General features: G+C 36.5%; 1 protein-coding gene across 2 annotated transcripts; it reads left to right on the top strand.

Annotated features, from left to right (window-relative positions):
- The first annotated feature begins 18,821 nt into the window (after positions 1-18,821).
- Positions 18,822-68,267, top strand: C10H14orf39 (chromosome 10 C14orf39 homolog). Of its 2 annotated transcripts, XM_015473263.3 has the most exons (18): positions 18,822-18,898; positions 19,843-19,904; positions 20,003-20,059; positions 21,074-21,200; positions 29,782-29,871; positions 35,183-35,370; positions 35,496-35,538; positions 37,272-37,392; positions 38,499-38,590; positions 39,179-39,312; positions 40,112-40,188; positions 46,501-46,586; positions 46,673-46,731; positions 49,926-49,987; positions 51,169-51,341; positions 53,076-53,214; positions 57,400-57,457; positions 67,365-68,267. In XM_015473263.3, the coding sequence occupies exons 2-18, from the start codon at positions 19,856-19,858 to the stop codon at positions 67,562-67,564; spliced, it is 1,755 nt and encodes a 584-aa protein (XP_015328749.1). In that variant the 5' UTR covers positions 18,822-18,898; positions 19,843-19,855; the 3' UTR covers positions 67,565-68,267. The 2 variants fall into 2 exon arrangements, with proteins under 2 accessions (XP_015328749.1, XP_059746869.1); XM_059890886.1 differs by lacking the exon at positions 18,822-18,898 and having other exon boundaries at positions 19,762-19,904; positions 38,502-38,590.
- Positions 68,268-72,089: the final 3,822 nt, after the last annotated feature.

Here is a 72,089-nt window from a genome sequence, read left to right as displayed (position 1 = left end):
CCAATATTATCATTCTCTGCATTTAATAATTCATGTTTACTTTCTCTTTTTCTGTTTGTTCTGACTCCATAACTCCTTCATTCTGCTCCCCAAGTCTCCATTGCCAAATACCTTTTCACTAAACTAAGCCTTGTTAAATTGTGAGGTTGACAAAGACAGTGTTCATTTCTAAAAGTTGATAGGGGATAGGAGTGGTTTTATAAGACAAAAAGGGCATCAGTTCAGTTCAGTTGCTCAGTCGTGTCTGACTCTTTGTGACCCCATGAATTGCAGCACGCCAGGCCTCCCTGTCCATCACCAACTCCCGGAGTTCACTCAAACTCACATCCATCGAGTTGGTGATGCCATTCAGCCATCTCATCCTCTGTCATCCCCTCTTCCTCCTGCCCCCAATCCCTCCCAGCATCAGTCTTTTCCAATGAGTCAACTCTTCGCATGAGGTGGCCAAAGTACTGGAGTTTCAGCTTTAGCACCATTCCTTCCAAAGAGTACCCAGGACTGATCTCCTTTAGAATGGACTGGTTGGGTCTCCTTGTAGTCCAAGGGACTCTCAAGAGTCTTCTCCAACACCACAGTTCAAAAGCATCAATTCTTCTGTGCTCAGCTTTCTTCACAGTCCAACTCTCACATCCATACGTGACTACTGGAAAAACCATAGCCTTGATTAGACGGACCTTTGTTGGCAAAGTAATGTCTCTGCTTTTCAATATGCTATCTAGTTTGGTCATAAATTTCCCTCCAAGGAGTAAGCGTCTTTTAATTTCATGGCTGCAATCACCATCTGCAGTGATTTTGGAGCCCCCCAAAATAAAGTCTGACACTGTTTCCACTGTTTCCCCATCTATTTCCCATGAAGTGATGGGACCAGATGCCATGATCTTCGTTTTCTGAATGTTGAAAAAAAGGGGCATAGTGTTACTATAATGATGTTTTAGGGAAGTGATGCTTCTTAAGCTAAACTTTATGAAAGATAAAATAGTAGAAACAACAAGGACTCTTGAAATTTTAAATCATTGTACTAACCACATGGTTTTAGGTCCCAGTTTCCTTATTGGATGAACTGCATAATACTTATCATATAGAATAGTTGTAGGGATTAAATGAGATTATGAATAGCCATTCCTTGCATAGTGCTTGGCTCATAGTAAATTTCTACGTGTTTCCCACTTGTGGAAAAACATCCATTTAATCTATTAGTTTGACCCTCTATATTGGTGATGTCTCACTTTCCATCTTGTCTTTGGTCTCTGCTTTGGTCATCCTTTGGTGTTCTGTTTAGGTCTCTTGAAACTTTCCAAACAATAGATTCCTTTGAAATATACCTTCCTGTAGATTACTCACTGTTTCTTGCAGTAAATTAGTCTAAAGACGTCAATAGATAGCTTACATGAAATTACCCTGATATTAACCTTAATAGTTTCCTGTGGATGCCATAAAAGTTACCACAAACTGAGTGGCTTAAAACAACAGAACTTTATTCTCTTGCAGTTCTGGAGGCCACAAGTCTAAATCAAGTACGGTGCTTATTTCAGAGATTCTAGGGGAGAATCCATGTCTTGCCTCTTTCAGTTTCTGGTGGCTTCTGGCATTCCTTGGCTTGTGGCTGCATCTCTTTGATCTCTGCCTCCTTCTGCACTTCCTCTTCTCTTCTCATCCCTTCCCTTACCTCTCCTCTTGCCCTTGCTCTCTCTGTAAAAATCCCCTCTGCTTATATTTTATATGTGCATGTGGCTGCATTTAGGGCCTACCTTATAATCCAGGATTATAAGCTCCTCTGAAGATTCTCAACTTAATCACATATTTTGCCATAAAAGGTGATATTCACATATTCTAGGCATTAGGAGATAAATATATCTTTGAGGGTTTTTTTTTTCAGCCCACCACATCCCCTTATATGACAAATATGCTAATCTCAAATGTTTCTTGAAACTAAATTAAGAGACGAGAACAAGTTTTAAGTAGTGAATCTGCAAGTAGAAAAATAACCCTTTTTGCTTTAAAAAAAATTTTTTTTAGACTTTCACCTCAACATTATACAGTGTCAAGACTGACAAAATCCTAAGCAGCGAATTTTTATTAATTTCATTTTCATATTGAACTTTGCTTTTAAACCTTCCCTTAAGCCATTAATTGAAATGAACAACAAAAATAGTAGATTTATCTCATGGGATAAGATAAAAGAGAAGATTCCAACCCTCTCTGCATGTGTTTAGTATAGTGTGAAAACATGTTATGGTACTACACTGAAGTATTATTCATATTTATAAGAATAAATTTGCAGTTTATTTTTCTTCATTTCAGTGAGTTGAAATAATAATTTAGAAGTTCTACAGTATTTTCTGGTTCATCAATTGTTATCTTTCCTTTTTCTTGCTCTCTTAATTGTTACGTATGACTCTATTATTGCCTATAAACAGGACACTTAATATCTTCCGCATCAAGATGCTCTGTTCTTCCTACCATGGCATTACTTTCCCGATTGTTCTCACCATCCAGATAGGATTAGATTTTGAGAGTATTTTAACTTCCTCACTTTCTTCTTTCTCTGTTACCCCAACCTGGAAGTTTTTTTGAAATGGTGTAGTACTTAAGAGTTTTCCTTGTAGTGTGTCTGTTATATTTTAAGAATACTTATTTAGCAATTATTACACACACATACAGACACATGTATTCCTCTCCATTCTATCCCTCTGTTATGGTTCATTTGTTGATATTTAGTTGTTTTTCTCATGTATTTTCCTCATCTGATGTGCTAATTTTTTCCCCTACTAGAAGTACCCTTTGTGTTTTTTTTCTCTTCATAAATCAATATATGCTCATTGCAATAAATATCCATATACTTATACAGTAAAAAGTGAAAGATTTTTGTAATATCTTTATTCCATAGATAAATCACTATTAGTGCTCAGTGCATATCCTTATAGACTTTTTTTCCTATATACAGAGATACAGATTTTTTTTCTTTTGATAGAAATGCTGTCATATTATTCATACTGTTTTATAGCCTTCTTTTCATGATAACATTTTATGAACATTTTTCCTGATAGTAAATATATGTTATCATTTTGAATGGCTGTATTGTATTCCACAGCATACATACCGTAACTTATTTAACCAGTCCCTATTGATATTTGTTTAAATTGATTCCAGTCTTTCACCATTATAAACAGTGAAGCAATGACCATCTTTATGTATTGTCCATTTTTTTCCTTCAAATTCTTAGAAGTAAGATGAATGAATTGAAGATTGTATATATTTAAAAATTGTTGTTTCCAAATTGTCATCCAAAAGGATTTTTATCTTTTTTTTTTCTATCCATATGATGTGAGTGCCATTTTCCCCTACACTCTGGCCATTAATCTTTTAAATCTTTGGCAGATTGATAGGTGAAAAATGGTTTCTCACTTTTTCAAAATAGCTGTTTCTTTTATTATTAATACGATTATGCAGTTTTATATATTTATTGGTCATTTATATTTCTTCTTTTGAGAATTTCCCAATTATATCCTTGATTTGGGATGTTTGTTCTTTTTACTCATTTGTATATTTCTTCCAACATTAAGGATACATTTTTTCCTGTCATAAATTACATATAAATATTTCTTCCTGCTTTTTCACTTATTTTTTAACTTTATGGTGTTGTTTGCCCTATAGTTTTTATAATTTTCACATAGTCAGATCTATCAAATCTGGTTCTGTCTCGGGTGTTATACTTAGTACAGTCTCCCTTCCGAGTTATAGAAATAACCTGTATTTTCCTCTCCTATTCTTTCTAGATTAAAAAATTAAAAAAATTTAATCCATCTGGATTTGTTTTGTGGTCTCATGTCAATTTGGACTCTTACAGGGTTTTCCCTCCCCCTTTCAAATCATTTTCTAATTCTTCCTTCTTCCTCCTTCCCTCCCTTCCTTCTTCCCTCCTTTCCTCCCTTTTTTCCATCCATCCATTCTCCCTTCCTTCCCTAGACCAAAAAAAATATAAATGCAACCCCTTTTATACCTGCCCCCATTATCTTTTTAGCCTTTTCTTTCTTCAATAAGAGTATAAATTTTTCTCTGTGACTTTTCTTCCTCCTTCTCTTGCTTCTCAGCTAATTCACCTCAGGCCTCAGAATGTCCTGGTAACCTCCTTCCATTCCAGACCTGAGTTTGTCTTTTGATAGCTGGGGTTCTCTTCTTTCTCTGGCAGTCTAGCTTGGCCTGGGTGTATCTAGACTATGCTTGTTTTCAGAATATTACAGGTGGGGTTGCCTAAGGTACCAAGATTTGCAAGACTGGAAGAAGTTAGGAATGAATATATCACCATACAGGAAAGGAAGGCTCTTGACTTGGGCCTTTAAGAATGAGTAGAGATTTGAGTTGGAGATAATGAAGTGATCTGAAGACTGTCTAGAGATTAAAACCAGGGCTCTAAGAGAGTTCTTGGATTGAAAAGTGCCTCTGTTGTATATTTCCCAGAGTTTAGTTTTACCACCTCTGAATCCTGCTGTTATTCATCAATTGATAATTCTTTTCCCACAGACTTGAAATGCCACTTTTATCATGTATTAAATTTCTATATATACAGAAGTATTCTTTTAGGCTTTCTGTTCTCTTTCATTGATATGTCTATTTATTCCTGTGGTTCCACTACTATAGTTCAGATACATTTTAATATTTGATAAGGTAAGTTATTCTTCAGTATTTTTAAAGAAAAATTCTTAGGCCATTTCTGAATGTAAGATCAGTTTTGTCAAGTCTTTATCACAACCTCAGCTTCCAGTGGCGTTTTCATGGAATTGTGTTGTTTTGCTAACTGGCCCCATATTTGGAGGCAGGGAGAGACTGAAGAAAGAGGTAGACCACTGCAAACTGGTAGGTGGCAGGTTTAATAAGCAAGGGAACTTACTTATGTAAGACTTGGCTTGGTTAACCACAGGACGGGTAGATCTCTGCATCTGCCTGCCAAATCTTAAAGTTTATATAGAGGTCTTAACTGGGTTCAGTCATGTATTCGGTCCAGATGGTCTCAACACCACCTTACTCTCTTAAGGCTACATCCATGGAAACAGCTCCCACTGTGGAAATGGTGGGCAGAGCATTCATGCCAAAGACAGAAAAGAGTTGAGGAGCCTCTGATTGGGTTTAGCTCCTGGGTCAGCTGGTAGTCATGTCCTCTCAGTGACCTCCTCCAACACTCCACCCCTTGTGACTGGCTCTTATGATCTTACACAGCCACTCTTTTCCAAAGAAAGAGTTCCCTGAGTGGTCAGCAAGGGGTTTCACTAGCATAGAGGTGGCTTGTTTGGTAACTATCTGGCCATCCAGGTGAGACATACCATTGCAAATTATAGTAGATGATGCTTTTCCCAGGCAAGATAGGGGCTTCAGTGTTTTCAGCAGCACAGTAGATTGATCCATGGTGAAAGTCAGGCAATGTCTGTTTCCTGCAACTTCCATATCTTTATAATATTGAGTATCTCTGCAGGAGTGCCTGGGACAACAGACCCTATTGGTTGATCATTCAAAAGTGTTAAAGTCAAGGTGGTTTTACCTGATACTGTTTTAATTTGCTTCTTTGATATCCATCTTTCCTTTCTATGAACCCAGCTGTTTGCTGATCATAGGGGAGATTAATCTTCCATTCGATGTCATGTTCTTTTACCCAGTCTTGTATATCATAACCTTTGAAATGTGACCTCCAATTACTGTGTATTTAATGAAGGTATCTGTACATGGCACTCAGCTTCTCTAATCCCCTAATGGTAGCAGCCTGATTTGAGCCATAGCAGGGGAAACTTTCAGTTAGGCCAGATGCAGTGTTCACACAAACCAAGTCATATTTAGAACCCTCACTTGGAGGGAGGGGGCAAATATAATCAATTGCCAATTCCTCACTGGTTGAGAACTTCAGTACATGGCCCTAGAGTCCTTTGGTAATTTCCTTGGGTGGTGTTTAGAACACAAAAGACATGTTACTGCATTAACCAAGTCACTGTATTTCAAGGGCTATCCAGCACACCTTGACAGTATGCCATGCCACCCATATGCTATGGAGGGTGGTCGCTTTTTCTGTGCAACCAATCTGCCATATATATTGAAGGGTCAGTTGCTAGGGCTTGTACTTGAGCTAGGGCATCATCTTCCTGGTTGCCTGGATGTGTCAGTGTCTTGTGAACCAGCATGTGGAAGACAGAAATGATTGCCTGGAGCTTTTCCAGGTTAACCCAAAAGTCTTTCCACGTATCCTGACCCTACAAGGACTTTTACACAATCATCTACTCCTTAGCTTTCCATTGTCCAAGTCATAGGGATTAATGCTTTTATAACAGCCCAACTGTCAGTGCAAAGGATTAGTGATCAGAGTTTATGAGTGATCACCAGCCAAACTGCTCTGAGTTTGTCTCACTGGCTGCTATGGTTTGTTTTTGTTTTCAGCCATCTGTATTTCAGATATCATCAGGAATTTCCTCTACTCCCTCTCTACAGACTGCAGGGGCTGCCACAGGAATAGGAATGGAGGCATTCAGAGCATCTTCATATTCTACAGGACTTAGTAGCACCTGTATTTCTAGAGATAGTGGGCTGGCAGACAGGGTGCTCTTCTGCTACATATAGACATGCCGCTTAGTCAAAGTGGGAGTCTGAGCCATAACAGAAGGTGGTTGATGGAACATACTCTCCTTCTACCCTTTGATAGGGAGGGAAGTTCTTATCATGATATGCTGTTCTTTCATGGAAGACTCTACCCTGAGGATAACTGTATACACTATCAGGAGCTGTTGCTGTATGTGTGTGTTGGGGGTGGGGTGGGTATATTGGGTTTCTGCCCACTTTCAGAGCTGGGGCCAAAATCCTAGGGATACTTTCTCATTCTGTTGTGTCTGCTGCAGCACCCAGCCCAAAGCTTCCAGGGCCGCAGATACATCTAACTCAAATGGCAACTCTGCATCGGAGATGCCCAGAGCTTTAATCTGCTTCACTAGTATTTTTGTCTTTTCAAAGGTAGATTGTTGCTCTCATTCCCAATCCCATATGTGCCCTTTCTTACCAGACAGTACAAAGGATGGAGGCACTTTGCCAGGTAAGGAATAAAACCCAGACCTCCAAATTTCTATAAAAGCTTGCACCTTTCATGTTCTTAGGGATTGGATAGGCTTTCACTTTATCAATCACAGCTACTAGGATAATGCACATCTTACCCAACCAAATTACTCCCCCAAATGTTATGGCAGTGCCTGGGCCTTGAATTTTCTATGGGTTCACCACCCATCCTGTACCTCACAGATGTTCTAGTTCTAGCAAAGTCTACAAAGTCTCCTGCAGCAGTGGCAACTCTTCACACATTAACATAATATCACCAATGTAATGGGCCCATTTTACTGTAGTGGAGAAGGAGACATATCTTGGGCTGGCATCCTGCAACATATTGTGGGGCTGAGTAGGTAGCCTTAAGGAAGCATTTAGAAGGTCTATTTTTATCCCTTCCTCTGAACACAAATTGATCTTAATTATCAGAAACCTGTACTTGTCAGTCTTTTCCTTAAAACTTTGAAGATGAAGCACTTTTGCAGGGATGAATAACATATTAAAAATATATAAAAAATACAAAAAGTTTAGCATCACTTCTTATTTGGCAGTGTTTCCCATGTAATTTGATATATCCAATAAGCCCAATTAATTTAATTCTCTTTAAGATGAGATAACATATCTTTGAGATGTTCCAGGGCCCTCTAGAAAATTCCAGTTAGTTCAAGGTCAGCAGGACTTTGTTTAGAATTTGATTTGGGTAAGTTTGTCCAGAGTATTAAAAGCTTTAAAACACTTGATTGAGTAGGACCATAAGTCACCATGAAACAGTACTTACTTATCTAGTTAACCAAATGATAATTAAAGACCTCAAAGGCAAATACATAAAGTTACATAGCTGTAAAAAAAATACAAAATAGCTCTTTTAATAGAGAAGACTAAGTTTTCCTAAGTAATTAAAGCCTGATAAAAACAATATGAAGCACAGGAAATTGTTCTGATAAAACACAGAATCTCTTTTTCCAGGCAGATTATTTAAAAGGTAAAGAAATCTTTTCATAGTCCCACTAAGAACAGACCAATAGTCCAAAACAACTTTGTCCTTTTAGCAAATGAAAAAAATTGTTTCATTTTTACATAAGTACACTATTGATAGTAAAGCTTATTTTTCTTGAGACCAATTAAATACAGCTCTTTTACAGATTTATTTTGGCAAAACACTCTAGAGGTAGAAAAATGTCACACATACATGACATATATACATAGACATACATCAACATACAGACAGACACAGAGACCCCATAACTTTCATTCCAAAACTTTAGCCAAGAATCAGGAACTACAATATAAAACTCACTAATTTATAAGCAGTCGAATCCAAATGTATTTCTGGTAGATAGAACAAGTTAAGTGTTAAAGCTTTTTATTAATATTTGTGGAGAAGACTATTATAATTTGTATTCTTATGGAAGCTGTGGGCTAGATTTTGAGCAAGGGAGCATCCATGGTCATCTGTATTTTAAATAGTCACTTGCCCTCATTTTTTTCTGTTCAGTTCAGTTCAGTTCAGTCGCTCAGTCATGTCCGACTCTTTGCAACCCCATGAATTGCAGCACGCCAGGCCTCCCTGTCCATCACCAACTCCCAGAGTTCACTCAGACTCATGTCCATCGAGTCAGTGATGCCATCCAGCCATCTCATCCTCTATCGTCCCCTTCTCCTCCTGGCCCCAAACCCTCCCAGCATCAGGGTCTTTTCCAATAAGTCAACTCTTCGCATGAGGTGGCCAAAGTATTAGAGTTTCAGCCTCAGTCCTTTCAATGAACACCCAGGACTGATCTCCTTTAGGATGGACTGGTTGGATCTCCTTGCAGTCCAAGGGACTCTCAAGAGTCTTCTCCAACACCACAGTTCAAAAGCATCAATTCTTCGGCGCTCAGCTTTCTTCACAGTCCATACATGACTACTGGAAAAACCATAGCCTTGACTAGACGGACCTTTGTTGGCAAAGTAATGTCTCTGCTTTTTAATGTACTATCTAGGTTGGACATAACTTTCCTTTCAAGGAGTAAGCATCTTTTAATTTCATGGCTGCAAACACCATCTGCAGTGATTTTGGTCTCAGGCAATTATGGGCACTATTTTATTAATATTATAGTTTTCTCCTAAGGTGTTTACATTTTAGATAAAATTTACAACTTCAAGGGATAGAAAACGAATGCACATTTTCCCCTAAGAGTTTTGGGGTATATTTTTTCTGTTTTCAAAGTCTAGGGTAATTACTGTTAAAAATATTCCATTGTATTAAAGTTTGGATGCCATGGGTCTATTCTGCCCATTTCATTGTCAATTACTACAACATCCTCCTCTTTACTCTCCTCACTTTCCCAGAGATTCTACCTCATAGTGTCCTAATCAGGCTTTATCACAAGTGCATGGACCTTCATCCATGGCAGTTTGTAATCTCCTAGCTTTCCAAAATAGCGTTCTAAGGTCTCCAACTTACTATTCTGCTCTTCCAAAATTGTCTGCCACCCCTGAAACTAGCAGAGTAGTAGACAGTTATTCTAACTTCAGCTCTTCATCGAGCTTTCTAACTCAAGTTAAATCTCTAGTTGGGTATTGGTGGTCAGCTGAACTGCCCACCATAGAGGCCAGCCCTCTATGGCAACCATTTGTTTCTCTTAAGTTCTTATGTGTACTTTCTCAAACAAGCTCATTAAAGCAGCCATGTTCTGGGGGTGTTCTCATACTCATGGGGTGGTCCACATGCATCTGACATATGGGCCACCTCTTCTCACATGGAGGTCTTGGCCAACTCAGGATTTCTCTCCCAGATGATTCTTTCTCAAGGCCTGTTTATTCCATCTCCTGGCTGGCTCACCAGTTGTTGGTTTGCAAACTGCTTCTCTGAACACAGAGAGCAAAGACAGAACAAAGAAAGAGGTAGACTTCTCCAGATTGGGAGCTGGTAGGTTTAATAAGCAAGGGAACTTGGTTATAAGTCTTGTCTGGGGTGACTGCAAGTTGAGTAGGTCTCTGAACCAACTGACCAAATCTTAAGAGTTTATAATAGAGGCCTTAACTGGGTTTAGTTACATATATAGTCCAGATGATCTCAACAACACCTAACTCTCTTAAGGCTACATTCTTGAAAATGACTCCCACTCTGGGAATGGGAAGCAGAGCTTCCATTCCAAGGACATAGGAGGAGTGAGGAGCTTCATTTGCCTGGGTCTAGCTCATGGGTCAACTGGCAGTCATGTCCTCTTGATGACCTTCTCCAACAAGTTGCCTTACATGAATAGATTAATTTGGGATAAATTGCATCTTTACAGTGTTCAGTGTTCCCATTCAAGTACATAGACTGGCTCTCATTTATTCAATTGTTCTCTTGTGTCCTTCAATAAAATTTTATACTTTCCTCATGTTGGAAAAACAGACATGAGAATTGAAAGAGCATTGTGGCTTGAAGTTATTATTATAAAGGTCTTAAGTCCTATACAACTGTATATAGATTTTAAAGGCATCATTGTGCTACAGCATAGTACAATAATTAACATTTACTATTGTTTAAAATGAATGAAAAAGTTTTTCCGTTGAGTCCCTCTGCATTGGTAGATATAGATAATTGGAAGGGGAAGAGGAGCAGAAAATGAGGTTAGAGCTTGAGGAATTGTCTAGGACAGGGTCATGATAATTGGCCTTTCCTATCTTCCCCCTACTCCTGTGAATGCACCCAGACTTAAGTCTAAGAAAAAGTCTTTAATGAAATTGAGTAATTAGCCTGGGAAGGTATAGATCTTTCAAAGTGGAGAATTTATGCTTACTCAGGTCTTAGAAATTATGCTAGTACATTAAAAAAATTAGTAAGGAGCCTGAGGGATTTAGTGATATGGTAAAGAAGACATATGATTCTTCTGTGTACAGGGGATAAAAAGTACACTTAGAAACTGGGGAAAACAAAATCTATATAAGAAATCGTGAATCAAATGTGAAACAAACTAAATATGGTATGATTATAATCAATTGTTGAAGACTAAACAAAAAATTTAATTGATTTCAATGCTTGCAAATTTGATGCAAGTAAATTTTCAAATAACATGTGTAGTGACACAAAATTTCATCATCTCCACTTCTCTGCTTTCTTTAAAAAAACTGAATAGGTGCAGGTGATATAAACCCAACTTAGGCTGTCTTGAATTAAAAGAGAATTTCTTGACTTACGAACTGATTAGCTCACTCTTCTCTATCTTGTTTCTGTATTCACCTGTGTTGCCTTCATTTAGGGCAGGTTTTTCCATATGGTAAGAAAGAAAGTTATCAGCTGCTCCACCCTTAGAAGGCTTCTGGAGTTCACCAGCTGAGAGAGACAATTTCCTTCTGTTATTCTACACGTACCAGTTAAGGAATGACTGGCCTCAGAGATGGAGTGCTGCGATGGGCCAGGCAATTCCTGGCCTTGTCACATGTCCATTCCTGAGATCAGAGCCCTGTGGAAGCAAGATACATAATGTTACTGATTCCTGTTATAAATGAGGAGTTCTGTTGTCTGAGGATGGAGTCTTGGATATCCTGAGAAGCAAATCTTTCTTGCGAGCTTCTGCCCTGCTGGATACCAGGGGCAGTCAGGGGGACAACTTTAAACTTCTGACAAATATCTTAGTTACTGCCAGTTTAAAAGTTTCTCTTAGATAATTCAGTCTGTTTCAGACATATGCTAAATCTTTTAGAGTTCCTCTGTCTTCCTCTCTAAAATGACATTTTAATATATGGGTAATGGAGTATATATGACTTCATTTTGGGATAGATAGGGCTTCAGATACATGTGGTTTCCTTTGGATCCTTTCTAGTCTCTGCTTTGGAATGGATGGTTTTACAGTATGGATTGGCCCCCATATGGCTGTTGTGCAGCCACCTGTTGCTAGAATTTGGGCTTCTAGACATTTGCCTTCGTAAGTGAAAGATCATACACTTTGCCCTGTGCCCATACATCTTTAAGTAGTCTCTTCACTAAAGTCTTATCACATGAATCATCTGGGGTGATTTTGTTCTAACTGTATTCTGACTGGTACAGAGTTGCTGACTGAGTTTGAATTAGTTCATTGAAACCACTAATTTAATATCCTTAAATTATTATCCAATCACATATGTGTATCTCTATGATAGTAGTCATAGCCATCATTATCTGTTTCCATTGTCAAGTGGTGAGGTTTCTGAGAGCCAAGATCTTCTTCATCTTTATAAAGCCAGTGTTTAGCATGCTGTGCAACTAAGTAGTACCCAAAGTGCCATATAGTTCAGAGAAAATGCCATAGACTTCAGAGAAGAGGAATATCTATAATAGTCAGGGAAGGCTTTCTTGGGACTTGAACTCTGAAGAATGGGTAGATCTTGATTGGATCATAGAGAAGAAACTTTCCAGTTGGGAGGAACATTGACTACAAACACATGGAGACTTAAATAGACATAGTGTCTTTATGTGGGCTTCCCTCATAGCTCAGCTGGTAAAGAATCTGCCTGCAATGCAGGAGACCTGGGTTCAATCCCTGGGTTGGGAAGATCCCCTGGAGAAGCCAAAGGCTGCCCACTCCAGTATTCTTGCCTGGAGAACTCCAAGGCCTGTATAGTCCATGGAGTCGCAAATAGTCGGACACAACTGAGCGACTTTCACTTCACTTCACTTCTTCATGAATCAGTGAGGGAACTACTTAAAATAGCAATTTTGTTGAGAAATAAAGTTGAGGTCAAATTATAGAAGATTTTCAAATAGTGCAAAGGCATTCCAATTTGAAGCAGAGTAATATATAGTCACTCTTTTCTTTTAAATTACATGAGAATCATGATGAAATAGATGTAAGAAAATCAATATTATTATAGGATGGAATAGGAAGAGTATGCAGTAAATCAAAGTGGAAAGGTGGTCCCCAGCCTGTTACAGTAATCCAGATGTGAAATGATGTAACCATTTTTTGAGCATTTAACATTCATTCATTTATTCATTAAGTATCTGTTGAGTTTCCATCAGGTATCATGCACTACGCCAAGTGCTGGGGATAAAATAGTGAGCAAAAAAGAAATACAATTAAAGAATTATGTGACATAAACGATAGAATATTAAAGAGTAAATTAAAATCCCACTTAATAAGATTTTAGAAGTAAGTAGACATATTTGAGGGAAATAGGCTTGCACCAAAAATAAAATCAAAGGTACATGAACAGTAAAACAAGGAATGAGTCAGATTAATATGTATTTATTTTTGGCTGCACTGGGTCTTTGTTGTGGCACAAGGGCTTTCTTTAGTTGCAGCAAGTGGGGGCTACTCTCTAGTTGGGTGCACAGGCTTCTCCTTGTAGTGACTTTTGTTGTGAAACACAGGCTGTAGGGAACGCAGGTTTCAGTAGTTGTGGCACCTGGTACGTAGTTGCGGCACATGGACTTAGTTGCCCTACAGAACGTGGGATTTAGTTTCCAGATCAGGAATTGTACCTGTGTCCCCCCGCATTGGACGGCAGATTCTTAACCCCTGGACCACCAGGGAAGTCCCTAGTCAGATTAACATTAAATGGCATCTACAAGAACAAAAAAGGCTGATTTTTTTTTTTTTTTTTTTTTTGCCTAATATGGTTTGCACATATTTGGAAACCCACTAACATTAGAATAACTATCAATAAAGGTCAGCAGAGTTGTCAAACAAATACCTGCATCTTATTGACTTGATAAATCAAGGAGTTGATGAAAGTATAGATCTAACTTGGTCAGGAAAGTCAACTAATTTCAACACAGGGAATCAACCGAGAAAACAAAGAAGATATTTTTATGTATCAGAGACATTTTTATGTTACAAAGGAGATGTTTTAATATTAAAATATAAATTTAATCATACATATTTGAAAATCCTGGCACACTTTAATCCTGTTGTTTTCTCCACTGACCTGACTGCCATTCATGTAAATGAATTTGTGTTAGCAGATTCACATTGTTTCACTCCCTTTTTTATGACTATTTTCCCTATAAGAACTGTTCTTAGAATGAAGTGGCTTTATTCCCTTGGAATTGCTTGTGAATTGAATTGGGATTATAGCCATTATAACAAAACACTGCTGTAACCTATTCATTGTGGCTGCCAAGGTGTTTGTGTTGAGGGGAGGGGAAAGAGGGGGCCTATTTTCATGGAGTCTACAGTATGGTGGGTGAGATAGATAATAATTTAGAATTATAAGCATGTTAAAGGCTATTAAGGATAAATATATGAACTTTGACAGTCGATAATTGGTGTTGCTGAGGCTGTGATGCTTTAGCTAAAATTTGAAAAATGAGTAGGAGGCTAGGAGCCAGCTAGTGCATTGTCTTTGTAATGGAAAGGAGCATGTTAAGAACTGAAAAAAGGGTGTGAAGGCTGGATTTCAGGAGGAAGATAAAGTTGGTATTATATGAAGAAGCAGAGATAGGGACAGGATCATAAAGGGCCTTGTAAGCCATGAGAAGAATCATGCCCTTTATTATTGGATAGAAAGCCATTGATGTGTTTTAAGGTGTGTGTATGAGAGACAGAGACAGAGTCAGAAAGAATATAAAATTTGCAATCAAGAATTACTCTGTTGAAGGATGTATGATTAATGGACAAGAAAGCTAGAGTAGATATGCAGCAAAACCAGTTTGGAAGCTATTACAATAATCTAAATGAGAGAATGATGGTGACTTAGCCTAACATGGTAACAGTTGAGATGGAGACAAATGGATGGATTTGAAAGATATTTAAAAGGATTTGTGGTGGATTACCACTGCAGACGGTGATTGCAGCCATGAAATTAAAAGATGCTTACTCCTTGGAAGGAAAGTTATGACCAACCTAGACAGCATATTCAAAAGCAGAGACATTACTTTGCCAACAAAGGTTCGTCTAGTCAAGGCTATGGTATTTCCAGTGGTCGTGTATGGATGTGAGAGTTGGACTGTGAAGAAAGCTGAGTGCCGAAGAATTGATGCTTTTGAACTGTGGTGTTGGAGAAGACTCTTGAGAGTCTCTTGGACTGCAAGGAGATCCAACCAGACCATTTTAAAGGAGACCAGTCCTGGATGTTCATTGGAAGGACTGATGTTGAAGCTGAAACTCCAATACTTTGGCCACCTCATGCGAAAGTTGACTCATTGGAAAAGACCCTGATGCTAGGAGGGATTGGGGGCAGGAGGAGAAGAGGATGACAAAGGACGAGATGGCTGGATGGCATCACCGACTTGATGCACATGAGTTTGCGTGAACTCCGGGAGTTGGTGATGGACAGGGAGGCCTGGCGTGCCGCAATTCATGGGGTCGCAAAGAGTCGGACATGACTGAGCGACTGAACTGAACTGAACTGAGATATGGGAAATGATAGGAGAGGAAGATTATCTAGGATAATGTCTAGGTTTCTGGTATGTACTGCTGGATACTGGCCCCATTCATGAAAAGAGAGATAATTTTAAAGGTTCAGGATTAGTTGGGGGAAACATGAGTTGTGTTTTGACTTATGTAGGCAGTTAGATTGATGGATCTGGAACTCAGAGGTTAAGTATTATGGAAAGTTTCTATTATTTTTGATTCCCCAGCATTTAAATCCATTTCTTATGCTTGGAGAAGTTCTTACCTTAACAGTCTGAAAGGACAAAAAGTGAACATGAACCTAGGTTTTTTTATCAAATGTACTCATCCAAAATTCTGGATTGGGAAAAAGTGACACAAAGAATTATGCCCTAGGAAGAATCCCCTCCTGGAAATGGTGGCAGTTGAAATAAGATCAAATTTATAGGATGGCTGTGGTACTAAACCACCTTGTGCTGGTAGTAATGATGTCAGTTGCAGATCTTGATATTTGTGGTTGTGGTTTCTGGACCACTCATTCTGAAGTATGAATTTGGGCACTGTTCCTTGCTATGCTGTTTCCTTGCTAGAGCTTGGTTCTTTAGCTATTATGGGGTTCTTTAGCTATTTTGTGTTACACAATATCCTTTTTAACAAATTTGATTTTTACTTAAATCAGCCAGAATCAACTTCTGTGTTTTTGTTTTTTTTTGGCCACTAAATACTTGAATTAATACTAGAAGTCTATGCCAGAGATACTTGTTTGTGAGTCATATATATAGTGGTAAGCTATAGATGGCTTCTCTGGTGGCTCTGATGGTAAAGAATCTGCCTGTATTCAGGAGGTGTGGGTTCAATTCCTGGGTCAGGAAGATCCTCTGGAGAAGGAAATGGCAACCCACTCCAATATTCTTGCCTGGGAAGTCCCATGGACAGAGGGGCCTAGCGGGCTATATAGTACATGGGGTCACAGAAAAGTTGGACACAACTTAGTGACTAAACAACAAACTATAGACAGAGATGAGAGTACTTAAACATAAGAGAACAGGATGAGAGAAAAGGGCTAGGATTGAGCCTCAAGAATTTAGTGACTGAGTAGAAGAAGATGAATCTGAAAGAGGAGATAGAGAAATTATTAGACGTAGGAGAAAAAAGAAAGTAAATACTGTATTCTAGAAGCCAAGATGTAGAATTATTAATTCTTACTTTACATTTGAGGAAGCTGAAGCTTTGGTTAGAAACTTGCCCAAAGGTTTGACTTCACAAATGACAGAACCAGAAGTTGAATCTCTGTCTAACTACAAAGACTATTTACAGAGTTGACTGGATGTGTACAAGAAGTGGGCTAGTGATAAAGAACCTTTCTGCCAATGCAGGAGATGTAAGAGATGCAGGTTGGATCCCTGGGTTGGGAAGATCCCCCTGGAGAAGGGCATGACAACCCACTCTCAGATTCTTGCCTGGAGAATTCCATGGACAGAGGAGCCTGGTGGGCTATAGTCCATGGGATCGCAAAGAGTCAGACATGCCTGAATTGACTTCGCAGGCATGCACACATGCATAGATAATAGGATACAGCTGGAAATACAGATTTGGGTGTTTTAAGCACATTTTGAATGAATAATCCAACAAACATATAGAAGAGGGGTAGAGTTAAAGAAAAAGCAAAGATAAGAGTCTGTAGTTGGGAAGTGATGGTGAGAGGGAAAGAAGTAGAAGCCAAAATCAGAGGGGCAGCTAAGAGAAATGTGGAAGTAGTTCTTTTAAGAAAGTATAGTGTCTTAGAAGTCAGGGTTAGGGTTACAGAAAATGTTAATGGGACCAAGTACAGGAAAGAGGAAAAAAGAAGGGAAGGGTAAGACTGAGAACATACCATTATATTTGGACTAAATTTTTTTTATTATCTGAAAAAGCAGTTAAATGTGTTAGGGTATAGTGGTTGGGTTGAAAATCAATGAGGAAAGGAGTGGAAAGGAATTGTAAGCAAGAGACATGTTTTTAATTGATAAATTTAGCAAAGTAAGAGTAGTACAGTGTAATTTTAAGAGGCAGCAGTTTTAAATTAAGAATTTCTTTAGATTCTGATTTGCATATGTGGCGCAAGAGGGGAAGGTGCTAATAATAGGGAGAATTTTAATGATTTGTCAGGGAAAATGTTTACGTGCATCAACATTCTATAAATTTTCAAACAGAACATTATATTTCATTGAGATTTAGAGGGGAGAATAAAATTTATTATTTAAAACTCTTCAGTAGATGGAATATCTTCATCTTTAATGCTTTTCCAGAAGGAATTTCTGGAATGGAATAAGGGGTAGTGGAGTTGGTAGAACTCAGGTGTATTTTTATGAGAGTATATTTTATAAGGATATACATAGATGTGAGTGTAAGTAAATTGATTTCCAGATCTCAATAAGGTGGTTTTTCTAGGTCTCCACAATTTTACATAAGAAAATCTACTATTAAATTGAAGTGGATCAGCTTTTTTTATCTGTCAAGTTTTCTTAGCAGTCATAGCAATGCAGTGCCAGCAAGACTAATGATAATTTAGCCTTTATGTCCATTGTCTCATACCTTCCTAAAAAGGGATAACTAATAAATATAAACAAGTATAAGAACAAAGCTTCTAAATCTCTTATGTCATCAAATTTACATTAAATTAGCCTTGATGACTCACTATCATTGATACTAATAAGCACAGCATTATATCACATTATAATAAAACTGGTTATTGCATATATGATCTGAAGTACTTAAGAAAAATCTCTGAAAGTATCTTTTTCATTTTAATAATCTGTGAAACAATTTAGGTGTAGGGAATTGAGAAAATTATTTACATCATTTTCACCGGGAATAATCCCATTGGCTAAGGAGCCTGGCAGGCTACAGTCTATGGGATCGCAAAGGAGTACTTCGTGGCTAAACAACAATACAAATAATGAAGGCAGTTTGGGGGGACTATTTGTCTAAATCATTGTGAACAAGTTATAAACCATAAATAAGTTATAAGTTATAAAGTGAATTCTTTATTTCACCTTAGATATGCAAGGTCTAAGAGTATAAATTACAAAGACAGCATTTTGGAAAGAAAATATTAATGTACATTTTATTTGAAACTAAACAAATACCACTCTCAAAATGTTTGTTAAATTAAAATGTATTTGAATTCTTAGACTTGCTTTTCAGCGAGTTTTGAATCCTGAATGCGAAATTGAATTTTGACGATTGATTCGAGTGGTTTTTGTTGTCATGTTAAGGTTAATGTCAATTTTATTGCTCTTCTCCGAAATGCATTTTAAACTGTTATTTCACAAAAGGAATGGCTAGTCTTAGGGAAAGAAAACAACACCTCCCGACGGGTTTCCTAGCCTGGGTCTAGGGCTTCTGATCCCAGCAGGTCTCGGGCGGCGGGATGCTTGATTCTCGCTTCGCGGGGGAGGGAGGCGTGAGCGCAGCCGCGCCGGTCTCGCGGGGAGTCGGACCTTGCTTTTCAGCGCGATCTGGAGCTCCGGCGGTGGGCTTCGCGCGGCTGGGTGGGGCCGAGCGAGGTAGAGGCGGGGCTCGGACCGGTCTGTGTGGCGATCTGCTGTCGCGTCCTCGGCTCTCGCCACCCAGAGTAGAGTGTGGGATCCGGGAAGGAAGGGTGGGCGTTCGGGTCCCAGAGGGGGTCACTGTGAGGTGCATGGGGAAGAACTGTGGATGGCGGTTATTCCGAGGGCAGGCGGCCATGAAGGGTTTGTGAGGCCGGAGGGCCCTGTCCCCGGAGTGTGACTGGAGGTTGCGTTCTGGGGGCTTTCCCGGCCCGTGGCCTCGCTTTCTGCCGCACTGCAGCTCGAGGCTTCGGGGGTCGCCGGGAGGCTGGAGTGTCGGGGACAGTCTCGGGTGAAAAGAAGCGAGTAGTCTCTGAAGGGAGTCGGCGAGCAAACTCCCCGCTTAAGAACGCGCGGGAAGAGTAGTAGCTCTTCGACTCTGTGGTGAAGAGTGGTCCAAACCCCGCCTCAGGCGTTTGTTTGTTTGTTTGTTTTAACGCGACTTGGTAGTCCAGTAAATACCTCCACTTTTAGATTCTTGGTGGTAAATTCGCAAGTGTCAAATTGCACGGTTCCTGTAGGTTTTACCTAGCTGTTGGTGAAGGAATTTCAGAATTTTGCTACGCGTAGTACTCACGCCGAGAAAGGACATTCAGAGATGACCGTTTATTGTAAAGAGCATGTCCTTTGGAGAAATCTGGGTGTCTGTGGACTCCAGATTATTCAGTGACTTATGGCACTACCATGTATAAACAATTGTGAACTTTTAGTAATGCAACGACATTCAATTTACTATGTATAATTGTATATATTTATTTTAATATATATAACGACATCATTTGTTTAAATGCCTGCCCAGTACCGAGATGAAGGTGTCTCTTCCATCCATATTTTTCTGTAATAATACTCTGTCAAAAGGTTTTTAGAAAATCCTTCCTTATTATTATTATTTTTCTTTTTAGCAAAGTGTCCAAGATGAATGACAGCCTATTTGTCAGTCTGGACAGACTTTTGCTAGAATTTGGTAGGTATAAAATGAAAATAAAGAAGTAGGTAACAATTTGTATTATTATTTGACATTTGAACAATGAAATGAAGTTACAAAAAAATTATTTATTTTAGTTTTCCAGTATGAACAAGATATAAGTACTAAAGAAGATATAGTTCAGCGAATTAACAGTAAGTAGTTTTGCATGACAAAGATGTTTTAATTTTTTATAGAATATAAGATGTTATGCAGTTGCTTGGTTTAGGGTAATTTATAGTTGGCATTAGAGCTCCCCCTTCTATCTAGTGAATAATAATAAGCTATTTACCCTAGCTAGTTTTTCAATAGTACATGTCGGTATTCTGTATTCAGCATTTAATTATTTTGTGTTTAGGAATTTTAAGTAGAAATCACTCATAATTACATAAAATTGAAAATATTTTTTCTTCAATACAGGTTATTTCAAACATTTGAGTAAAAAATTTTAAATATTTTTAGAAATCATCAAAAGTCAGTGGCCAGGATTAATGGATGCCACATTTTCAGGATTGCTAATTATTAAAATTAATATTATGAGTAGAATGATAAAGCAAATTATATAAATGTAGTGTTTTAAGATCCTACATAAAAACTATCAAAAGAAGCTACAATCATTATTTCTAATAGTTCTGAAAGGTTTAATAAATTTGTTTATCTTTTCTGTAACAAAAGAGAATAGGGAATTAAGAATTTGTTTTAATTTTTTAAAGAAATTACATTTTATTTTTATCTTGTGTTTACTCACTAGTGACAAAGAAATAAGTGAATTGAAGATATATTAAATAATGACTTGGAATTGATTAATAGAAATTTCACATTTGTCAAAAACAACTCAAGTTAGTATCATGTGAATAAATGTTTACATGAACTCATAACATCATAAGATACCATTGATCTTAGACATTTCTTAATCTAGCCCTCTTACATTAGAGATGGAACGGGGGACATTTCTCTTCAATCTCAAACACGACTTCTTAGCTTCTGGGTCTAGGACCAAGCCTGACTGGTCCTGTGCTCTTTAGGGCCCTTCCCATCTCAAGCTTCACTTCCTGTCCATTCTTTGGTTCTCCTTTTTTAGGTCAGTTGCCATATCTTTTTTCCTACTGTATTTGTTTATTTTTAATTTATAATTTCTCCTTAAGAAAATAAATATTTCTGTTTTCTAGAATGCTTTGAAGATATTAAAGAATACAAAGCTACTGTTTGTAAGATACATGAAACTATAAATACGACAGATGAGGAAATTGGTCATTACTGTAAACATAGTAAAGAGATCAAAGACAACTGTAGTAAGTGAGTATTTTAAAGAAACTTTCAATAATTGTCATTAGATTCTCTTATTCAGGAGTATTGAGTTCATAGTTGAAGACACTGTTGCTTGAAAGAGGTATTTTATATTGGACTTCCCTGGTAGCTCAGACGGTAAAGCGTCTGTCTACAATGTGGGAAACCTGGGTTTGATTTCTGGGTCCGGAAGATTCCCTGGAGAAGGAAATGGCAACTCACTCCAGTACTCTTGCCTAGAAAATCCCATGGACGGAGGAGCCTGGTGTCCATGGGGTCGCAAAGAGTCGGACACGACTGAGCGACTTCACTTCACCAATATTAGGAAAATGATGAATCAGGTCTTCAAATTTCCTTGTTACAAGACACTGTAAAAGGGATAACAGAAGGTTCAAAAGAAAGAAGTAAGTGTTGTAAGTGAGGTGAAAGTCACTCAGTCATGTCTGACTGTTTGTGACTTCATGGACTATGCAGTCCATGGAATTCTCCAGACCAGAATACTGGAGTGAGTAGCCATTCCCTTCTCCAGGGGATCTTCCCAGCCCAGAGATTGAACTCAGGTTTCCTGCATTGCAGGCAGATTCTTTACCAGCTGAGCCACAAAGGAAGCCCAAGAGTACTGGAGTGGGTAGCCTATCTCTTTTCCAGAGGATCTTTCTCACCTAGCAATTGAAGTGGGGTCTCTTGCAATGCAGGCGGATTCTTTACCAACTGAGCTATCAGGAAAGCCCTAAGATCTCTCTAGTTCAAATCCAGTTAGTATAAATATAATATTTTGAATAATCTAGACTCAGTATAGAAAATTCCTATTAGATAAATGGATCTAAAATAATTTTCATCTTTGAATTTTCAAGATCTTTTTGTCTAAGGGAACTAGCCCAAAATTAGTAGCTTTTCAAAATAAAACTATTTAGTATCTTAATTCTTTCAGTATAGTCTCACATCCTATTCTAATATTTATATCTATTAATATTATTTAAGACAAACATTTTGAAGCAAAGACTTGTTGTTTTTTTTTTTACTAAGACTTGTTAATGGAACCTAATTGTATGATCAGGTACTTACAAAAATAAAGTGTGTTAGCTTTCTGTATTTAATTTTATGTGGGCCACTGTCTTTGTATTAAGTACTAAAGAATCATACCTGTTTTAAAATGTTTTGTTATTTTAAAATTTCATAAGCTTTTTGGTTTCCCTTATTACTTTTTCTTAGTCGTTTTAAATAAAAGTGACACATGCCTAGTATAAAAATTCAAAGAGTATGCAAATATATGGAGTAAAAAGTCTCTCCCTGTCTGTAGTCCCCACCCCCACCCTGTCCTCTTTCTTATAGGTAATCACTCTTAACAGTGAGCACCCTTTCAGACCTTTTAAAATATACATTCAACACCATTACTACGTATGCTTATTTATATATCTACCTGTATTTCTGACTTTGCTTGTCTCAAAAATGCAATCATACTGTTCTGATTTTTCAACTTGTTTTTAAAATTTAACAATATGTAATGTAAATGGTACTATACATGTGATGATTGTGTATAGATTTCATTCTTTTTTTAACAGCTCCGTAGTATTTTATAGTATTGATGCATCCTAAGTTACTTAATCATTCTCCTATTAATACACATTTTGGTTATTTACAGTTATTTCCTATTATAAGCAATATATACAGGTCTCCTTCCATATTTCTAGAACTGCTGCTATAGAATGAACTCCTGGAAATGGCATTGCTAGATCAGAGAGTATGCATGTTTAAATATTTGATAAATAATTCTAAACTTCTCTCCAAAAAAATTATACTAACTTATACTTTCACCAACAATATATGAGAGTTTCTAGTCCTCACAACCTTGCTAACACTGAAATTATCAATGTTTAAATTTTTTTTTTGGCAGTATCATTAACAAAACACTATGTACTGTTCAACTTTTTCTTTGAGGTATACTGCAGTAGGTTTTACCAGTTCAGTTCAGTTCAGTCGCTCAGTCGTGTCTGACTCTTTGCGACCCCATGAATTGCAGCACGCCAGGCCTCCCTGTCCATCACCAACTCCCGGAGTTCACTCAAACTCACTTCCATTGAGTCGGTGATGCCACCCAGCCATCTCAGCCTCCGTCGTCCCCTTCTCCTCCTGCCCCCAATCCCTCCCATCTGGGTATTGTTTTTGCTTTGGCTCCATCCCTTCATTCTTTCTGGAGTTACTTCTCCACTTATCTCCAGTAGCATACTGGGCACCTACTGACCTGGGGAGTTCCTCTTTCAGTATCCTATCGTTTTGCCTTTTCATACTGTTCATGGGGTTCTCAAGGCAAGAATACTGAAGTGGTTTGCCATGCCCTTCTCCAGTGGACCACATTCTGTCAGACCTCTCCACCATGACCTGCCCGTGGTTTCCCTCAATTAGCTGCAGTGGGTTCTGGAAAATTACTGGTAGTTTCTCCTTAGAACCTACTGTGTTCAAGATGTACTTTATACAAGATTATTCTCTGCTGGGTTCTGAGGACAGTTAGTAGGATCTGTTGATTTTAATGCACAAATACCTCTAGTTCATGATTTCAGCTTGTGGCTAAGTGATTTAAATGTGAAATATGAATTCATGAAAGTATGAGAAGACAATATAGGTGACTATAATCTTTGAGAGAAGATCTTTCTATGTCATCAAAGGTAGAAATCACACTGGGAAAAAATGGTAAATATACATAGAAATTAAAAAGAAAAACACCTCAAATTGATACAAAAAGCAAAAAGATAAAGTAGAAAAACATCAAAGAAGGGTTAATTTTAAAAATATAAAGTGCTTGTAGAAATTAGTAATAAAGAGCCAAAGCCCCATTAGAAAAAATGGGCAAAGACAGTAAATAAGTAAATACCAAAGTGAAGAAATGTATGTCTAATGAACATGTGAACAAATGCTCAATCTTACTAACGATCAAAGACATCCAAATTAAAGCAATAATATTATATATTATTGTACATTATTTTGCCTTTAAGTTTTACAGAAATTTAAAGAAGGTTAATACCTGGTATTGGCCAGGAAATAAGAAAATCACCTTGCTCGCACAATGTAGGAATATGTTGTTGTTGTTGTTCAGTCAGTCAGTCGTGTCTGACTCTTTGCAATCCCATGGACTGTAGCATTCCAGGCTTCCCTGTCCTTCACCATCTCCTGGAGCTTGTTCAAACTCATGTCCATTGAGTTAGTGATGCCGTCAACCATCTTGTCCTTTGTTATCCCCTTCTCCTCCTGCCTTCAGTCTTTCCCAGCTTCCCAAGAGTCAACTCTTCACATCAGGTGGCCAAAGTGTTGGAGCTTCAGCCTCAGTTCTTCCAGTGAATATTCTGGATTGATTTGTTTTTAGGATTGACTGGTTGATCTCCTTTCTGTCCAAGGGACTTTCAAGAGTCTTCTCCAACACCACAGTTGAGGCATCAATTCTTCAATGCTCAGCCTTCTTTATGGTCCAACTCTCATATCCATACATGACCACTGGAAAAATCATAGCCTTGACTAGACGGACCTTTGTTGGCAAAGTAATGTCTCTGCTTTTGAATATGCTGTCTAGGTTAGTCATAGTTTTTTTTCCAAGGAGCAAGTGTCTTTTAATTTCATGGCTGCAGTCACCATCTACAGTGATTTTGGAGCCCCCCAAAATAAAGTCTGTCACTGTTTTCATTGTTTCCCCATCTATTTGCCATGAAGTAATAGGACCAGATGCCGTGATCTTCATTTTTTGGATGTTGAGTTTTAAGCCAGCTTTTTCACTCTCCTCTTTCACTTTCAAGAGGCTCTTTAGTTCTTTGGTTTCTGTCATAAGGGTGGTGTTATCACATATCTGAGGTTATTGATATTTCTCCCTGCAATCTTGATTCCAACTTGTGTTTCATCCAGCTCGGCATTCCCAGTGAAGTAATCTGCATATAAGTTAAATAAACATGGTGATAATATACAGCCTTGATGTACTACATACCCAATTTTAAACCAGTCCATTGTTCCATGTCCAGTTCTAACTGATGCTTCTTGACTTGCATACAGGTTTTGCAGGAGGCAGGTAAGGTGATCAGATATTCCCATCTCTTTAAGAATTTTCCACAGCTTGTTGTGATCTACACAGCAAAGGATTTTAGCACAGTCAATGAAGCAGATGTTTTTCTGGAACTCTCTTGCTTTTTAGATAATCCAACGGATGTTGGCAGTTTGATCTCTGGTTCCTCTGCCTTTTCTGAATCAGAAAGTTCCCAGTTCACATACTATTGAAGCCTTGCTTGGAGAATTTTGAGCATTACTTTGCTAGTGTGTGAGATGAGTGCAATTATGCAGTAGTTTGAACATTTTTGTCATTGCCTTTCTTTGGGATTGGAATGAAAACTGATCTTTTCCAGTCCTGTGGCCACTGCTGAGTTTTCCAAGTTTGCTGGCATATTAAGTGCAACATTCACAGCATCATCTTTGAGGAATTCAACTGGAATTTCCAACACCTCCATTAGCTTTGTTTGTAGTGATGCTTCCTAAGGCCCACTTGACTTCACATTCCAGGATGTCTGGCTCTAGGTGAGTGATCACGCCATCGTGGTTATCTGGGTCATTAAGATCTTTTTTGAATAGTTCTTCTGTGTATTCTTGCCAAGTCTTCTTAATGTCTTCTGCTTCTGTTAGGTCCATACCATCTCTCTCCTTTATTGTGCCCCTCTTTGCATGAAGTATTCCCTTGGTATCTCTAATTTTCTTGAAGAGATCGCTAGTCTTTCCCATTCTATTGTTTTCCTCTTTCTTTGCATTGATCACTTAGGAAAGCTTTCTTAACTCTCCTTGCTTTTCCTCGAAACTCTGCATTCAGATGGATATATCTTTGCCTTTCTCCTTTGTCTTTCACTTCTCTTCTTTTCTCAGCTATTTGTAGGGCCTCCTCAGACAACCATTTTGCCTTTTTGCATTTCTTTTTCTTGGGGATGGTCTTGATCACCACCTCCTGTACAATGTTCTGAACCTCCATCCATAGTTCTTCAGACATTCTCTCTATCAAATCTAATCCCTTGAATCTATTTTTCACTTCCACTGTATAAGTGTAAGGGATTTGATTTAGGCCATACCTGAATTATGGCTAGTGGTTTTTCCCACTTTCTTCAATTTAAGTCTGAATTTGGCAATAAGAAGTTCATGATCTGAGCCATAGTCAACTCCTGGTCTTGTTTTTGCTAACTGTATAGAGCTTCTCCATCTTTGGCTGCAAAGAACATAATCAGTCTGATTTCAGTATCGATCATCTGGTGAAGTCCATGTGTAGTCGTCTTTTATGTTGTTGGAAGAGGGTGTTTACTATGACCAGTGCATTCTCTTGGCAAAACTCTGTTAGCCTTTGCTCTGCTTCATTTTGTACTCCAAGGCCAAACTTGCCTGTTACTTCTTGACTTCCTACTTTTGCATTCCAGTCCCCTATAATGAAAAGGACATATTTTTTTGGATGTTAGTTCTAGAAGTTCTTGTAGGCCATCATAGAACTGTTCAACTTCAGCTTCTTCAGCGTTACTGGTTGGGGCATAGATTTGGATTACCATGATATTAAATGGTTTGCCTTGGAAACGAACAGAGATCATTCTGTCGTTTTTGAGATTGCACCCAAGTACTACATTGTGGACTCTCTTGTTAACTATGAGGGCTACTCCATTCTTCCTAGGGGATTCTTGCCTACAGTAGTAGATGTAATGGTCATCTGAATTAAATTCACCCATTCCAGTTCATTTTAGTTCACTGATTCCTAAAATGTTGACATTCATTCTTGCCATCTCTTGCTTGATCACTTCCAATTTAACTTGATTCATGGTCCTAACATTCCAGGTTCCTATGCAGTATTATTCTTTATAGCTTCAGACTTTATTTTCACCACCAGACACATCCACAACTGGGCATTGTTTCCACTTTGGCTCAGTCTCTTCATTCTTTTTGGAGCTATTTCTTCACTCCTCTCCAGTAGCATATTGGGCACCTACTGACCTGGGAAGTTCATCTTTCAGTGTCATATTTTATGCCTTTTCATACTGTTCATAGGGTTCTCAAGGTAAGAATGCTGAAGTGGTTTGCCATTTCCTTCTCCAGTGGACTGAACTCTCCACCATGACCAGTCTGTCTTGGGTGGCCCTACATGGCATGGCTCATAGTTTCATTGAGTTAGACAAGGCTGTGATCCATGTGATCAGTTTGATTAGTTTTCTGTGATTGTGGTTTTCATTCTATCTGCCCTCTGGTAGATAAGGATAAAAGGCTTGTGCTGCTGCTAAGTCGCTTCAGTAGTGTCTGACTGTGCGACCCCATAGACGGAAGTCCACCAGGCTCCCCTGTCCCTGAGATTCTCCAGGCAAGAACACTGGAGCGGGTTGCCATTTCCTTCTCCAGTGCATGAAAGTGAAAAGTGAAAGTGAAGTCGCTCAGTCGTGTCTGACTCTTAGCGACCCCAGGGACTGCAGCCCACCAGGTTCCTCCATCCATGGGATTTTCCAGGCAAGAGTACTGGAGTGGGGTGCCACTGTAGAAGCTCCTTGATTAGAGTTACTGGCTCTGGGGCAAACAGGTCTTGCTCTGATGGGCACGGCCATGCTCAGTAGATTTTTAATCCAATTTTCTGCTGATGGGTGGGGCTGTGTTCCCTCCCCGTAGTTTGGCCTGAGGGCAAACTATGGTAGGGGTACTGTAGCCATGAAATTAAAAGACACTTACTCCTTGGGGCTTCCCTGGTGGCTCAGATGGTAAAACGTCTGCCTGCAATGCGGGAGACCTGGGTTTGATTCCTGGGTCGGGAAGATCCCCTGGAGAAGGAAATGGCAATCCACTCCAGCACTCTTACCTGGAAAATCCCATGGACAGAGGAGCCTGATAGGCTACAGTCCATGGGGTCACAAAGAGTCGGACACAACTGAGCAACTTCACTTTCTTTCACTTTACTCCTTGGAAGGAAAATTATGACTAACCTAGATAGCATATTCAAAAGCAGAGACATTACTTTGCCAACAAAGGCCTATCTAGTCAAGACTATGGTTTTTCCAGTAGTCATGTATGGATGTGAGAGTTGGACTGTGAAGAAAGCTGAGTGCCGAAGAATTGATACTTTTGAACTGTGGTGTTGGAGAAGACTCTTGAGAGTCCCTTGGACTGCAAGGAGATCCAACCAGTCCATTCTAAAGGAGATCAGTCCTGGGTGTTCATTGGGAGTACTGATGCTGAGGCTGAAACTCCAATACTTTGGCCACCTCATGTGAAGAACTAACTCATTGGAAAAGACTCTGATGCTGGGAGGGATTGGGGGCAGGAGGAGAAGGGGACGACAGAGGATGAGATGTCTGGATGGTATCACCGACTTGATGGACATGAGTTTGAGTGAACTCTGGGAGTTAGTGATGGACAGGGAGGCCTGGCGTACTGTGATTTATGGGGTCGCAAAGAGTTGGACATGACTGAGCGACTGAACTGAACTTAACTGAAAGAGTCTCTTGATGAGGGTGAAAGAGGAGAGTGAAAAAGTTGGCTTAAAACTCAGCATTCAAAAATCTAAGATCAGGGCACCTGGTCCCATCTCTTCATGGCAAATACAAGGGGAAAAAGTGGAAGCAGTGACAGATTTTCTTTTCTTGGGCTCCAAAGTCACTGCAGACAGTGACAGGTGCTGCCATGAAATTAAAAGACACTTGCTCATTGAAAGGCAAGCTATAACAAACAGAAACAGTATATTAAAAAATGGAGACATCACTTTATCTACAAAGATCTGTAGAGTCCGTTTTTCAGTAGTCATGTACGGATGTGAGTTGGTCTGTAAAGAAGACTGAGCACCAAAGAATTGATGCTTTCGAATTGTGTTGGAGAAGACTCTTGAAAGTTGCATGGATTGCAAGGAGATCAAACCCATCAATCCCAAAGGAAATTGACCCTGAATATTCATCAGAGGGACTGATGCTGGAGCTGAAGATCCAATACTTTGACCACCTGATGCAAAGAGCCAACTCATGGAAAAGACCCTGATGCTGGGAAAGATTGAAAGCAAAAGGAGAAGGGAGTGGCATAGGATGAGATGGTTAGATAGCATCACTGACTCACTGGACATGAATTTGAGCAAACTCTGGGAGATGGTAAAATAAGGGGAGCCTGGAATGCTGCAGTTCATGGGGTCACAAAGAGTTGGTTATGATTTAGCAACTGAACAGCAACAACTCTATAAATATTTACTCCAATAGAATTTCTTAACCAAGATCTTATAAGTATGATGAGAAAGATAGCCTGATGCCAACACTCTATACAACATAGAGTGTTGCAGAGTATATTCCAGAGATGTCATTGCAATACACAACCCAGGCATGTCAAATTTGTTCCTTCCCTAGTCATGGTTCCCAAACAAACTTTATGTGAAAATTAGTGGATGTTGACATTCAAACATGTATACAATTGCATGTATGGTCATAGTGGTGATGATGGGAAATGGGAATGTTTTTCTTGATGTAAGCTTATTTTCTCCATGAAAGGAAAGATTGTTTAAGTGGTTACATTCATTTTTATCATTTCTTCAATTTATTATTCTTAGATGCTAATTACAGTATTTTTTTTTCCATAGCTGGAAGCCAACATGTGATGTATTTCATAAACATGAAGACTACATGCAGGAGCAATTTATTATTTATCAAGAAACTATTGAAAAAGACAAGTACAGTATAAATATTAATTTAAGCTTATCAATTCTATAAGTTAGTTTTAATAAGACATTATTTGTAAAAATACTAATTGAAAAATGTACACAAAATTTTTTAAAAGTAAATCCACTGTTTTGGACTCTTTGGTTGTCATTGTTGGCCTACCTATTTGTTATAAAGCTCTTTCTAACCTTGGATATATTTAAACATGTCCTTAGCATAGTAACTATCAGTAGGAATATAAAGCAGAGTGCTTCAATTAATGTTTTTAATGACTGAGTTGCTATGGTCAAACACCTTAAGGAGTAGCCTCTTATAAAGTTAGCTTATGAGAAAATTGGAATATTGGCTTTAAAAGGGTATTTTTATATAAAATTTGTGTTTTTCAGTTGGTTAGTGGGATATTATATTCTGATGGAGAAATATTAATATTTGTATGGGTTTATTATGTGTTAAATCACTTGGTTTGGGGAATTAAATGTAGTTAGTGAATATAATGAAACACAGTGAGGAACTTGGAACACATTATATAATAATTTCACTTAATTAAAAAAAATTAAATGTTTTTATTTTTAACATAATTGGATAAGAACAGTATCAATTTTATTTTTAATTTTTATTTTATTTTTTTTACTATTTCCACCCCCCCCCCAGCTTTATTGAGGTATAATTGATGTATGACCTAGTGGTTTTCCTTATTTTCTTCAATTTAGGTCTGAATTTTTCAGTAAGGAGCTCATGATCTGAGCCACAGTCAACTCCAGGTCTTCTTTTTGCTGACTGTATAGAGTTTCTCCATCGTCGACTGCAAAGAATATAATCAGTTTTGGCATTGACCATTTGGTGATATCCATGTGAAGAATTGTCTGTTGTGTTGCTGGAAGAGAGTGTTTGCTATGACTAGTGTGTTCTCTTGACAAAACTCTGTTAGCCTTCGCCCTACTTCATTTTGTATTGCAGGGCTAAACTTGCCTGTTACTACAGGTATCTCTTGACTTCCTAATTGTGCATTCCAATCCTCTGTGATGAAAAGGACATCTATTTTTGGTGTTAGTTCTAGAAGGTGTTGTATGTCTTTACAGAACTGGTCAACTTCAGCTTCTTCAGCCTTAGTGGTTGGGGCATAGACTTGGATTACTGTGATGTTGAATGGTTTGCCATGGAAATGAATGGAGATCATTCTGTTGTTTTTGAGATTACACCCTAGTACTGCATTTCAGTACCCAAGTACTGGCCCAAGTATTGACCCAACCACTAATGCTGAAGAAGCTGAAGTTGACTGGTTCTGTGAAGACATATAACACCTTCCAGTTTTGCCAAGAGAATACATTGGTCATAGCAAACACCCTCTCCCAAGAACACAAGAGAAGATTCTACACGTGGACATCACCAGATGGTCAATACTGAAATCAGATTGATTATATTCTTTGAAGCCAAAGATGGAGAAGCTCAATACAGTCAGCAAAAACAAGACTGGGAGCTGACTGTGGCTCAGATCATGAACTCCTTATTGCCAAATTCAGACTAAAATTGAAGAAAGGGAAAATCACTAGACCATTTAGGTATGACCTAAATCAAATCCCTTACAATTATATAGAAGTGAGAAATAGATTCAAGGGATTAGATCTGACAGAGTGCCTGAAGAACTATGGATGGAGGTTCATAACATTGTACAGGAGACAGGGATCAAGACCATTTCCGAGAAAAAGAAATGCAAAAAGCAAAATGGCTGTCTGAGGAGGCCTTACAAATAGCTGTGAAAAGCAAAGGAGAAAAGGAAAGATATACGCATTTGAATGCAGAGTTCCAAAGAATAGCAAGAAGAGATAAGAAAGCCTTCCTCAGTGATCAGTGCAAAGATATAGAGGAAAACAATAGAAATGGGAAGACTAGAGATCTCTTCAAGAAAATTAGAGATACCAAGGGAACATTTCATGCAAAGATGGGCACAATAAAGGACAGAAATGGTATGGACCTAACAGAAGCAGAAGATATTAAGAAGACTTGGCAAGAATACACAGAAGAACTATTCAAAAAAGATCTTCATGACCCAGATAATCGTGATGGTATGATCACTCACCTAGAGCCAGACATCCTGGAATGTGAAGTCAAATGGGCCTTAGGAAGCATCACTACAAACAAAGCTAGTGGAGGTGATGGAATTCCAGTTGAGCTATTTCAAATCCTGAAAGATGATGCTGTGAAAGTGCTGCACTCAATATGCCATCGAATTGGGAAAACTCAGCAGTGGCCACAGGACTGGAAAAGGTCAGTTTTCATTCCAATCCCAAAGAAAGGCAATGCCAAAGAATGCTCAAACTACCACACAATTGCACTCATCTCACACGCTAGTAAAGTAATGCTCAAAATTCTCCAAGCGAGGCTTCAGCAACACGTGAACCATGAACTTCCAGATGCTCAAGCTGGATTTAGAAAAGGCAGAGGAACCAGAGATCAAATTGCCAACATCCGTTGGATTATTGAAAAAGCAAGAGAGTTCCAGAAAAACATCTACTTCTGCTTTATTGACTATGCCAAAGCCTTTGACTGTGTGGATCACAATAAACGGTGGAAAATTCTAAAAGAGATGGGAATACTAGACCACCTGACCTGCCTCTTGAGACATCTGTATGCAGGTCAGGAAGCAACAGTTAGAGCTGGACATGGAACAACAGACTGGTTCCAAATAGGGAAAGGAGTACATCAAGGCTGTATATTGTCACCCTGCTTATTTAACTCCTATGCAGAGTACATTATGAGAAACGATGGGCTGGATGAAGCACAAGCTGGAATCAAGATTGCTGGGAGAAATATCAATAACCTCAGATATGCAGATGCCACCACCCTTATGGCAGAAAGTGAAGAGGAACTAAAAAGCCTCTTGATGAAAGTGAAAGTGGGGAGTGAAAAAGTTGGCTTACAACTCAACATTCAGAAAACTAAGATCATGGCATCTGGTCCCATTACTTCATGGCAAATAGATGGGGAAACAGTGGAAACAGTGGCTGACTTTATTTTGGGGGGCTCCAAAATCACTGCAGATAGTGACTGCAGCCATGAAATTAAAGGACGTTTGCTCCTTGGAAGAAAATTTATGACCAATCTAGCCAGCATATTAAAAAGCAGAGACATTACTTTGCCAACAAAGGTCTATCTAGTCAAAGCTATGGTTTTTCCAGTAGTCATGTATGGATGTGAGAGTTGGACTATAAAGAGGGCTGAGCACAGAAGAACTGATGCTTTTGAACTGTGGTGTTGGAGAAGACTCTTGAGAATCCCTTGGACTGCAAGGAGATTCAACCAGTCCATCCTAAAGGAGACCATTTCATCTGAATTAAATTCACCCATTCCAGTCCTTTTTAGTTTGCTGACTCCTAAACTGTGATGTTCACGCCTGCCATCTCCTGTTTGACCACAGCCTATTTACCTTAATTTGTGGAGCTAACATTCCAGGTTCCTGTGCAATTATTGTTCTTTACAGTGTCGAGGTTTACTTTCCCCATCAGTCACATCCACAACTGAGTGCTAATTCTGCTTTGGCCCAACCACTTCATTATTTCTGGAGCTATTAGTAATGGTTCATTGTTCTTCCCCAGTTACATATTGGACATCTTCCAACCTGGGGGACTCAGCTTCTGATGTCATATCTTTTTGTCTCTTCACACTGTTCATGGGGTTCTCGCAGGAGGAATACTGGAGTGGTTTGCCATTTCCTGTGGAACACATTTTGTCAGAAGTCTTCACTGTGATGCGTCTATCTTGGGTGGCCCTGAACAGCATGGCTGATAGCTCCATTGAGTTATGCCAGTCCTTTGCCACAACAAGGCTATGATCTATGAAGGGATGAGGCATATAAGTGTGCTCACAAATCCACCTGCATGAGAACCTGCCCAAGCCTCACCCCATGCCAAAGTGGGAGTGCAGATAATTGGCTCAGATTTCAGTCCTCCTTCAGGAGCAGTGGTTACATGGTAGTCTTCCTTGTAGCTTTAATTGAGATCTTCTGCAAGCTTTAAGTAGGTATTCTATAAGAATCATCCTACCTGTAGATGTAGTTCTGTTGTGTTTGTGGGAAGAGATGAGCTCCCTGTCCCTCTACTCTGCCATCTTTTTCTTCTCTCAAGAATATGGTTTTGCAGTGAACCTGGATTGAACATGTTCAATGTTGTGAGGACTGGCAAACTTTTTTTGGTAAAGGTCCTGATAGTAAATGTTCTAGGCTTTTTAAATGTTAAAGTCTTTGTCACAGCTACTCCAGTCTGGTATTTTGGTATAAGAGCAACTGTAGGCAATATGTAAGTATTGTGTTCTAATAAAACTTTATTTATGGACATTTGCAGCTTGATTTTCATTAATTTTGATCTGTCATGAAGTATTTTGGAGAAGGAAATGGCAGCCCACTCCAATACTATTGCCTGGAAAATCCCATGGACAGAGGAGCCTGGTAGGCTACAGTCCATGGGGTCGCAAAGAGCCGGACACAACTGAGTGACGTCACTTTAACTTTCATGAAGTATTATTATTATTATTTTGATTTTTAAAAATAATTTAAAAATGTAAAAATTGTTCTTAGCTGATAAACTGTACAAAAACAGGTAGCAGGTTAGATTTGGCCCATAGATCATAGTAACTGACTTGTCTTGTAGATTAAGCAAAGTTCAGGTAAGAAGGAAGAGTTAATACCTTTTTTACAAGAATTGACCATCTCACTCAAGACTGGTTCTTGAAGAGATGATCATTCACCTCTACCTGAACTGTACTGGAGGAGTTCCTCCAAACAGTGCTGAAATTTTCTTATAAAACAGTTGTGGAATATGCAAGAATGATTGTGAACCCAAAGTTCTGCCACATAGAAAGTGATAATTTTAGCTTAGAAAACTTAAGGATATTTAAAGGCATAGTTATAAAGGTAGCTAAACTGGGAAGAATAGAGATTTAGAACTCAGGGAGAATAGAGATTCAAGAAGTAATCAAAAGAACCAGGTTCTGCATTGTCATGTAGGATGAGAAGTGAAAAGAGATCACTAAGTTGGACAAATTAGATCATTGGTAACCTTGGGAAGGGTGGATTCATTAGAATGGTGGAAGTAGAATTTTAATTGAAGAGGATTAAGGAGTGAGTAACTCAGGTAGTGAAGAAAAAGAGTAGAGAATTGGAAAGTTTAATCGAGTTAAGAAAAGTTTAAAGGGCAGACAGTATTGAGTGAAGCAAAAATAAGTAGATTTTTAACTTGTCTTTTATGCTTAATTTAGTAGTTTTTAACAAGTGATTTTAGAAAGTTTTTAGATGCACTTTTGTTATATTGATACCATTTCTTTTAACAGAAAAATGTACCATGATTATATATGTCAGTATAAAGATGTTTTAAAGCAATACCAACTAAAATACTCAGAAACACCCCTCTCACGTGAATATTATGAGAAGAAAAGAGAATATGAAGAAATTCAAAACAGAGTGTTGGCAAGTACTGAACAACTGAAAGTGAATGAAACTATTTTTATGGAATTTTTAGGTATTAATTTTTTTATACATACTGTTTGATACATACGTATTTTTGATACATACTGTTTTAATAACATTACCCTTGTAGTGAAAATAATATAATAAATCAATCTAAAATATGGTTTTGTTTTGCAGTGCCTTCTCCCTTTCCATCACTTACCAGTTGGACACTACATATGTATCCACAGTAGTATTTCTACTTAGAATTTTTATTTGATAAGTATTATTTCTGTATTCTAGCTGTTACTGTGTTTCCTTGTGACTATTACATTGATTTGGTTTTTTGTTTAATTAAAAAATTAAGAGATTACTTTAAAGGTCATCTGGAATTAGTTTTCATATATGTGCATGTCATCAGAAGCAAGAAATTTTAATGCAAATGAAGTGGTATATGTACTTGTCTTTAAGTGGCTTAACTTAGCAACCCAACCAATGAAAAAGTTATTTTGCTTTGTTTTACCAAAGAGTTTCAATTAAATCAGTTGATTATTTCTATTAGGATGGAAGGTGGTAAGGAGGTGAGTCACAATTCACTGGGTATCTACTTTGTGGCAGGAAGTACTCAAGAAGATACAGAGCTTTCTTATAATGAGCTCACAGTTTGGTAAGGAAACAAACATGTAAACAAGTAATTCTAATACAGTGGCATTGTATTAGATGCTTAAGTAATTTTTAATTGGTCTAAGTCTCATCTCTTTGTCAAGGAGATCTTCTCCCATGATGAACTTGGAACTTTAATCCTCTTCCAACCTCCACAATCCTTCATATGCTTTCCTATCAGATTATAACTCCACTGTTTGCACTAAGTCTTCTTTATCCCTTCATTCTACCTTGCTTCATTCTGCTTCATCCTAAATCATCCTTTTAACTCCTTTGCTGTTTGCTGTTTGCTCTCTTCATGTTTGGGTTTTAGCTTATTCTATACTTAGTTGTTCATTTGCTGCTGATCTAATACATTGCCACTGCATTAGAATTACTTGTTTGCATGTCCATTTCCTCTGCTAAACTGTGAGTGTTTTAACTTTCAGTGGATAGAGGCAGAGGTTGGTGGTAGATGCAGAAGGCACAGCAGGGGTTTAGGGACTTGGATTGTAGAAATGACATGAAGAGGTGATGAAGGTGGGGAGAGTTGAAGATTAGGAGTTAAATGTATCTAAAAAATTTAAATTGATATTATGATAATAGCATAGTGTTATAAATAATGTTCATTTGAAATTTTATACTCTAGCATATAAATCCTAAGTTTTAGTGAAATAGGAAAGGTCTGGCAAAGATTTTCTCTGGAGTTCTTGTTCATTAGCATTAAACATTTAAAAATTTTCCTAATGGATTACAGAGTAACTTAGGAAATTGTAGAAACTACTACTCATGCAGAATGTTTGTTAGCAGTTGAGAGATTCTCTACTTCAAATTGAGTGTAAATCTAGTTCAAGCAGAAAGTTCAAACAGAAGATATAGCTCTCTTTTGAGTTCTCCTGGTGCACAGATGGACCATAAAGAGCAAGAAGAGGAAGACTGAGTGGATTTATAATGTTGATCTTGGAACAAATAAATTACAGAAACTGAAGCAGTTAAGTTTGGACTTGATTATGTTCATCATGCCAAATGACATGATAAACGGGTTAAAAATAAAAGTAAAAACTGCCCTGTGAAAAAATTTAACTGAAAGAAAAAATCCTAACATGTATTTTGATGAAATGTTATTTTTAAGCTAAGTATATAATGTAGACAAACAGTAAATTGACAGTTTGCCAGATGTTTGTACTAGTCTTTCTGCTGTTTTCAGATACTGTTATTCATATTGTGTATATGATATATATATAATTAATTTTATATAATACTAATTTTTATATAGTACTTATATTATAAATGTGAAAGTTATTTATATTACATAGTTCCTTAACATAAAAGGGTTAATTTGAGATATAAAACACAAGATATTCTTAAACATGCTAACCAGTTTTCCAAAAGATCATGTGACTTGAAGAAAGAAGTAGATGACATGGAAATAGAAATTAATTATTTAAACCAGGTATTAATTTTGTTATATGTTTCTAATATGTGTGTTAATGTATAAGTGTAATGGTATGTTAGATGACAGCCTAAGAAGAGCTATTTCTAAAGCAACTCAATAATTTATTTGCCTCAGATTACCTTTGGAGCCAAAATGTTTTTAGGTATTGAGTATATTTGCTGGGAGGGATTGGGGGCAGGAGGAAAAGGGGACGACAGAGGATGAGATGGCTGGATGGCATCACCGACTCAGCAACTGAACTGAACTGATATTCAACTCTGAGTTTTGGGAAATAGTTTAACTTTCTTTGAGTGCTAAGAAAAGAAGATAAAGAGCAAGTTGGAGCTTAATAATAGATATTTAAAGGCATTAACAGAGCTTACAGCAGTGCTCTCATAAAGGAAAACAAGTTATTAAATGATTTAAAAAACTTAACGTAGAAAATTTATGACTAAAGTCTTTATAAAGCTAGGACAGAACTAGTTTTTAGCCTTTAAGACTGATGATACATGATATTTTCTTGAATATATTTTTAGTGTTATCTATTGAAATGTGGCTTTAATTGATGAGTATGAGAGCCACCAAAGTCACTTCCAAATTTTGAGAAAAAGTTGAATGGCTAATTTTCTAAATTTTATGAAAATTGTGTTAAAGGTGGTATATTTATCATCCGTAAGCATGAGGTTCCACATAACAGTAATATCATTTTAGTAAGAAGAAAGTGGGTGTCACTTTCTTTAAAATATATAGTAACTATTGGACATCTCTATGTAGGGAATCAACGTTTCCATTGCTTCTGATTGTCCTTTTTAAAAAGAATGAAAGTTGATTGAAATCTAGGTTTCCTAATGGAGTTGTAAGGAAAAATAAAAGGAGTATGATTTATTGTTAATTTTGACTGTTTTAGTAACTTTCACTAAAAGATTGTTAGTACTACCAAAAATATAAATCTTGTGATTATGTAGAAAAAAATCATATTCATTAGTTAAGATAACCAAATGTTTGTTAGTACTACCAAAAATATAAATCTTGTGATTATGTAGAAAAAAATCATATTCATTAGTTAAGATAACCAAATGTTTGCAGGTATTTATTTTGTTTTGCTTTGTCATTTTTCTTTTTAGCAGATTGCAAGACATTATGAAATGAAGAATCTTCCAGAAACTCTAGAAGAAAAAAGTAAAAACGTAGAAAAGAGAAAGGAATTGAAAGAAAGGTATGGTGGGGGTTTAGCCACTAAGTTATGTCGGACTCTTTGCGACACCATGGACTGGAGCCCGCCAGGCTCTTTTGTCTATGGGATTCTCTAGGCAAGAATACTGGAGAGAGTAGCCATTCCTTTCTCCAGTGGATCTTCCCAAGCAGGGTCTCCTGTATTGCAGGCAGATTCTGTACCATTTTAGCCACCAGGGAAGCCCCGAGAGAATGGTATAGGTAAACTTTAAAATAGGACTTTCTTTCAGATCAGATCAGATCAGTCGCTCAGTCGTGTCTGACTCTTTGCAACCCCATGAATCACAGCACGCCAGGCCTCCCTGTCCATCACCAACTCCCGGAGTTCACTCAGACTCATGTCCATCGAGTCAGTGATGCCATCCAGCCATCTCATCCTCTGTCGTCCCCTTCTCTTGCCCCCAATCCCTCCCTTTCTTTATATGAACAGATATTCTACATTTAAAATTGATTACATATTGTATACAATTTGAGGAGTTTTAGCTATATAATATCAAAATAGCTCTTCTAATTTTAAAATATGCTAATTTTTCCTTAGCTAATATTTAATATTATTCACTCTTATCTTTAGAATTTTTGAAAAAGATCCACAACCTGTACTTATGTTGAACAAAACCCTTCAAAACAGTCAATTATTTCTTCCATATGAATCTCAGAAATTAATAAAACCAATAAAGATGCATTCTTCAGAACCAAGAATTATAGGTACAGTATCTGTTTATTATTCAAAAACTTAGTTTTGTTTGAGAACATATAAAAGAAGAAATAGAAAGGAGCAATTTTAGTTATCACTTAGTGTAAGCAAGAGCTAACAATACTGGAGACTTATAGACTCATAAAGTGCCACTTTGGTTCTTTCTGAGAGCAAGCAAGATGTGCCTTCTATACATAATATTTTTCTTTTTGAGAGAGAAATCACTCATGATTTATTTTAAAAAAGAGTTTTAGTCTGGTTTCCAGCTATCAGAAGAGGATGAATAATTGTATATTTTTCATTTGAGAAGTTGTATTATCAGTATGTATGATTAAAGTCACTCAGTTGTGTCTGACTCTTTGCGACCCCATGGTGGTGAGACTTGTGGTAATGATACTGTGACTTAGTCACTGAGACATTTAAATCATGTTTTATTTGATGGATAGATTAACTACATTGTGCTAGGTTAACTACACTAGCTGTTTTATTCCCCAGTCATTTACATCACCACTCTTTGTTCTTTGGTTCCACATTATAAATATGTAGTTTTGTCAGCTACTTTTTAAAATTTAATTTAAAAAATTTACTTATTTCTTTTTAATCAGCTGTTTTTCATTTTATATACATGGTTATTATAATAGCTACTATATATTGAAGAATTAAGATTATGTAATAATTTCATAATTCTTTACTTTAAATTAAATATTTTGTAACTTGATTTTTTAAATTACAAGGTGAGGTTAAATGTTGGACATGACATTTGATTCTATTTCTGGAATTGATTTGAAGTTGTACAATTTAATAATCTAGATAAAAAAGAAGAAAGTTCTGTGAGTCAGTCAAAGCTTGCCAATATTGACTTCAAGCAAAAAGAAAATGATGCACATGTAGGTATTTCTTTTTTAATAGTATAAATTAAATGCTTGCGTTAAATGGTATAGTGAATATACTGCATTTAGGCTGTGTGTGTTTGTGTGTGTGTGTGTGTGTGTGTGTGTTATAAATATATTAAACTAGCCATTAGTACAATCTCAGGATATGAAAAACTTAAAGAGTTTTGTATGGTAGCCTGAGCATATACTGTAGCCGTGTCCTTTACTTCTAAAAATAAAAGATATTTGAAAATATCAATCACTGTACCCAATAGACCAAAATCTAAAAGACATTTCTCAAGGAATTAGATTGAAGAGGGAAATTGTGGCACCATCTCCATAATGTCGTCATTTCTTGAGTTCCACTGGTGTTTTCTTTTCCTGCTATCCTTATGCTAAACTTTTACCTCAAAGTTATTTCATGGTCAGAATAACCATTACAACTTGCTATCATATCTTCCTCCTAGGGAGGAAAGAAAAAGGAGAAAAAAGTCTTGTTGAGTCAGCCTCATTTTTAAGGATATTTCATGGAAGCTCCTTAAATAATTTATGTTAATGTTTCATTGACAAGAATTTTATAACATGGTTACCTCTATCTGCAGAGAGGTTGACAAACATGATGGGCTTTTTGTTTGTTTACTTTTTAAATCAGAACATAAAGGAAATGTTGATTTTGAAGAAGATAGAAAAACTAGCAGTTTCTGCCAACAAGAATGAATCAAGTAGATGAAAAATAAGTAAGGATGTAGAGGATCTAACACAAATAGTAAGCTTTGTGCCCAACATACACATAATTCAGTTAAATTTTGTTTGCAGTATTCACCAAAATTGACTATTTTTAAAAACAAAAAGGATATGTCCTCCATTCTAAAAAGCTGCTATCTTTACTAACCACAACATCAAAAAAGTTAAACAAGTTAAACAAAAACATAGCCTTCTCCTCAAAAAACTATTTGGTTGAGTAAAAAGAAATTCAGTTCAGTCGCTCAGTCATGTCCAACTCTTTGCGACCCCATGAACTGCAGCACACCAAGCCTCCCTGTCTATCACCAACTCCCAGAGTCCACCCAGACCATCCAACCATCTCATCCTCTGTCGTCCCCTTCTCCTCCTGCCCTCAACCTTTCCCAGCATCAGGGTCTTTTCCAGTGAGTCAGCTCTTTGCCTCAGGTGGCCAAAGTATTGAAGTTTCAGCTTCAGCATCATTCCTTCCAATGAACACCCAGGACTGATCTTCTTTAGGATGGACTGGTTGGATCTCCTTGCAGTCCAAGGGACTCTCAAGAGTCTTCTCCAACACCACAGTTCAAAAGCATCAATTCTTCTGCACTCAGCTTTCTTTATAGTCCAACTCTCATATCCATACATGACCACTGGAAAAACCATAGCCTTGACTAGATGGACCTTTGTTGACAAAGTAATGTCTCTGCTTTTCAATATGCTATCTAGGTTGGTCATAACTTTCCTTCCAAGGAGTAAGCATCTTTTAGTTTCATGGCTGCAATCACCATCTGCAGTGATTTTGGAGCCCCCCAAAATAAAGTCAGCCACTGTTTCCACTGTTTCCCCATCTATTTGCCATGAAGTGATGGGACGGGATGCCATGGTCTTAGTTTTCTGAATGTTGAGTTTTAAGCCAACTTTTTCACTCTCCACTTTTACTTTCATCAAGAGACTCTTTAGTTCTTCTTCACATGTGAATTATTCTGCCATAATTCACATGCTTTTGAATTACTTTTGGGTTATAGAAGAAATCAAAATAGAATTTAAAAACTATTTAAAAGCATACTATAATCCCAAACCTGTGAAATCAGAGAGAAGTTTATGTTTGAAAACAAGCATATTAGAAAATAAGGAAGATTAAAATCAGCCAAACATTAAGTATTAATCTGAAATGTTGAACTTAAAGTATGAAAAGCTTAACTTAAAATATAAAAATAAAATAATAAATGCAAAAAAGTAGGAATTAACAGAGAAAAGCAGAAATGTATGAAATTTAGAAATAAGGTTAATTAATATAGCCAAACGCTAATAAGTTTCAGCAAGTGTACAGAAAAAAGAAGTCCCCCATCATAAAAAAAAGTATAAAGTGGGGGAAAAGTGTATATCAATACATCTATGAAAGAAATCTTTTCAAAGTCCTAAGATGATACTATGTAAAATTATATACCAACAAACTTGAAAATTTAGGTGAGATGGAAAATTTTTTGGACAATATAAATTGCTAGACTGAAAAAAACATGAATAGATCAATAACTTATAAGAAACAGAAATGTAAATGAAACTGAAATGTAAATAAATGCCTATTTCCTTCTTTTCTCCTTTATTTCCCTCCCTTTTCCCTCTACCACCCATGCCCTTCAGAACACTTCAGACTCAATTTTTCAGGTGAATTCTGTCAAACCTTAGATCAGAGTTTCTCAATAGTGACACTGTTGACATTTAGATCAGATAATTAGTTCTTTATTGTGGGGTTGTCCACAGGAAAAATTAATTACTCTACTGATCCACTAGAGTCCAGTAGCACCTCATCTGCAATTTATGACAATCAAAAGTATCTCCAGATATTGTCAAATGTCGTCTGAGAGGCAAACAAAGATCATGGCATCTGGTCCCATCAATTCATGGCAAATAGATGGGGAAACAGTGGAAACAGTGACAGACTTTATTTTCTTGGGCTCCAAAATCACTGCAGATGGTGACTGCATGCACAAAATTAAAAGACACTTGCTTCTTAGAATAAAAGCTATGACAAACCTAGACAGTGTATTAAAAAACAGAGACATTACTTTGCCTACAGAGGTCCGTGTAGTCAAAGCTATGGTTTTTCCAGTAGTCATTATGGATGTGAGAGTTGGACCATAAAGAAGGCTGAACGCCAAAGAATTGGTGCTTTTGAACTGTGGTGTTGGAGAAGACTCTTTGAGAGTCCCTTGGACAGTAAGGAGATCAAACCAGTCAGTCCTACAGGGTATCAACTCTGAATATTCATCAGAAGGACTGATGCTGAAGCTGAAGCTCCAATACTTTGACTACCTGATGTGAAGAGCCAACTCATTGTAAATCAGACCCTGATCCTGGGAAAGATAGAAGGCAGGAGGAGTAGGGGATGACAGAAGATGAGATGGTTGGATGGCATCACTGACTCAATGGGCACGAATCTGAGCAAGCTCTGGGAGATGGTGAAGGACAGAAAAGCATGGAGTCGCAAAGAGTTGGACACGACTGAGCAACTGAACAACAACAACAAAAGCAAAATAAAAATGACAGAATTAAGACCAATGGCTGTTATAACAAAAATAAATGGATAAACTTTCCTATTAAAGATATTTTAATTACGGGTAAAATAAGAAAAATCAGTAACTCTTAAAAATGAGTGACTCGGGGAGATTGAAAGACTTGAAACTAACAGTATAAACATTAGTAAAGCAGTGATTAAACATTACATAAAATTTAAAGTTAAAAACAATATATTAGTTCTGCTATATGTGTCATACATGTTTTAAAAAGAAGGTTTCAGGATTTACTCTTTTAACTTGTTTTCCTTTCCTGTATTCAATTTTAGAGGGTATAGGGGATTTAGAGACACAGACATCTGTTCAGTTCAGTTCAGTTGCTCAGTCGTGTCCGACTCTTTGCGACCCCATGAATTGCAGCACACCAGGTCTCCCTGTCCATCACCAACTCCCAGAGTTCACCCAAACTCATGTCCATCAAGTCGGTTATACCATCCAGCTATCTTATCCTCTGTCGTCCCCTTCTCCTCCTGCCCCCAATCCCTCCCAGCGTCAGAGTCTTTTCCAATGAGTCAACTCTTCGCATGAGGTGGCCAAAGTATTGGAGTTTCAGCTTTAGCATCAGTCCTTCAAAAGAACCCCAGGACTGATCTCCTTTAGAATGGACTGGTTGAATCTCCTTGTAGTCCAAGGGACTCTCAAGAGTCTTCTCCAACACCACAGTTCAAAAGCATCAATTAATTGCATCCAAATACTGCATCCAAGTACTACAACAGTACTTAGATGCAATCTAAAAAACGACAGAATGATCTCTGTTCATTTACAAGGCAAACCATTCAATATCATGGTAATCCAAGCCTAAGCCCCGACCAGTAATGCTGAAGAAGCTGAAGTTGAACAATTCTATGAAGACTTACAAGACCTTCTAGAACTATACCAGTTGAATGCAGAGTTCCAAAGAATAGCAAGGAGAGATAAGAAAGCCTTCCTCAGTGATCAGTGCAAAGATATAGAGGAAAACAATAGAATGGGAAAGACTAGAGATCTCTTCAAGAAAATTAGAGATACCAAGGGAACATTTCATGCAAAGATGGGCACAATAAAGGACAGAAATGGTATGGACCTAACAGAAACAGAAGATATTAAGAAGACTTGGCAAGAATACACAGAAGAACTATTCAAAAAAGATCTTCATGACCCAGATAATCGTGATGGTATGATCACTCACCTAGAGCCAGACATCCTGGAATGCGAAGTCAAATGGGCCTTAGGAAGCATCACTACAAACAAAGCTAGTGGAGGTGATGGAATTCCAGTTGAGCTATTTCAAATCCTGAAAGATGATGCTGTGAAAGTGCTGCACTCAATATGCCATCGAATTGGGAAAACTCAGCAGTGGCCACAGGACTGGAAAAGGTCAGTTTTCATTCCAATCCCAAAGAAAGGCAATGCCAAAGAATGCTCAAACTACCGCACAATTGCACTCATCTCACACGCTAGTAAAGTAATGCTCAAAATTCTCCAAGCGAGGCTTCAGCGATACGTGAACCATGAACTTCCAGATGCTCAAGCTGGATTTAGAAAAGGCAGAGGAACCAGAGATCAAATTGCCAACATCCGTTGGATTATTGAAAAAGCAAGAGAGTTCCAGAAAAACATCTGCTTTATTGACTATGCCAAAGCCTTTGACTGTGTGGATCACAATAAACGGTGGAAAATTCTAAAAGAGATGGGAATACTAGACCACCTGACCTGCCTCTTGAGACATCTGTATGCAGGTCAGGAAGCAACAGTTAGAGCTGGACATGGAACAACAGACTGGTTCCAAATAGGGAAAGGAGTACATCAAGGCTGTATATTGTCACCCTGCTTATTTAACTTCTATGCAGAATACATCATGAGAAACGATGGGCTGGATGAAGCACAAGCTGGAATCAAGATTACTGGGAAAAATATCAATAACCTCATATACAGAAGACGCCACCCTTATGACAGAAAGTGAAGAAGAACTAAAGAACTTCATGACAAAAGTGAAAGAGAAAAGTGAAAAAGTTGGCTTACAACTCAACATTCAGAAAACTAAGATCATGGCATCTGGTCCAATCACTTCATGGCAAATAGATGGGGAAACAGTGGCAACAGTGACAGACTTTATTTTGGGGGCTCCAAAATCACTGCAGATGGTGACTGCAGCCGTGAAATTAAAGGATGCTTGCTCCTTGGAAGAAAATTTATGACCAATCTAGCCAGCATATTAAAAAGCAGAGACATTACTTTGCCAACAAAGGTCCATCTAGTCAAAGCTATGGTTTTTCCAGTAGTCATGTATGGATGTGAGAGTTGGACTATAAAGAGGGCTGAGTGCAGAAGAATTGATGCTTTTGAATTGTGGTGTTGGAGAAGACTCTTGAGAATCCCTTGGACTGCAAAGAGATCAAACCAGTCTATCCTAAAGGAGATCAGTCCTGAATATTCATTGGAAGGACTGATGCTGAAGCTGAAACTCCAATACTTTGACCACCTGATGCGAAGAACTGACTCATTGGAAAAGACTTTGATGCTGGGAAAGATTGAAGGCGGGAGTAGAAGGGGACGACAGAGGATGAGATGGTTGGATGGCATCACCGACTCAATGGACATATGAGTTTGAGTAAACTCCAGGAGTTGATTACGGACATTGAGGCCTGGTTGCTGCAGTCTGTGGTGTTGCAAGGAGTCAGACACGACTAAGCGACTGAACTGAACTGAACATAAATTAATTAGATTAAGAATTAAGATTCCCTTTATTAATCAAGAATAAGGAAGACAAAATTTTAAGTTTACCTTAAATGTATGTATACTATCAGGCATAGTAAGTATACTTTTCAAAAACATCGAATTCCTTGAGACTCTTAAGCCTTTCTGTTTCCCAGTGTTTGACTTAATGTTTTGTATGCAGTGGTTTCATTTAATGTTTGTACTCGTCAGTGTTGATAATAATAGTGATGATGAGGTGGATGACAGTGTTCTTTGAGAGCCCTGAGTAGCCATGGCAAGCAAAACATTTTATTGTTTCGTATAGTCAATTCTAATGCTTAATTCTTTTGTTCAGGTATTGAATGACTCTGCTGTGAATAACCATCCAAAATGTACACATGTTACGGCTTTTAAAAATTCACAAAATGTTATGCAGTTCAGGTAACCTTTAAAAATAAGAAATTGACTTATTTTCTGAAATGCTCAACTCAGTAAATAATATAAAAATGTTGTTTATTGTATTTTAGATTAGTAACCCCACAGAAACAATCAAATTGCAATCAATGGTTGGAAAAGAGAGATACAGGTATTTGCCATTTATATTATTCCTAAGAAATGGGAGTAACAAGTTATATCAGATTTTTATACTAGTCAAATAAATTATTTGGATTATTTGCATCTCTGGCTAACTCACCGTGCATGCCTGGTTTTAAAATATGTTTTAAATATAAAACAAATACACTTATTGTAGAAAATTTGGAAAATGGAGAAAAATATAAAAGAAGCAAAAATACCAACCACCCAGATATAACTAATACTACATACACTACTGTATTTTTTTTTCTCTATGCATATGTGTTTTTTTTTCTTTTTGTTTGTTCCTTTAAATTTGAAGCATACTATGTATATTACTTTGGGTCTTTTTCTTTCCACTTGATATGCCCTTGAAGATATTTTTCCATGCCATTAAATATATTTTATTTGAGATGACTTATAATATGTCTTTGCATGGGTATGCTTTAATTTATTTAGTTTATTTAGCTCACACTGAACATTTTTGTTACTTCCAGATTTTTTTGCTGTTATAAATGATGCTACTATATTCTTTTATATAAATATTTTGCTATCTTAGATTATTTTCTTTGAATAAATCATAGAAAGGTCACAGGATATATATGTATAAACTTATTATCCTAGAATCAAGTACCTCTTAGAACTTTGATGCACCTTTGACACAGACTCATTCTCTATGTGTGTGTATCTATCTATCTATTATCTATCTGTCTATATATATATACTGTATGCATACATATATATATATATATAAAATATATAATATATCATAGAGACACACACATACAAATATATATATAGTTGCCCCTGATGCGAAGAACTGACTCATTGGAAAAGACCCTGATGCTGGGAAAGATTGAAGGCAGGAGAAGAAGGAGACAACAGAGGATGAGCTGGTTGGATGGCATCACCAACTTGACGGACATGAGTCTGAGCAAGCTTCAGGAGTTGGTGATGGACAGGGAAGCCTGGCATGCTGCAGTCCATGGAGTCGTAAAGAGTCAGACACAACTTAGCGACTGAACTGACTGACTGATAGTTGCCCAGTAATAAGTAGCAATTAGGCTATATAAAAGTCTTTCTCTCTTCTTGACTTATTTTGAAATTTTAAAAAATGACTCATTCGGGTGGTAAATATATGCATATTCTGAATGGTCATATAATATACTATAAGCCTGTTCCTCACTCTCAATATAGGATTCAACCAAGACAATATACTTAATGGATATTCCTTACACTTTCTTCTGGAAAAAAGGATTATGACTTATCTATCCAGGTGATATATTTCACCTGTTTATAATCCTCTGTCAGAGAAGGCAGTGGCACCCCACTCCAGTACTCTTGCCTGGAAAATCCCATGGATGGAGGAGCCTGGTGGGCTACAGTCCATGAGGTCGCTAAGAGTCAGACACGACTGAGCAACTTCACTTTTCACTTTCATGCACTGGAGAAGGAAATGGCAACCCGTTCCAGTGTTCTTGCCTGGAGAATCCCAGGGACGGGGGAGCCTGGTGGGCTGCTGTCTATGGGGTTGCACAGAGTTGGACATGACTGAAGCGACTTAGCAGCAACAGCAGCATAATCCTCTGTATGTGCTAAGCTGACAGTGTTAGACAGGGAAGAATGGATAATCTCTAGGAATAATATACCCCCTAATACAGATACATGGGGAAATGTATGTATCTGGCATAGTCCTAGCTGCCATTGAGCCTATATGGTGAGGCTCCACACTCAAGAAGGTAAGAAGAAGAAAGATTCTCTTCAACAATCTCCAAGCCTATCTTTTGAAGAAGTTAATATATGGTGAAAGTAGTAGTATGATTAATGCAAGAGGCAAACCTTTAAAGCTTTCAGATGACCAAATAGGGAAACTTCTGTTCAAGATAGGAAAGAATTTCCTAAAAAATGAAAAAACCCAATCATAAAAGAAGTATTGATAAATTTGGTTATATTAAAATTAAGAATTTCTATTCATCAAAAAACACTGTAAAAAGAATGGGAGGCAAGAGAATATATTTTTAATAAAACTGTCAAAGGACTAGTTTCCAAAAATGTGTAAAACCTTCTACAAACCAAGAGGAAAACTACAGACAACCCAATTAGAAACGTGCAAAATAATTACGAATAGGCACTTCAAATAGAAAAACTTTTGTGGCAGACAAACATATTAAAAAAATGTTCAGCAAATCAGGAAACTGAGAAATAAACCCACAATGAGATATCATTATACCCCCATCAGATTAGCAAAATTTGGAAGATCTGACAATGTTCAGTGTTGATGAGAATGTAGGACAATTAAAACTCTCATAATTATTGGTAGAAACTTTTAATATGTCATTTATAAATAACTTATTGGCATATAACTAAGTTATAATTGGAGGTCATAATTTTTTCCTGTGAAATTGAATAATTCCCTAGGGTAGCTCAGGATGGCCAGTTGCCACAACAAAAATTGGTGAATAGTTTCAAAACTAAAATTGGAGAATAGTTTAACATCTGGTAAAATGGAAGATACACATACCCTGTATTTTGTAATTCCACTCCTAGGTATGTACCTAGAGAAATACAAGTACATACATACAAGTATATATGTAGAAGAGTGTTAAAATCATTGTTTGTAATAGCCTCAAAACAGAAACGCCCCAAATGTCCATCTGTAGTTGAATGGATAGTACTGTGTTACATTGTGTTGTGTTTGTATATTAGAATACTTTACACCTATAAAAGTAAGCAAACTATGTCTATATGCAACAATATAGATGAATCTCATGAGAGTGTACTAAACCAAAAAAGCATGACAAAGAGCACATACATTATTATTTCATCATATAACATTTAAAACAGGAAAAAGTATATTGCTTAAGTGATAAACTGATAAATCAGGGTAATGATTATCACAGAAGTCAGAATAGTATTTACCATTGAGAAGGAGGCTATGGGGAATATGGGGCCTTTTGGAGAACTCATAATGTTCTATTTCTTTATCAAGGTAGCAGTTACATGGGGTGTTCTCTTTATAATTTTGTTTGTTAAACTGTTCATGTAGGTTTTATTCTATTATTTTTATGTATTAGATTGAAGTATCTAAAATTTCTATTTTTATTGACCAAGAACAGTTAAATATTGGCAGTTTCATATGGTTTAATTTATTTTATTTACAATTAAATTTCAAAAAGAAAAAGTAGTTTGTTCTCATATAACAAACAGATGCTGAGTGTGGAGATAAAGGGACAATAAGACAATTGCCAGAATCAAAATGTGCTTCACAAGTAAGTCAAATGTTTTGTTTTTAATTTCTAAGTAGAATATTCTAATTTAAATACTGTTTTCATTTTAATTTCACATTTGGGCTAACAAAGCTTATTTATGTGAGGTCTGGATGTTATTAACTTAGAAATCAAGTTGCTGTGATGTTACAGATTCTATTCCTTGGAGGAGTTATAGATTTAAAAGTGAAACCACAAAAAGTTTACATGAAATATTTAAAAAATTGTCATTAATAATTGACTATATATATTGATACCACAACAACTAAATTATAACTGAATAAGGAAATTTTGTTTGGTAAGATTGAATTATTAGTCAAGGATGCCACAAAAATATCTTCAAAGTATTTTTTAATAGTAGATAGCTTTAGTGATTGTAGGTGTAGGCAATGTACTATAGCTGCTGCTGCTGCTGCTGCTGCTGCTGCTGCTAAGTCACTTCAGTCATGTCCGACTCTGTGCAACCCCAGAGACGGCAGCCCACCAGGCTCCCCCATCCCTGGGATTCTCCAGGCAAGAACACTGGAGTGGCTTGCCATTAAGGGATAAAACAAGAGAAACAACAGTAGTATTCTACTATAAAGAAATACAGGTAAAAAGCACACTTAAATTTTTTTGCTGGAGGGACCCAAATAAATTGTTTCCAAATAGGATTTGGTAACAAACATTTGAGAAATCATATTCCTAGTTTACCAAATGATATAAAGGGGAGTTAGTATTCAAGTTCTCAATTTTGTAGGGAAACTAGTATAATGAATTTATAAGGGCAAAAAATGTAAAGAACATAACCAATGAGAAAAAAGATTGCCCTTTTCTTTCAAAGGGGTATACAAATCTTGACCCAGAGCACAATGTGGAAATTTTGAAAGGAAAATTATTTCTAACCATTTTCTTTCATCAATCTGAATATATCCTGGTTGTGAGTTAATTTTTCAGGTAGAGATAGGTGAGATAGAGCTGGGAAGAAAAAAATTAGAAAATTGAAAATAATTTTTCTCCTGTTTGCTGACAGATGTATTTTGGTATCACTTTCACGAATTATTCTTATTTCACTTATTTTGTTTATGAATTGATAACATCATATGTTAATACTGATGTTTTTAACCTCACATATTTTTACATATATGAGTTTGTTAATGCAATAATATTCCTTTTTATAGCTTACTGTTACTTTGACTTTGCAGATTACATATGCAGAACATTTTGGGAAGCCAATAGAAAGTAATAGTGATGAAGTAGAAGAAAGGGCTGGGATTTTTCCACGAACTCCTGAAATTCCTTTATTTTTAAGAACTCCTGAAGATGTGAAAGCACCTGATTCTGTGGAGAAATTACCTAAAACCCCCTCAATTGAAATGTAAGATTTTAATTAATTATTATAATGAAAGAATCTATATATTTTGAATTATGTAAATAATTGATAGGAATAGTAAAATGCTTAATACCTCTAACTTTAAAAAGTTTTCTATTATGGAATATTTCAAATATAAAAAGGAGAGAGATTAGTATAATGAACTGTCATATACCTACCACTCTGCCATCTCATTTCATAGACACTTTTCCCCATTTTTCCCTGAAATGTTTAGCTGAAGGTAACATGGATCCTGAGTACCTATCAAGTTTAATATTATAATATTTAAGATTTTCAGAAGAATAAAGATGTATGGAAAATATTAAATTGTCAAGCTAAAAAGTTACTATCACATTTGGTAGATTGTGGACACCACTGAATAATATTCCAGCAGTCATTTTGCCTTAATGTCGTAGTGTCTTAAACAAAACTGCCATTATTTAAGTAACTTTGGTTGACATAAATATCTCTAACATCATTATTTAACTTTGGAAACCACAGATTTGTAGTTTACAGCCAAAAAACTAATGCTATATTTAAGCTTTTTGTTTAGTTCAGTCTTTTCTTTGATGCTGAATCCTGGGATTCTTCTAAAATACGTGTCAAATAGATTTCCCTTCATCAGGAATCTCTCTCTTGTGTTCTACTCTGTATTTTAAATTGCTAGTAAGATTTTTATGTATAAATGTCATGCTGTTGACTCAAAAACAGGATGTTCAAAATGGAATTTATCTTCAAATCTGGGAACTGTTAAAGGGTGTTGCGATCGTATACTAAAACCTCTCTTTATGGATAAGAAAACCAATCTGTAAAATGACTCATTAACAGTCATGGAGATAGTTATGGAGGTATCTTCAGACTTCTGTTATTTAACACTTAATAGCACTGTTGGGCTGCTGTCTATGGGGTCGCACCGAGTCGGACATGATTGAAGTGGCTTAGCAGAATTTGAATTTGAGTGTAAGCATTTTATAAGTATTGCTCCTTTCATATTCACAACAGCTTTGTGAGATGTAAGTACATTATTATCCTTATTTTATAGATGAAGAAACAGAATCACAGATGCTGCAACTCATCAGTGATAAGAGTTGAGATTTAAACCCAGGCAGTTCTGCCTCCAGAATTCATGGTTTTAACCACTGTGTTGTATACTGACTTGTCTAACTTTTTTTCCCAAATCATTTTATAACTTAACTCCCTTATGAAACAATCTGTCATGGCTGGCTTTTCATTAAGACTAAAATTTTGTGACTGCTTTCAAGATCTTGGAGACAGTTTAGCATCAAGTTTAAGAACTTGGACTTTGAGTCTGTGTTGCTACATTCAGATCCCAACCCTGGCACTTATATTCTTTCAAGCAAATCATTTAATCTTTCTATGCTGCAAAATCCTCTTCTGTGAAATGAGGTGATAGTAATGGTAGCTATCTCAAAGGGTTGTTTAAGGAATAAGTAAATTAATGATGATGGAAATAAATAGAATAGAGCCTGACAGTATATGCTTAGAAAGAATTCTTTATTATCATTTCATAATTGATTATTATACTTTATTTAATATTATTCTCCACCCAAACCATAGGTTTTCTTCTCCATAGGTTTGACACTTCAATAACTACTTCCTCCTTTTTCCTGCTATGCTAATTCTTACCTTTATGGCATAGTGCCTGTGGTGCTTACCAGTCTGCAATATTTGATAATATGTATTTAACAATTTGATGATTTTCTTATTTCTCTGTATCAGAAATAGAAATACGGCTACTGAGAGTCAAACACAAAAGAACTCCCCTGGATTTTCTTTTTTAATGAGTTATACTTCTCGATCCCCTGGATTGAATTTATTTGATTCTTCTGTATTTGATTCAGAAATCTCATCACATCAGGTAATATGAGAAGCTCATTTTATTTCTAAAAAATTGTTCACTAGGACCTCAAAAAGTTTAATTCTTTAATATCAAAATTTCTTGAAGCAGAGTACAAAACAGAGACAATTTATTTTTAAAAAATTTTATTGAAGTATAACTGATTTACAATGTTATATAATTTCTGCTGTTAATTTTTGCTATACAAAGTGATTCAGTTATACATATGTATTCTTTTTCATATTCTTTTCCATTATGTTTTGTCCCAGGATATTGAATATAGTTCCCTATGCTATACAGTCAGACCTTGTTTATCCATACTATATATAAAAGTTTGCCTCTGCTAATCCCAAACTCCCAATCCTTCCCTCCCCTTCCAGTCTACCCTTGGCAACTGCAAGTCTGTTCTCTGTATCTGTGTCTGTTTTTATTTTGTAGATACATTGATTTATATTGTATTTTTAGATTCCACATATAAGTGATATCATATGGTATTTGTATTTCTCTTTCTGACTTATTTCCCTTAGTATGATAATCTCTAGGTCCATCCATGTTGCTGCAAATGGCATCGTTTCATTCTTTTTAATGGCTGAGTAATATTCCATTGTATATATAACATATAACACACCTTTATCAATTCATCTGTGAATGGAAATTTAGGCTATTTTCATATCTTGACTATTGGAAGTTGTGCTACTATGAACACAGGGGTATATATATCTTTTTGAATTACAGTTTTGTCTGGGTATATGCCTAGGAGTGAGACTGCTAGATTATATGGCAACTTTATATTTGTTTTTTTGTGAAATCTTTGTACTGTTTTCCATTGTGGCTACATCAGTTTACAGTCCCACCAGCAGTGTAAGAGGTTCCCTTTTCTCCACAGCCTCTCTAGCATTTGTTATTTGTAGACTTTTTAATGATGACCATTCTGACTGGTGTGAGATAATTGCTCATTATAGTTTTGACTTGCATTTCCCTAATAATTAATGATATTAAGCATCTTTTTGCATGTGCCTGTTGGCCAACTGTGTGTATTCTTAGGAGAAATGTCTGTTTAGGTCTTCTGCCCATTTTTTTGGTTGGGTTGTTTGTTTTTTTGTTGTTGAGCTATATGAGCTGTATGTTTTAGAAGTAAAGCCTTGTTGGTTGTATCATTTGCACATATTTTCTCCCAGTATGTAGGCTGTCTTTTCATTTTGTTTATGGGTTTCTTTGCTGTGCAAAACCTTGTAATTTTGATTAGCTCCCATTTGTTTATTTTTGTTTTTATTTCCTTTGCCTTGGGAGACAAGAAGACATAGGTGCAATTTATGTCAGAGACTGTTTTGCCTGTGTTCTCTTCTGGGAGTTTTATGATGTTTTGTTTTATATTTAAGTCTTTAAGTCATTTTGAGTTTATTTTTGTGTATGGTGTGAAGATGTGTTCTAAGTTTGTTGATTTATGCAGCTGTCCAACTTTTCCACCACCACTTGCAGAGGTGGTTTTTAAAAGATTCTGAGTATTGATAGTTTAAAAAAGTTCCCCCATTGTCTTTATGCTTTTAACTTCAAGTGTCTCACATTGATTCTATTTGTAAAAACAGAATCTCAGGATTTGAAGTGCAGTTAAAGGCAGTTTAAAAATTAGTTTGGCTTTATAGTTCTAAACAAGCTTCACATATTCTCAATGTGGAAAATTTTTCAGGTAATTAGTTGGTCTTTTCTTCTCCATGTGCACGTAGAAACAAAAACTGACAGAATTAAAGAAATAGATGAAAACAAGTTTAGTTAGAGAGTTTTAACACCCCTAAGCAATTGATAGAATTAGATGACACAATCAAGAAATATCTTACATAAAATCCAAACAACCCCATCAACCCCCTTGACCTAATTGACATTTGTAGAACTCTACATCCAACAACTGCAACATATTTATTCTTTTCAAGTGGTGATGGTACATTCACCATGATAGATATATCATATTCTGGGCTATTAAATGGTTCTTAATAAATTGAAAAGGATATAAATCATGTAGAATATTTTCTCTGATCTCAGTGAAATTAAATTAGAAATCAATAAGATATTAGGAAATTCCTGAATATTATGCCATGGATCGAAGAATAAATTAGAAAAGATTTTTAAATGAATTATGAACATTCAGCATATAAAAATCTGTGGGTTCCTGCCAAAACCAGAACAAAATAACTTTAAATAATTAGTAGAAAACAAGAAAGGTCTGTCATCAATGACCTAAAGTTCTACCTTGAAAAGCTAAAAAAAGAAGGTAAACCCAAAGTAAGTACAATTAAAAATAAGAAAGATAAGAAGTCACTGAAATAGAAAACAAACAATAGAGAATGTTAGCAAAGCTAAAGTTGGTTCTTTGAAAAAAACTAATAGAATTTATAAACTTCCTAGATTGATAAAGAAGAAGATTAGACAATTTACCTATATTAGGAATAAAAGCAATGGCACCCCACTCCAGTACTCTTGCTGGAAAATCCCATGGATGGAGGAGCCTGGTGGGCTGCAGTCCACGGGGTCGATAAGAGTCGGACACGACTGAGCAACTTCCCTTTCACTTTTCACTTTCATGCATTGGAGAAGGAAATGGCAACCCACTCCAGTATTCTTGCCTGGAGAATCCCAGGGACGGGGGAGACTGGTGGGCTTCCATCTATGGGGTCGCACAGAGTCGGACACAACTGAAGTGACTTAGCAGCAGCAGCAGCAGCAGGAGGAATGAAAGAGAGAATATTATTATGGCTCCTACTTATTTTAATGATAAGACAGTTTTCTGAAATAGAAGACTGGTAAGGGGAAACTTCAGTTTCTACATATTAAAATATCCCATAAACCTTTGAGCAATAAAAATAGTGTGATAATGGTACAAGGATTGATTAATTGATCCATGGCATGGACAGTGTCTTGAAACAAAAGAATTTAGACTGTGGTATGAATAGGGCCACAAATTAGGAGGGATAAATTAGGTGTTTGTTGTACACGTGCGCAAGTAGATTCTATGTGCTTAGTCACTCAGTCATGTCCGACTCTTGGCAACCCCATGGACTGTAGCCCTCAAGGCTCCTCTGTCCATGGGATTCTCCAGGCAAGAATACTGGAGTGGGTTGCCATTTCCCTCTCCAAGATGCTATAGATGCATTAAATTTAAAATGTTAACTATAAAATATTTCAGAAGAAATATAGGTGAATATTTACCAGAGCTTAGGAAGAAGAAGGATTCTCTAAACATGAAACAGTAGAAGAAGAGGCAAAAGAAAATAAAAATGGTTTTGGTTTGGTTACATACAAAATTTTTATATGTCAAAAAGTTTTAAAGGCAAAGCAATAATGTGATATAAAATATTTGCAATAATATGACAAAGAATTAAGATCTTTATTATGTAAAGAGCTTATATGTACCAGCAAGAAAATTACTGCCTCAATAGAGATATGGACAAAGTCCATTTGGTGACTAAGTAATTCACTGACAAAGAAATTCAAGTGACTTAAAAAAAAAAATCTCTGGGAAAAACTGCTTTCCTTATTAATTGTCAAAGTATATAAATCTGTGCATAATAATATTTATTCAAGTGTTATTTATATTAGAAAAAAGGAACAATCTAAATGTTTAAACAGAAGAATGATTGAAACTATATGTTATGTCCATATAGAGGAATATTAAAATGACATAAGAGGAATAAAGTTTTAGAAGAATAGCTCATAATGTAATGTTAAGAGGGGAAAAAAGAGAACAGAAAACTATATTTAATGATCATAGTTTTTGAAAAGCCCATTTTATAAATAAAACAGATTCTTTTGGCACCAAAAGTTTATTTGAACTGACATGAAGCTATCAAACTGTATTATTTTATTATATAATACAACCGATTTGTAAAAGGCCTTTAGAATAAAACAAAGTTAATTAGAATTTTAGGTTATATTAACATTCCAAAGTAGGAACTATCCTTGGTACAATATGTATTGCCTGTTAATATTTTATATATTGCCAGAGTCAAATCAATAAGCCTTATTTTAATATGTCAATGATAGTTTTAAAAATAGACCTCTTTTTAATTGCAGTCATATTCTATATAGAATGTTGCCATTTTGTCTACTCTAATTATGCTTATTAGAAGAACTAGGCTTCAGAGTCTAAGATAAATGCTATGCCTACTGTTCTGCTGATTTCATGAGTAATATTTAATGGAAATTATTTTTCAGTTTGGTGAACATTATTCTTCAGGAAATTTAAATCCTCTCTCATCACAACAAGAAATTGGTAAGTGATTTGAAGTTTGCTATATATAAAACTTTAACCATTTGTGTTTAGCTTGTCTCTGATTTTCTTAGACACTTAGTTAATATTCTTTAAAAACTAATGGTACTTCTGCACCACTCACTAATTATTATTTTTAGCAATTTATCTTCTTCTCTCACTTCTCTCACTTTACCAAAACTTGCTTTTTCCAATATTTATTAATAACTTCAGTTCAGTCAGCTCAGTCGCTTAGTCATGTCCAACTCTTTGTGACCCCATGGACTGCAGCACACCAGGCTTCCCTGTCCATCACCACCTCCCAGAGCTTGCTCAAACTCATGTCCATCGAGTTGGTGATGCCATCCAACCATCTCATCCTCTGTTGCCTCCTTCTTCTCCTGCCTTCAATCTTTCCCAGCATCAGGGTCTTTTCCAGTGAGTCAGTTCTTCACATCAGGTGGCCCAAGTATTGGAGCTTCAGCTTTAGCATCAGTCCTTCCAATGAATATTCAGGACTGATTTCCTTTAGGAGTGACTGGGTTGATCTCCTTGCAGTCCAGGGGCCTCTCAAGCATCTTCTCTAACCCCACATGTAAAAGCATCAATTCTTTGGTGCTCAGCTTTCTTTATGGTCCAACTCTCACATTAATTGGTATTAATAACCTACCAATTATCAAACATTATGAGTATTTTATATTATCATTTGAGTCTCTTCACAGCATTTGATATAGTTGAATATTCTTGTCTTCCTTCTGGAGTTTCGGTATTTCTTCTTTTTAAAAACATTTTTGGCTATAGCCTGAAGCATGTGGGACCTTAGTTCCCCTAGCAGAGATCAAACCCAAGCTCCCTGCATTGGAAGACAGAGTCTTAACCACTGGATTGTCGGGGAAGTCCATGGATTTCTTCTTATCTTGCCGGAGCTTACTTTTTATTGCATTTTCTTTCTTCTTTTATCTCTTTATTAATTCATTTATTCAACATATAAATATATATGTATATTACATATATAGTATAGTTGATATCCCTGGAAGAGGGCATGGCAACCCACTCCAGTATTCTTGCCTGGAGAGTTCCCATGGACAAAGGAGCCTGGAGGGCTGCAGTCCATACAGTCCAAGGAGTTGGACATGACTGAGTAACTAAGCATAGCACAGCATAGCAGCATACTTGATATCAGATACTGCTTCTGGTTGTATAGAATAATGGACAAAAATGCAAAGTTCTCATAGGGTTTATTTATGTTCTAGTGGGAGAAGCTGAAAATAGACAACCTTTATATGTCAGGTAATGCACTAAAAACAGTTGATATGGGTTTAAATTGGCAGCCAGACTCATGTGTCACAAATTTTAGTCTTAGGTTTAATTAGCTTTATAGAAAGATATGGGATAGATGATAATAGCATGTACAGCACCTTTGTCTCATTAAGAGACTTACTAGCTACCAAAATGATAATAAACTTTCTTTTGCTACCTCATCCACAAGGGACATGTAAAGCCACTATGAATAAGAGGAATGGCACAGGTAAGTCATCTTGACACACAAAAGCAGCAGGCTCAGTTTCCCACCGGTCTTTTAATACTATTCTAGTCATGAGGCCCAGAGAAGGCAATGGCACCCCACTCCAGTACTCTTGCCTGGAAAATCCCATGGACGGAGGAGCCTGGTAGGCTTCAGTCCACAGGGTCGTTAAGAGTCAGTCACGACTGAGCGACTTCATTTTCACTTTTCCCTTTCATGCATTGGAGAAGGAAATGGCAACCCACTCCAGTGTTCTTGCCTGAAGAATCCCAGGGACGGGGGAGCCTGGTAGGCTGCCGTCTGTGGGGTTGCACAGAGTTGAACGTGACTGAAGTGACTTAGCAGCAGCAGCAGCAGTCATGAGGCCCAAAGACTTTGTATAAACTCACAGCTCCTCTAATTCAGGTATCATCCCATCCAGTAGACTAGGCAGACACATCATTCTACATTTACCATAATTCTGTATTTTCTAACAAAACAGTGCTATGAGGAGTCAGACTCCAAATTCATTCTTCCAGGTGGGCCTAGATCAGCATGGGCTTGATGTTAACTCTAATCACTTGTAGGGATAAGCATTATGAAGAAAAGTTGAGCAGAGTAAGGGAAATAGGGAGTATTTGGATTGGGAAGATAGTTGCTATGTTATGAGAGAATCAGAGAAGGCATCACTAAAAGGCAACATTTGAGCAGAGACCTGAAGGAGGTGCAGGTTCTAGGCACAGGGTGCAGAGATCTTGAGATAGGACTGTGCTCAGCATGTTCATTGAACAGCAGCTAAATGTATATGATTAGGATAAAATAAGGAAAAACTGGTAGGAAATTGAATCAGAGAGGTTGGAGGGAGAACACACCATACTAGCCCCTTAGACCATTTAAGGACTTTGAGGGGTGGGGTTTCTGTTTGAGATGGGAAGCTATTAAAGAGTTCAGCAAGGACTAAAATGATCTGACAGGTTTTTTTTCTTTTAATTGGAGGCTAATTACTTTACAATATTGTGGTGGTTTTTGCCATACATTCACATGAATCAGCCATGGGTGTACAGGTGTTCCCCATCCTGACCCTCCCTCCCTCTTCCCTCCCCATCCCATCCCCCAGGGACATCCCAGTACACCAGCCCTGAGCACCCTGTCTCATGCATCAAACCTGGACTGGCGATCTATTTCACATATGGTAATATACATGTTTTAATACTATTCTCTCAAATCATCCCACCCTCTCCTTCTCCCACAGAGTCCAAAAGTCTGTTCTTTACATCTTTGTCTCTTTTGCTGTCTCGCATATAGGGTCATCGTTACCATGTTTCTAAATTCCATATATATGCGTTAATATACTGTATTGGTGTTTTTCTTTCTGACTTACTTCGCTCTGTATAATAGGCTCCAGTTTCATCCACCTCTTTAGAACTGATTCAAATGCATTCTTTTTAAGAGCTGAGTGATATTCCATTGTGTATATGTATCACAGTTTTCTTATCCATTCGTCTGCCAATGGACATCTAGGTTGCTTCCATGTCCCGGCTATTGTAAACAGTGCTGCAGTGAAATTGGGTTACTCGTGTCTCTTTCGGTGTATATGCCCAGCAGTGGGATTGCTGGGGCGTATGGCAGTTCCATTTCCAGTTTTTTAAGGAATCTCCACACTGTTCTCCATAGTGGCTGTACTAGTTTGCATTCCCACCAACAGTGTAAGAGGGTTCCTTTTTCTCCATACTCTCTCTAGCATTTATTGTTTGTAGACATTTTGACAGCAACCATTCTGACCGGCATGAGATGGTACCTCATTGTGGCTTTGGTTTGCATTTCTCTGATAATGAGTGACGTTGAGCATCTTTTCATGTGTTTGTTAGCCATCTGTATGTCTTCTTTGGAGAAATGTTGGTTTAGTTCTTTGGCCCATTTTTTGATTGGGTCGCTTATTTTTCTGGAGTTGAGCTGTAGGAGTTGCTTGTATATTTTTGAGATTAATTCTTTGTCAGTTGCTTTGTTTGCTATTATTTTCTCTCATTCTGAAGGCTGTCTCTCACCTTGCTTATAGTTTCCTTCACTGTGCAAAAGCTTTTAAGTTTAATTAGGTCTTAAATAATTGCTTGGCTGCTTTATGGAGAAACAGACCTTATGGAAGCTTGGGGGAAATCAGGGAGATTTATTAGGAAGCTATTGAAATAATACAGGTGAAAACTGATAATGGTAAGATTGAAGTCAGTGGAAATGATGAGAAGAGGACAGATTTTAGTTATTAAAATTTTATAGTTATTTAGTTTTTAGTTTTAGTTTAGTTATATAGTTATAGAGATTTTAGTTATATAGTTTTCTGAAGATAAAAGTTGTTAAGGATTTACTAATGGACTGGATGTAAAGATTAAGAGGAAGATGGATGATGCCAAGATTTTGATATGAATAATTATAAGAATAGAATTAACATCTATTGAAATATGGAAGGCTATAAAAGTTAATTTGAGATTGCCACTGTCTTATACAGTGTTAGGTGCTCAGTCATGTCCAACTCTTTGTGACCCCATGGACTATAGCCCCCCAGGCTCCTCCATTCATGGAATTCTTCAGGTAAGAATACTGGAGTGGGTTGCCGTTTCCTTCTCCAGGGGATCTTGCCAACCGAGGGATCAAACCCGGGTCTCCCGCATTGCAGGCAGACTCTTTACTGTCTGAGCCACTAGGGAAGCCCTTGAGATTGACAGGAGTTTAATTTTAGAAGTATTATCATTGAAAAGTCTATAGTAGATATTAAGTGAAAGTAAATGGGAAATTTTGTATTTGAATCTGAAATTCAGTGAGGTGAGACGTATGTTTTGGAATTGTCATAAATAGTTATTAAATACCACAATACCAGAATGAATTTACCAATTGTAGACATGCTTTAAATGCCTACTATCTAAAATATTAAATCTATTTACATTCTCCCCTTTGACTTTTTCATTCATTTGACACTCATTCACTTTAGCATTTTCAAATATTTTAATACAGGTGATGACCAAATTCATATCTTCCCTCCTAACTTCTTCCAATTCTCTTAAACTCCCATACCTTACTTTTTTAGCCTCCCCCTAAGTTTTATTGAGATAAAATTGTCATATACCACTTAAATAAAAATTTAAGATGTGTGACATAATGATTTGATGTACGTATATTATGAAATGGTATCCCACAGTAAGTTTAGTTAGCATCCATCATCAAATTAGATACAATAAAAATAAAATTTTTTTCTTCACCATGAGAACTTTTAGGATTTAATCCCTTAAGAATTTTCATATATATAGCATGATAATGTTAACTATGGCATCACATCATTCTATCCCTAGTACTTATTTATCTTATAACTGGAAGTTTGTACTTTTTTACATCATCACCTCTGGTAACCATTAATCTGATCTCTTTTTCTGTGAGTCTGGTTTTCTTTCTTTTCCAATTTTTTAGATTCCACTTATAAATGAAATTATATAGTGTCTAACTTATTTCACTTAGCATAATGCCCTCAAGGTCCACCCATGTTGTTATAAATGACAGGATTTTTTTCCTTTTTTTGTGGCTGAATATTTCCTTTTTTATGGCTGATATGTCTATATGCATTTTTAGATATCTGATGACTTCTTTATCCATTCATTCATCAGTGTACACTTAGGTTATTTCCATGTCCTAGCTGTTGTAAATAATGCTGCTATGAACATGGAGGTGCAGAAATTTTTCCAAGTTAGTGCTTTATTTCTTTTGGATATATTCCCAGAAGTAGAATTGCTGGATCATATAGTAGTTCTATTTTAAATTTTTTTTTAGGAACTTCTGTACTGTTTTCCATAGTAGCTTTAGCAGTATATAAACCCAACAACAGTGCACAAGGGTTCCCTTTTCTGTACATCCTCACCAACATTTGTTATTTCTTGGCCATTCTAACAGGTATGAGATGATATTTCATTGCATTTTTAACTTGCATTTCCCTAGTGACTAGTGACATTGAACATCTTTTCATGTTCTTGCTGGCCATTTGTATATCTTCTTAGGAAAAATACCCATTCAGACTGTTTGTCCATTTTTAATTGAATTACTTATTTGTTTGCTGTTGAGTTGTATGAGTTCTTTATATAGTTTGGATGTTAACCCTTTATTGGCTATATAGTTTACAAATATATTTTACAATTTTGTAAGTTGTCTCTTCACATTGTTGATTGTTTCTTTTGTTGTGCAGAAGTTTTTTCTTTTGCTTGTGTTTTTAGGTGTTATATCCAAAATATTATTGCCAAGACTCAAGTCAGGGATCTTTTTCATTTATTTTCTTCTAGGAGTTTGATAGTATCCAGTTTTAAATTTTAAGTCTTTACTATGTTTTGAGTTAATATTTGTGAGTAGTATAAGAGGTCTACTTTAATTCTTTTTCATATGAATATCCTATTTTCCCAGCACTGTTTATTGAAGAGGCTATCTTTTCTCCATTGAGTATTCCTGGCTTCTTTATCAAATATTAGTTTTATATGCTTAGGTTTATTTCTGGGCTCTCAGTTCTGTTCCATTGAGACAGTTTCGTCTCTTCATTTCCAATTTCGAGGCCTTTATTTCTTTGTCTTGCCTAAATGCTCTGACAAGGACTCTTAATACATGTTGAATGGGAGTGTTGAGAGTAAACACCCTTGTCTTGTTCCTGATTGTAGAGGAAAAGCTTTCAGTCTTTTATTATTGTGTATGATGTTAGCTGTGGATTTATTGTATAATGGCCTTTATTATGTTTATTATGTTAAGGTGCATTTGTTCTATACCTAATGTTTTAAGAATTTTATCATGAATGGGTTGAATTTGTCAAATGTTATCTGTGCAGCTACTGAGATGGTCATTTGATTTTTCCTTTCATTCTATTAATGTGATATATCACAATGATTGATTTGCATACATCAAACCATCCTTGCATCCTAGGTATAAATCCCACTTGAGCATGATGAGTGATCCTTTGTTTTGCAAGTATTTGGTTAATTTGATTTGCAAGTATTTTGGTGAGAATTTTTGCATCTGTATTCATCAGAGGTATTAGTTTGTAGTTTTTTTTTTTTTATGGTAGTATCCTTCTCTGGCTTCGGTATGAAGGTAAGCTAGCCTTGTAAAATGTGTTTGAAATGTTCCATCTTCTCTGATTTTTTTTGAAGAGCTTGATAAAGATTGATAAATACTTCTTTAAGTATTTGGTAAAATTCACAAGTGAAGTTATCTGATAGGACTTTATTTGTAATTATATAATCGATATCTCTTTATATCTAAAACTTCTGTTGACATTTAAAACTCAGCATATCTGAAATCAAACTGGTTCTCTTTCTGATGTACCTGATGGTATCTCCATTTTCTAGTTGCTAAGACTCAGAACATCAGTCATAATTGTAACTTTTTTCTGTGCCTGTGACTACATTCAACAGGTCATCAAGTTGTGTCAGTTCTCTCTTTGAAATACTTTTCTTTTCTATTTTCATTATATGGAAATAATTAAATTTAGGACTCTTATTATCATTCACTTGGGCTATTTCAGTAACATTGTAATTGGTCTTTTTATCCTTTTAAGTTACTTATAGATCATACCCCAGTTACTCTTCCTTATGCACAGTATTGACCATCTCATTGCCCTGGTTAAATACCTTTAATGTATCCCCTAGAGTAGAAAATTATGCTCCTAGTTTTCTAACCTAAGCCTTTTCTCCTATTAAAATAATTTATGCTTTGGCTATACTGAAGAACTCACTGCGTCCCTAATCTGCCCACACTTTCTTACCTACTTTTTCTTCCTGAAATCCTCAACTTCCATCTCTTTCTAACCATCTTTTCAAGACCAAGGCTCTTCCATAAAACCTTTTATTTTCCCCTTTGACATTCCATTCCAAAAAAAGTGTCTCCCTAAAAGGAACTGGATGAAGAATATTCTCTAAACTATAAAACTTGGGGCCCTGGTTGGCTGCTGCTGCTGCTGCTGCTAAGTCACTTCAGTCATGTCCAACTCTGTGCGACCCCATAGACGGCAGCCCACCAGGCTCCGCCGTCCCTGGGATTCTCCAGGCAAGAACACTGGAGTGGGTTGCCATTTCCTTCTCCAATGCATGAAAGTGAAAAGTGAAAGTGAAGTTGCTCAGTTGTGTCTTGACTCTTAGCGACCCCATGGACTGCAGCCTACCAGGCTCCTCCATCCATGGGATTTTCCAGGCAAGAGTACTGGAGTGGGTGCCCTTGCCTTCTCCCCTGATTGTCTAACAGTAAGTAAAGAAGATATTATCTGAAGACTGAGTTACTTAGTTTATGAAAACTTCCCAGATCGACAAGACGGGCAGCAGTTGGAATTGACTTTCCATTAGTCATTTTTAAAACATGGTAAAAGCAGAGTTTTGTTGTTTAGTTGCCAAGTCATGTCCAACTTTTTTGCAACCCATGGACTGTTGCCCGCCAGGTGCCTCTGCCCATGAGATTTCTCCGGCAAGAATACTGGAGTGGGTTGCCATTTCCTTCTCCAGAGAAAAGCAAAGTAGCCATATTTAATTAGATTATTTCTAGATATGAGACTGCTGTGCATCCTATCACAAATTATAAATTTTAAGACATTTTTCTGAATTTTTAGTTGTTATATAGAAATAAAAGTTATTTTCTATTTTGAAAAAGCTCTCCCCTTTACTTTTCTGATTCTCTTTTTTAAATACATTTTCGTACCTGTACTATTATTATGCTGTAATTACTTATGAATATATACAAAATCTTTTCTAATCATAGGTTCTTTGAGGGCAGGACTCTGTTTTATTCACCTTTGAATTCTCCCCAGCACCTGGACTACACAGTAATCTTGAATAGTAATCTATTATTTTATTTATAGTGATCATAGTTTTATGAATACTTCATATGAACTTCTTTTCTTCTGAAATTAAAATAATGTCAGACTCATTTTTTTAAAGGGAGATTTAAGATTTTTAGTTCTCCCTGGATCTTTAGCTATGTTATAGCTATTTTCTTTTGTTTAAGTCTTACGTATGTATACCAAAGACAGTGGAAAAATGAAGTGAGAAAGGGAAAGAGGAAGAACTCAAGATCAGTCTATCCATCTGTCCATCCCTCTGTTCATCCATCCACCCACCCAACCTATTGCTGGTTGGATCAACTTTACTTAGGGTAAAGTAACTGAGATATTTGAAAATATATGAAATTTCAAAATGACACAAAGTGAATTGTTTTGCTTAATGTATTAATTGAATTGGTTCTCTGTGGAAAAAATATAGATCCTTTAAAAGACTCATTTCAAATAAGTCTTTGGATTGCTATACATTTTCAATTGTTAAATAGTAATTAAAGTTATAATTAAGATATTGAAATTTTATTTTACAATTATAGTCTTAATATACTGAATGAAAAACAATATTTTTCTTTAATGGCAGTTCTTGGAATCATTAACTAAATAATTCTTTATGAAGTTGATTTCAGAAGTTCCTTATAAAACTATAAAACTCTTTTCATTGTTCTGTCAATTTCCTTAAACAATGTCATGAAAGTATATTGTAGTTACTCAATAAATAACAGTTGAATAAACCTGAATTATATAGTATGTTTCAGATCACTGGATCTTCCTCCATTCTTTTTCTATGATTTTAGGTAATGCCAAGCATTTATCATCTCTTTCCTGTTTAGCCCCATTTCTAAACATTTTCCTATTCCAGTCTTTCTTATTATCTCTTGAGAAATTCTTATAAAGTAGTTCAAATCGTTTCATATCTTTGCTTGAAAACTTTTAATGGTTTCATCTTATCTACCAAATAAAGTACAGATTCTGTAGTTGGATATTCATTCATTTTCAAGCTCATCTTTGTTAATTCCATTTTAATAACTCTCTGTTATTTCTCAATGCTTCTGGTAAGTTGAATTGATTTCTGTTTCCCTTATATTTCTTATGCACATCTGTTTCTGTTCCTCTGTACTATTCTCTCCATCTGAGATTTTTTATTCCTTTTTCTACCTTATACACTAGCTTTCATGGTGGCTCAGATGGGAAAGAATTCAATTCAGGAGACCCAAGTTCAATCCTTGGATTGAGAAGACTCCTCTAGAGAAGGAAATGGCAACCCACTCCAGTATTCTTGCCTGGAGAATCCCAGGGACAGAGGAACCTGGCGGGCTGCAGTCCATGGGGTCACAAAGAGTCAGACACAACTGAGTGACTAACACAACACTCTTTATATACTTGAATTAAAATTACATCAAAGTAGGGTTTAAGTTTGAAGCTGTTTAACCTTCCATAGTACAAAAGACAAAGCTTTGCACATAAGAGGAAAACAATTAAATATCTGATTTAATGTTACCCTATTTATTGTATGCTCTGTACTGAAATTTGGTAGGTTGTAGAGTTATGTAACATAAATTGCATGACTTTGTAATATTTATCTTCCTCAGGAAACTTATTTGGGAAACCAGAAAGAGAAGATGCCTTTACTTTTTCTTTTCCATCAGACTCTTCAACTCATACATTTGGAGCTGGAAGAGATGATTTTAGTTTTCCATTTTCACTTGAACAGGATCAAAACTCAGGACTTTCTTCTGTAAAAGGGTTTTCATCTTCCTCACAAAATACCACACAATTTACTTTTTTTTGAACTAGTTACTGATTTATTGAATTATTTTACTGCTCTGCAATTATCTAGGGCATAAATTTATGTTGTTACTTAAACTATGAAGACCACTTTCTTTTGTTGATTAAAGAAATAATGGGTTACCATAGTAACATTATTTGATTATATTGATTTAATATTGAAGGAAATTAAGCCTGGGTCATCTACATTTATTTTTATTTGCAGCATTACTATCATTTATTTTGGTTTTGGTTTTGCAAGCTATATTCTTTGAGAAACTATGCTTCACTGCTACAGTAAAGAGAGTGATACTTTATAATGATCTTGAAGAATTTATACTATTGATATTGAATAAAATGTTATTTTTTATAATACAACAAAAATTTAAATATTACTCATTATTTTAAGATGGTATCTTTACTAGAAGAAAATTAAATGTGAATGGCTAGAGTAATTTATGAAAGTTGAGTGGTTGCATTAATGGTGATACTGTTAATATTTATTTTTGCTTAAACCTTTTTGAAGAACATTTAAAACTTTGATTCCTGTCTTCAAACAAAAAATTCACCTTTATGTTTTGTATTATTAATAATATTTGCTTGTCAATCATTTATATAGCTTAAGAATAAATTTTGATGAAATTGTATAAATTACTCAATATCTTTGTACCTGTGCTTTTTAAAATTAATTGTATTGAGTTATGAAGTAATAAAGAGTCTGACTTCATAATTTGATCTGTGACTGCTGAAAGATTTTGAGCCTCACCTGTTTTCTTCCCCTCCTGCCCCACATCTGGTCAAGCTGGTTAGAAAGCCCAGGAGTTTCCTCCTTTGCCATCAGTGGAATGTTCAAAACCATGTATATTATGAACTTTTGTCATGGCCTATCCCTAACTGCTGTAAAAACCCAAAGCTAGTATCTCCTTTCTCTGCCATTTTCAGACTAGGTTTTCAGATCGGGTCTGTTCTCCCCAGAAAATGTTATTCTGTAAGTAATAAGCCTTGTCATACCTTTTTGGAGTGTGTGGTGTCACCAGTCTCAATATCCAAACCAAATTTTGGGTGAAAATCAATCTCACTTCTTCAGGATGTCTATATATATCACAATTGTAGTAACTAAACCTTCCCAATCTTTTTAGAAGTCAAAAGGATGGTATTACTAAGGGTAGAAAGAATTTAAGGAAACTTTGGACTGTTTTAAAAATCTTCAACAGCTGGTTGAATGATGAAAATTTCAGTTAAAAAGCTGGAATTTTTCTTTTTATATCAACTATTAATTTTATTGTGTATGATTTAATTAATTGGTGGTTTTGACATAATAAAGACACTAACTATATATGAGGAAGGATAAAAATGTTGTAACTGCCTTGTTACTTAGAGGTTCAAAACTGGTTTTAGCTTTGAGCAACACACTGATGGCATGGTTTATTTTTACTCTTAAATAGAGAAATGTCTAGCAAACAAGTATGGTTAGATTTACCATGTAAAGGTAAAATAAATGTTTTTAAAGTATCTACACTGTGTGTGACATTTTGAGGACACATAAAATTGCTAAGGATATAGTATTTAAATTTTTAAAAATATTTATTTATTTGGCTTAGTTGAGCATGTGGGATCTTTGTTACAGCTCTTGTACTTCACTCTAGTTCTGCTGCTCAGGCTCCAGAGTGCACAGGCTGTCTCCCCGCTGTATGTGGGATCATAGTTCCCTGACCAGGAATCGAACTGTGTCCCCTGCATTGGAAAGCAGATTCTTAACCACTAGACCACCAGGGAAGTTCCTAAGTCCTTATACTTATGGAACTTAAAATTTAGTTGAGGAGACAAGTGTAGGAATCAATATAGCATATTAAAATAAAATAGTTAATAATCACATTCTATAGCTTATAACTTGGTCTCTGCAAGGGAAGAGATTGAGGGCTCAAGAAACCTTTCTTTTCTAATTCTGTCATCATGGACTGGAAAGCCTGGAAAGAATTCATTGAAGAGGTAGGACGTGAATTAGGATTTTAAAGGTATGTAGATTATAAAATTCTTTCGTAGAAGGTTGCCTATTTTTAGTTTTACATTTTTTATTGCATAATTTTACTGGCTAGTGTTTAGTACAATTTCATTAAATGCTTGTTGGATTTATAGGGTTGATCTGAATTTGTAAAGGAGGCAGTGAGGACTTTCTATCCAGAGGGATGGTATGGGGAGGGAGGTAGGAGGGGGGTTCAGGATGGGGAACATGTGTACACCCGTGGCGGATTCATGTTGATGTATGGCAAAACCAATACAATATTGTAAAGTAATTAGCCTCCAATTAAATAAATTAAAAACAAAACAAATAAAACTACCACTTAATAGAAAAACCTGTAATCACTTTTTAAAATCCAGATGCATAAAAAAAAATAAATAAAAATGTTCAAACCCTTAAAAAAATAAAAATAAAAAATTTCTTGGAGTCTAAAAAAAAAGAAAAATGCAAGCATAAATTAAATTGTGTGGAGGAAATTAAAGAGTTAAGTGTATACAAATTGTAAAAATTTTTTTTGGTTATGTGAAAAATGCCGTTGGTAATTTGATAGGGATTGCATCGAATCTGTAGATTGATGTGGGTAGTATAATCATTTTCCCAAACTATTTGTTAAATATATCTTTCAACTTCTTTGACCTATGAATTATTTAGAAGTGCATTTAATTTCAAAATACTTGAAGTTATGTAAATATTTTATTTTTACTGGTACTTAATATGATTGCATTGGGATTATTTAACATATGATTTCTATTCTTTTAAATCTGGATCTTCTGTAGCCCCATGTATATGTGCTTAGTCACTCAGACTGTCTGACTCTTTGCAACCCCATGGACTGTAGCCCGCCAGGCTCCTCTATCCATGGGGATTCTCCAGGCAAGAATAATGGAGTGAGTTGCCATGCCCTCCTCCAGGGGATCTCCCCAACTCAGGGATCAAACTCAGGTCTCCTGCATTGCAGGTGGATTCTTTACCATCTGAGCCATCATGTAGTTTCTTTGTAAACAAATTATACATATTTGAAAAAAGTGTATATTTGGCAGTTGTTGGGTGTAATGTAGTAGTCTTATTAGTTAGGTCAAGGTGTTTTGGTGGTGTTCAGATCATCTTTATATTTGCTCTTAATTGCTAAGAAAAGGCTAGTAAAAACTATGACTGGGTCTGCCCTGGAAGTCCAGTTGTTAAGACTTCGTCTCCCCAGTGCAAGGGGTGAGAGTTCAATCCCTGGTCAGGAACGCTAAGAAAAGGCTAGTAAAAACTATGACTGGGTCTGCCCTGGAAGTCCAGTTGTTAAGACTTCGTCTCCCCAGTGCAAGGGGTGAGAGTTCAATCCCTGGTCAGGAACGAAGATTCACATGCCTTGTGGCCATAAAAATCCAAAACATTAAACAGAAGCAATGTTGTAACAAATTCAATCTCGGCACATACTCCCTCTAATAGTCTCATATGATATTGTGACTTTTGTCTCTTTGGCCAGAATGAAGTTGAGAAATGTGTGCTTTTAGGTGAGCACATTACCTGGGGTTTTATTACTAAGAAAGAAGAGGGAACTAGATATTGAGAAAGTAATTAGTCCCATATTATGTGGTTTTTGTTTTGCTTCTTTATTTATATAATAGCAAATTTTAGGACTTGATGACATGTATTCTCCTTTACTTACCATATTCATAGTATATTCCTGGGTACATTTATTTTTATGCTCAAGTATGTCTTCCAAGAGTGTTTCCCAAGATGATTCTTGAGTAGTAAACCTTCTGAGGCCTTTTATGTCTGGGAACATCTTTATTTTTCTCTTTTATTAAGTTTTAAAACTCAATTAAAAAAAAATTGAAGTATAATTGACCTACAATACTATATGCATTTCAGGTATACAACATAGTTTTGATGTCTATGTACATTATGAGTTGATCACCATGATAAGTCTAGTAACCACTAGTCATCATACAAAGTTATTACAGTATTATTAACTATATTCCTATGTTGTATGTTATATCTCATCTCTGTGACTTATTTTATAACTGTAAATTTGTATCCTTTGATCCCCTTCACCTATTTTGCCCACTCATTCTCCTTTCTGGCAGTCACCAGTTTGTTTTCTTTATATCTGTTTCTATATTGTTTTGTTTTATAGATTCCACATACAAGTGAAATCATACAGTATTTTCATTCTATGTCTGACTGACTTCTTTCACTTAACATATTGCCCCCTAGGTTCACTCATGTTGTTGCAAAGGGCCAGATTTAATTCTCTGGAGTTATGTTCCATTGTGTATGTATATGTATACACACACACACACACACACACACACACACACACACACACGGGACCATTGTGTGTTCCACATCTTTCTTAATCTGTTTATCAGTGGTACCTTAGGTTGCTTCCATATCTTAACTATTACAAATGGTGCTGCAATGAATATTGGGGTGTTTTCATTATCTTTGGATGTATACCTAAAGGTGGAATTGCTGGATTATATGGTAGTTCTATTTTAATCTTTTCATTAACCTCCTTATTGTTTTCCATGGAGGC

The sequence above is a fragment of the Bos taurus genome, chromosome 10 (assembly GCF_002263795.3).
Source record: "Bos taurus isolate L1 Dominette 01449 registration number 42190680 breed Hereford chromosome 10, ARS-UCD2.0, whole genome shotgun sequence".
Lineage (NCBI taxonomy): Eukaryota > Metazoa > Chordata > Mammalia > Artiodactyla > Bovidae > Bos > Bos taurus.
This window is presented reverse-complemented; position numbering and strand designations above follow the sequence as displayed.

Coding starts and splice junctions, on each gene's coding strand:
- C10H14orf39 (XM_015473263.3), top strand. CDS start 19,856: ATGAATGACAGCCTATTTGTCAGTCTGGACAGACTTTTGCTAGAATTT. Junction 29,872..35,182: donor GAAACTATTGAAAAAGACAA/GTACAGTATAAA, acceptor TTCTTTTAACAG/AAAAATGTACCATGATTATA. Junction 51,342..53,075: donor AAAACCCCCTCAATTGAAAT/GTAAGATTTTAA, acceptor TCTCTGTATCAG/AAATAGAAATACGGCTACTG.